The sequence below is a fragment of the Urtica dioica genome, chromosome 8 (assembly GCF_054948205.1).
Source record: "Urtica dioica subsp. dioica isolate 48M chromosome 8, U.dioica_male_clone48M_v1_H2, whole genome shotgun sequence".
NCBI classification, from domain to species: domain Eukaryota; kingdom Viridiplantae; phylum Streptophyta; class Magnoliopsida; order Rosales; family Urticaceae; genus Urtica; species Urtica dioica.
In genome coordinates, this window is record NC_142763.1 from 30688782 (window position 1) to 30760578 (window position 71797).

Genomic DNA, 71797 nt, shown 5'->3' on the forward strand with positions numbered 1-71797 from the left:
TCGCACGCGCCATCTGGAACTCGTGGAGCCACGGACTGGCTGCCTCCGGGAGCTTCGAGATCGGTGGAGCACTGCCGTCATGGACCGGGGAATTCCGGGCGTGCCAGATTTTATAGCAGAGGACAGCGAACTGATCACGATCGCTGCTGGATAACTGAGGCCAGATATCCTTCATCAATTCTCCCATGTTCTCCGCCGGGTGAGAGAGAACGTAGCCTCCCAGAGTGGTGCTCGACCACATTTTCCGAATGGGTGGGCAGCGAGCGAAGACGTGGGTTGTGTTCTCGAAGGCGCCGCACCGAGCACAGGACCGAGAACCAGGGACTTGTCTTCGGGCTAGCACGGCTAGAGTAGGAAGAGAGTCGGTCGCTATGCGCCACATGAGGATCTTGACCTTCGGTTGAACTTTCATGCGCCACAGGGTCTTCCAAAAAGTGGGGTTGGAGGAGGTTGACGTTTCCGGAGCCGGAGTGTCGGAGAGGAGACGATAACCAGATTTGACTGAGTACGTACCCGTAGCGTTGTGGCTCCAGATTAGGCGATCTGGCGCGGCTTGAAGACTCAGGGGGATGGAGAGAATGGCGGCTACGTCAGGAGTCCAAAGGAAACGATGCAATTTTTCCACATTCCATGAGCGGGACTCGGCGTTGATGAACTCAGAGACAGGAAGAGGGGCCGCCGGTGATGGGGCACTCGTGATAGGTTTGAAGCTTGTGTTTTGTGGGAGCCACCGGTCGGCGAAGGTATCAACGTGGCAACCGTCACGGACCTGCCAGTGAAGTCCTTTCTTGAGCACGTCTCTACTCCAAAGGATAGAGCGCCAGAGGTAAGAAGGAGACCTGCCCATCTTAGCAGAAAGGAACTCATCAGTATGATAATATTTGGCTCGGAGTACCTTGGAGGCGGAGTGTGTCGGGTCTAGAGATGAGGCGCCACCCTTGTTTGGCTAGGAGAGCTTTGTTGAAGCAGCTAAGATCTCGAAAGTTAAGCCCTCCCTCCGCCTTGGGACGGCACAGCGCATCCCAGGATCTCCAATGGATTTTTCTTTTTTCTGGATCACCGCCCCACCAGAACCTAGCCATAGACGCTTTAATCTCGTCGCAAATGGAGATGGGGAGCTTGAAGACGCTCATAGTATATGTGGGTAGGGCGAGAGCCACGGCCTTGATGAGGGTTTCCCTCCCCGCTTGAGAGAACATCTTGCCTCGCCATTGGGTGAGTCTAGTTGGGACTTTATCGCAGATCCCGCGAAACATGGCTTGTTTCTGTCGACCCACCAGATGAGGGAGGCCGAGGTAAGTGTCCAAGGTCGCCGAGGGAGAGACACCAAGAATCGAGGTGAGTTCAGTTCTGAGCGAAGACGCGACGTTGGGGCTGAATTTCGTTGCCGACTTCTGATAGTTGATGAGCTGCCCGGAGGCCGCCGCATAAGCGTCCAAGGCATCTCGTAATGAAGACACATCTCGCTGTCTAGCTCTGCAAAAAAGTAAGGCGTCATCGGCGAAAAAAAGATGGTCAACCCGGGGACCGCTCGTGCCGTACGCGAAGCCTGTGAGTGCACCGGTGATGGAACTCTTACGGATCAGAGATGAAAGTCCCTCGGCACAAATCAAAAAGAGGTACGGCGACAAAGGGCAGCCTTGTCTAATTCCCCGAGAGGGGACGACATTTCTGACGACACTGCCATTAATGTTAAAAGCGTACGTCGGGGATGAGATGCAGTGATTTACGATACGGCGCCATTTGTCGCTAAAACCCATGCGTTGAAGAATCAGGTCGATGAAGCTCCATTCGACTCTATCAAAAGCTTTGCTCATATCAAGTTTAACTCCAATCCATCCCCGTTTTCCTTTCTTCCGCTTGGAAATGGAGTGAAGTAGCTCGAAGGCAACGATAAAGTTGTCGGTGATTAGGCGCCCCGGGACGAAAGCACTTTGGGCCGGCGAGATGAGTAGGTCGAGGAAGTGTTTGAGCCGGTTAGCTAGGGCCTTCGTGACCATCTTGTAGACAACGCTGCAGAGGCTGATCGGACGGTAATCACTTAGTTTCCGAGGATTTTTTATTTTCGGGATTAAAGTGACTACCGTGCGATTAAACATGTCGATCGGTGCATTGTCGTTGAGGATTGAGAGGCAGACCGTGGTGATCTCGGATCCCACTACCTTCCACATACGCTGGAAGAACACCGGCTGGAAACCGTCGGGGCCCGAGGATTTGTCGGGACCCATATCAAAGACGGCTTGTTTGACCTCCTCGGCGGTGAAGGGGGAGTCTAATGCGGTGAGCTCGGTGGGGCGAAGCTGGGAGATCGGGGTGTCTTCGAAAAGGCGAAGTGATTCTGGTGACGGCGACAAAGACTGGAAGATATCGGAGAAGTAGGTCTCAGTGAGGCGCACAATGTCGGCGGGGTCTTCGGTCCACGTCCCGTCGTACTCTTCTAAGCCGCAGATTGTATTCTTTTTCTTTCGACTCCTAGCCTTGGAGTGGAAGAATTTGGAGTTCGCATCGCCCTCGCGAAGCCAATCGATACGAGAACGCTGCTTCCAGAAATGCTCCTCGAGACTTTGGAGCCGAGAGATCTCTTTCTGGGAGGCGCGAATCTGCTTAACAACGGAGTGTGGTCTGTCCCATTTTGGAGAAGGAGTAGCTTAGCCTCTGCTTCTCGGATTTTCTTCGGGAGGTGGCCAAATTTGGCGACGCTCCATTGCCGGAGGGTCTCGGCACAACGTGAGAGGCATTCCAACAGGGAGTCACCGGCACCCCGGTGAGGCCAGGAATTCCAATGGAGAGTGATAAGTTCAGCTGCCTCATCGTCCTTAAACCACCATGGCTCGAAGCGGAAAGGACGAGAAGGGGAGTGTCTTGGGACAGACTTGGGGTCGAGAAGTTCCTGAACGACTCGGTGATCGGAGCCATGGAAACCGAGATTAGAGATTCGGGAATCCGGGAAAAGATCAGACCATGGCTGATCGGCGACCACCCGATCGAGGCGTTCCCGAATATTGGCAGCCCCTGCCTGACCGTTATCCCAAGTCATCTGATCGCCACTCGAGGGTAGGTCACGAAGCTCGCAATCCTCGAGGCAGTCCGCGAAGTCGACCATACCCGGTCTTGAACGAGAAGAGCCACCCACCTTATCGCTGTACTTTAGGATCTCATTGAAGTCACCGAAACAACACCAAGGGAGGCTGGAAAGGTCTCGGAGCCGGCGGAGAAGACTCCAAGAGTGATGGCGTTGGTCTCTCAAGGGGTGACCGTAGAAGCCGGTCAAGCGCCAAAGGCGGCCAGCGGGGTCAGTGACCGTAGAGTCGATATGGGAGGGAGAGAAGCTATGAACATGAACAGACCAATCTGATTGCCAAAGAAGGAGAAGGCCGCCGCTCAGACCGCGACTGTCGACGCTGAAGCAGTTAGGGAAACCCACACGGCCTCCGAAATCACGAGACGATGACCAAAGAGCCTAGTTTCCGAGAGGAAAATCAGACATGGGGAGAGGCGACAGAGGACACCTTTGAGTTTAAGGAATGACTCGGGGCTCCCCAAACCCCGAGCATTCCATGCCAGGCAACTCATTGGACCCGGCGGGGCTGCGCGGCAGCCTCCGCCGATCCTGGGGTGGAGATGATTGCATCATCCACAGTTCGCCGAACCTTGTCATCTTTGGGTGTTTCGGAAGGGCCAGTGATCTTTCGTTTGGCCACTTTTGCCGTGTGTGGCCCTCCTGGTGAGCTGGAATGCTTCTCTCTGGCTAGCTTCTTCCAGGTGCCTCTTGAGGTTTTGGATTTGACGTTGTGGGTAGAGGAACCTAGGGTGAAAGGGGATGGGGAAATGAGTTCAAGTGAGTCTAAAATGGGGAATTGGGTAGGGAGACCTGATGGGAAAGGGCTGGAGGGTTGGGCTGGGAGACGGTGTGGGTCCATCGAGGTAAGGGAAGTGGGGGGATTGGGTTGGGCTTTTGGTGAGGTGACGGGTGAGGGGGTGGTGTGGGCCCGGTCGGGTATATGGGGGTGGTGTGGGCCGGGTCGGGTAAGGGTGGGATTAAAAGGTGGGGCTGGATTGAAGGGGACTCTGTGGTTTTTGGGGGAATAAGATCTAGCGGGATTTGAGGAGAAGTAAAGACGAGCGAGATTTGGGGCGAGGTAGAGGGGGGGTAGTTTGGCGAGATTTGGGGAGAGTGAGCTGGTTAGAGATTGAGTCGGGGATTTGGTGACGTGGATAGGGATGGTTTCGGGAAATTCAGAGAAAGAGATGGAGGGGTATTATGGGAATTAGGGGAGTCCGACAGGGGGGTTGAGGCGGGGCGGTGTGAGGGAGTGCCAGCAGGGAGTTTCGCTGATTTACCGGCCAACAGACGTAGGTTTGATCCACACAGGAAAAGACCATAAGGCAGGGGGGATGCAGTGGTGGCATCGGCGCGTCCCGTGGCGGCGTCGCAGTTCGTCGGGCAGTCTCGAAGGGAATGGGTGAGAAGACCACAACGGAAACAGAAGAGTGGTAATTTCTCGTAGCGAAAATCAACCCACCGAGTCTCCCCTGTTTTGCCGAGTTTGATTCTGGTGCCTCGCCGGAGTGGGTTCCGAATGTCAAAGCGAATCCGGACACGAATGTATCGACCGAAACAAAGTCCTCGCTCATTGGTCTCAATCTCCAGGGTCGGGCCAACTTGATTCGCCAGAAAGGTGCCTATGGCCCGGGTCATTGCAAAAACTGGGAGGCCGTGAATTTGGATCCAGAGAGACGTGAACCAAAAATCGTCTGGGCTTTCTTCTGCGGAGGTCGGGTCTTTTAGGAGAAGGATGGCTTTGTCAAAATGCCAAGGTTCGTTCGCCAACACCCTAGATCTGTCGGAGTCGGTCGCGAAATTGAAGAGGAATTTGTCCGGAGCTAATTGGGAAATCTCAAGAGGGCCCGACGGATTCCAGAGGGTTTGAAATAGGTCCTTGAAAAAGTTTAGTCGTACCGGCCGAGCCGTGAGAAGTTTCCCCAAGAGACTAAACCGGACTTCTTTCTTACCCTCGTCGATCCAGGCATCCTCGAGTCCAATCACCTCGTCTTCGCCGGAGATGGACACACCTTGCAGTTTCCCGATCATATCATCCATGACGGAGGCTATGGAGGCACAACTGCGGGAGTGAGAAAACTCTCTTAAGCGTTAGGGCTTAGAGAGAAAAAAAACATTAAAAATAATGAGTAAAATTTTGGCAAAAGTATACAATAGGGTATATATGCTTCAGTATTTTCCTAAAAATAAGAAAATAACGCTCGTTTTACATTTATACAAAAAAAAAAAAAAAAAAAACCCCACATGGAGAATATGTTGTATATTTAGAGAGTGGATAGCTATAAATAGCAAAGGTGAGTTATGGTATAATCACTTGAACAATTTAGCTGAAAACCAGCGGTTTTAGATTTTTAAGTCACCGGCTGTTTGCATGTTCCAATGTGAATTTTGGTACGTACCCCGAGGAACTTAAACCATGGTACGAGAAACTTAACCTTTGTTGATCCTCAAGGTACTTAACCTCCATAGATTACCGTGGATTACTTTCATGACCTTTTCCAAGCTAATTAATGAGCACGTAAAATTTACTTATTTCAAATATATTTTTTTGTTACGTACTTTTTTTTATATTATCGTAAATTTTTGGGGTTATCTTGTTATTCTTCTCTTCCGATTGATTTCAGAGAGCATTTCTATAAAGAACCTTAAGTAATTAACCATGAGAAAATTCATTCCTAATAATTACCATTTTCTTTTGCCGTCTTGATTGCTGTCTAGAGTCTAGACAACGTAATTTCCATTGCAAAGTCTATGATAACTCTGTCATCGGCAAAAAAGTTTGGAGATAATTTATTTTGAGACTTGAACTTTGCAATTTGTTAAGCTCATTAATTCATGTTTGTCCATGAAATTTCCATTCGACCTTTTCCGCAATCACCAAGTTGGCCATAATGTTAGGAAACCTAATTACGGGATGTATAATGTTATTCATGTAGGTTAAATATGATATAGGTATCAACACAGTAATAATAATGTAAATGTTGAATTATGGAATTGATTTTAGGTTTTAGTATTTGGCCTTACGAGTTTTAAGTCTAAATTTGTGTTATCTATGACCAATTTCTAGATGGTGATTCGAGAAAATTTTTAAAAATTCTCCATATACAAGAATGTTAGTATATTTCATTATCTAAAACCTATAGCTGAGTTCATGAAACTCATTATGAAAGAAATACCACAAAAACGTTTTACGTGTTTAATGCAAAAAAGGTGAATTCAAACAATTTTAATTCAAAACACGTTTCGTCATTTTAGCTCTCGAAAAAATCAAATTAATCATAAATAAGGTGCGGCTAAACAAAACAACCATCAGATAGTAAAATAACAAGATCAAAATTCACTTAAACAATATCCCACTTTTTGAATTTTCATGCTAGTTAACAGTCTTCGTGTTTTTGCGCTTTAAGTGTTCTTCAAGATGGGTTAACACCAAGTCTTCCAAGCTGTTTCTCCAAATAAAATAAAATCAAAGTGTGTGTCAACTCTTTCCTCATTAATTATTCTAACAATGTGCCGAAATAATTCTCTCTTTCTTCGGGAAGTGGATTGGACAAAAATTCTTTTCACGGGGGAGAGAAAATTTGACCATGGAACTAAGGAAGGAGTTGGGCAAATTCCAACTATGAAAAACACTGTTATAGAACTTTTCCTCGTACCCTAACCCCTATTTGCAGCTGTTCAAGCTTTCCAAAATAAAGTACGCAATTTTCTGATTTTTATTGGATCTTATTCTATTTAGTATTAGAAATTATTCTATATAAATAAAATTTCTCCAAAATATTATACTAAATAAAATATTCAAATAATGTCTAATATTTATTTATATGAAATTTGTAACTAACTAAGCAATCTTAATCTTAACGTTTGAGATTTAGCCAACGTTTAAAAAGTTATGGGAAAATAGCCAAATGTATGAGATGGCAGTTGGGTAATTGGTTAAAATTCCAAAGGTGTCCTAAAATCAATTTAGCGGTTTTTTTCTTCTAGATTCGTCGCTTTCTCTCTCTTTTGGTTTTGAATTCGTCACTTTCTCTCTCCTACTTTTTTCACACATTTTTTTTTTCATCCAAACTTCAAAAATATATATCTATCTCATATGAACTCGAAATTGAGTGATTCCAAATCCGATGGATTTGTGACGCCGAGATCTTCAAAAATAGACCCATTGTGTTGGATGAAAATAATTTTTAATGCCATAGATGTTGAAAAATCACATTACTATCTTAGATATGGAAATACATAAAATTTTTCGAAAATCATTTGAAAATAAATGAAAATTTATTGAATATTTTTGGAAAAGTCATTACAAACACACGTAAACATGACGCATTAAACATGATTTTTCATCAAACACAATGAATTTATTTTTGAAGATCTCGGCGCCACGAATCTGTAGGATTTGAAATCACTCAATTTCGAGTTCATATGAAATATATATGGATTTTTGAAGTTTTTATGAAAAAAATGTAGGAAAGAAAATAGGAGAGAAAATGTGACGAATTCAAAACCAGGAGAGAGAAATTGACGAATTTAAAAAGCTAAGGTTATAAAAATATTTTTTTAGCTATCACTTATATCACATAGACTATTTGGTTATTTTTTCTAAAAGTTTGCCAACGTTGCCTATTTCCAAAACATGAATATTTTTGTTGGCTATTAAACTACAGTGCCCAATTTATATCATATATTAAAATATATTATTCTGAAATGTGAATAATATAGAATATCTACCAGATATTCGCATTAAATAATATGATCAATATATCATTTATTTATCATAATAGGATATATTATTTTATAGAGAGAATAATAGAGAATATCTCCAAAATACTCTCATAAATAGTGGCTATGTTTGACTTCGCTTATTAAGCATGATTTTAGCTTTTTACAAAAGTTAAATCATATTTAAGTGTTTAATAAAATTGTTTTTTCTAAAGCTAAAAAGTGCTTTTGAATATTTTAACTAAAAAATAAAAGCTACAATTTGAAGCATTTTTACTTAGCTTTAGTTTTTTTTTTGTAGTTTCTCTCTCTTAATTTTTTTTTCTTTTACACTAACTTATAATTCTAATTATCTTTATATGCTTTTATCAAATAATTTTTTTGAAGACACACAAATTTATAATTTATTTTTTTTACACTCTATAGACACCCACTTTGATATATTTGTTATATACCAAAAAATATCTTATTATTATTATTAATTACATTGTATATAAATAATTATTACTTATAAATATTAATATATATTTTACCAAATACTAAATCAACTTTTGCTAGCAGCTACAACTATTTTACAATAACACTCATTTGTTTTTCAAAACAACAGGTTTTTCGTATAATTATTCTAAAATCATTTTTTTTAAAGCAAAGGTACGCCAAACGCAACCAATATCATATTAAATATTCATTAAATAGGATCAAATTTTATACACATTATTTATTTATTATTGGAGACAGCCTAAATCTGAATTGGTTTTGATCAAACAAATTACATGCTTATTTAGATTGATGTACATGCTACCTCAAGTCTTATTGGGCCTTGTGGGCTAATTTAAATGCTCTTCACAAGCCCATTTAAAGTTCAGTGATATTATGTACTTAACATTATAAAACTTCTTTGTATATTACTTTACGACGAACGCAAAAGATATTGAAACCAAGTTGTAGTAGTGAATTTGTAGTCAAATTTACATATTAACTATAAAAGTATTGTAACTCTTTTTACGAGAGCCGACTCATGAACTATGGACTTAATAAAGCTAGATAAACACAAGCGATAACGTAGACACTATTACATCATTTACTCTCGTTTAATCAAATCTTGGTGGTACTTCACTAAAATTCCAGGACTGGACTTATCGAAGTTAGCAAAATTATATTTACTTGATCATTAAAGATAAGTGTCCATCAATATAGTCACTGATATACTGATATACTCTCGAGTCACTTGTGAGCCCTGAGTACAATTGACTCCCAAGTGAAATATTCATTTGCTGCTCGTAGAACAAAGGTGTCGACAATTGTTTGATTCAAGATTCAGCTATTAGGTGAGCAAATATTGACTCTCTTTATTAAGAAGTGGAATCTACTTTTAGGAAAATCTTTCCGTCACTTTTTATTTTTATGGCAGACCAAAATAGATGGAGGATCTAACCTCAAGATAAAAAGTCAACATTTTAATGACTTTTTCAATAAATAAAAAAAAGTCAAGATAAATTATAAAAACCAAGCCACGTCCATATTTCATCAAGCCTATGTAGTGCAAAGGCTTTGCAATATGAGAATTACTAAATTGATTATGGATTTTAGTATTTGGGCCGTTTGAGTTTTAAGACAAAATTTGTATGGTTTTAGTGCGATTACTAGAAGGCCATTCTAAAGAAATATGTGGAATTCTATAGAGCTAAGAAGAGTGAAGAAAATTTTAGAGAATGACTTGTAGCCATTAGAATATCAGTAGTATAAATAGGAGTCGTGCTTAAGATTGAATTAAGTTAAAAATAACAAGAAGCCTTCCATTTCCTAACTTTTATACTCCCTCGCAAATATTTTAATCCTTTCTCCACCAACAAAGACTTCATTCCAATAGAAGATGAATTGAGAGGAAGGTAACATACGGAAAGGACGCTACGACAAAGTTTTTGAGTTGTGGGCAACATATATATTACACACGTTTCATGAAAACCAATGATATGTTGCTGTTGAACTTCTTTGACATAACGATCGTGCAAGCGAACAATACATGTTTCGCGTGTTTAATTGTCAGGTGCTATTTCTAGAACATTGGAAGCAATCTAAACCAGAACAATAATGATTTCAATCAATTTATATATCAATAAACTCCGAGGATTTCGCAGCTATATAGTTAGATATGCAGTGATTTATAAACTTCCGAGAGTTTTTACATTTCATGAAAACCAAAGTTATATGACTCAACTTTTGGATGAGCAATGCATGTACAACTTTGTTTTCCTTCAATCGCTCCACCAAAGAATCACATAGAACCAGTATACACACAACATTATAATATAAAGAAAATCCAAATATCCAAAATCAGATCATCAAGTTGCAAATGTCATTCCAGGACATTTTTTAAATTTAAAATGGCAGGAAAAGAAGCGAAGCACAAACATCACGTGAAAGAGAATCCAATCTGTCCATGAGAAAATTATAAGAATAGTATATAAGTTATTCTAAATCTTTTTGATAATAGTGTTTTTTCAAACAATAAATAGTTATTTGAGATTATGTTTTCTTAGAAATGAAACAGTAAAAATAAATAAAGTTAAGCAGATGCCAAAGCAATTAAAAAAAAAAAACTTTTAAACGCAAACGTATGTAAACATCAAGAATTGCGATACAATACTTTTAAAATTCACAATAGCATATAATTTCCACTCTATCCATGGTCCGCCCATATAGTACTTTTTCATTAATAAATAAAAAAAATTTCCTTACGAATAAACAATTTTCTAAATAACAAAACAAAAATACTTTGTTTTTCTGACTGGACGGTAACTAAAAACAAACACACACCAAACCTCATAAATATATAATCCTCATCAATGACAAAATAAAATCAAAGTGCAGACTTTCCATTTCCCTCTAGTAGTATAGTACTAAAAAACAGCAACATATAACAATAAATAAGGCTATAAATAGTTATATTTGTGGGCCTCTTCTGCTACGATGTTGATCCTTCCTATTTTTGTTGCATACAAGCTTGTATATATTCTTTCCATGCACATGGCTCCGTAGGCTCTCGACGTGTGGCTCGAGTAAATCCAAGAGAATCGAATAAACTTCTAGTTCCTGTTGATTGGTAAATTAGTTTCAATAAATTAGGAGAGTGTTTATTCAGTTAGTTAACTAATGAATAAATATCTTACTTTGGCTTTGGCAGTCTTGATCGCAGTCTGGACCACATAATTCCCAAATCCGTTCAGAGAAAGTTGAAGGGGTTGAGGAGTGTCGATCATCTCAACGATTATTTTTTCGACCACATTGGTTGCACAGCCGGTGAGGAGTTTCTCAACGACATTGCTTCCGTGTCTGTTCATCGACAGACTGATAAAGTTTCCGCTCAACTTCGACGCTATTTCACCGTTGATCTTCATATCCTGAAAGTCTATGACCTTTTGGACAACATAGTTCCTGCATGAAAAAAGAAAAGAAAAAAAATACGTAAATTTTAGAGACCCGAAAGTTTGAGGGAAGATGATGAATTCAGAGAGCAACAGAGATCAAACCCGTAGGGATCTTCGGATAAGAAGACTGCATTGTCAATCAAACTGTATACTAATCCCCGAAAAATCGAGTTAGTCCTATTCAATTGCTCGGAGAAAACGCTGATTTTCATATCTTCAAAACAAAAGTCAAGGCAATTTTGTAATGCACAACACCCGTTTCTGTCTGTTGCAATCTCCGTAAATTTAACTCCTGCGACTTTAAGCAGAAAAGGCTGTGCACAAAACATAAAAAAGGGTACGTGTATAGCTAGGATAAAAATTGATTCAAAGACGGTCTAAAAGTAAACATAATAAATTTTCTGTTTTTTTTTTGTTCTACCGTTACTGATTAATGGCAATTCAATGTAGCACAATCCCTACCCTGAAAGCTAATATTTCTACCACGTATGTATGATCCGCATTCGTATTTAGAATCACACATGAACGATGGAATATAACAACACAGAACTATAGAGCAATAATATAATTAAATTACCTCCATGACAGCACAGGGATAGTTGGCAAGACAAGAATCCAAAATATGCTGACAGTTGGGGCTTTTAGTCAACACCACAGCGAACTCGCTCAGCCTTGCGATGAGGAACTTCTGTTGAACAGTGTTCCCATTCAAACGCTCCACCAATGCCCGGATTACCTTGCTCCTACACACACACACACACACACACAAATCAATTAAACCATACTTATTTTCACTCAAAAGAAAATAAATCCTTTAAGCAGTTAATAATGGTACCCGTAGTTGTCGGTGCAGATGGTCATCAGGCGGCGAGTAGTGTTTGTGAGAGTTGCGAGAATGGTCTCGACCTGATCTTGATCGACGAAAGCGATGAGTTTCCGAACAAGTAAGTTTCCGACGTTGTGGACGGCCAGGGAGCAGAGGCTATCGCTCACCCTCAACAAAATATTATATCTGTCTTCGGGACCGCCCTCCTCGACCCTCTTCGCCAAGATCGCACACAGACTCTGGTCCTGAGCTTCCCTGGCAATGTTGCCTCGAACCTGCCCGAGATCAGGAGATCGACGGCTGTGGTCTTGCCAGCGAGGCTGTAATTGCTGGTGTGGACTATCGACGGATGAGAGCATAGGGTGAAGGATTCTCGAGGATGAACGGTACTCGTTAATCCACGGAGACGAAGAAGAGGAAGAAGGAAGATCATGTGTTGTTGTTGTTGCTGTTTGTGTCGGATAATAAGGAGTTGCCTCGTGGCTACCGAAGTACACTCCGTGTTGTCGTTGAAAGGCTCTCGGGCTTTCAACGTTCGCAGGGTTACCGAGAAACGAGGATAAATTACCGTGCTGGTTAATACGCGGCGACGCTGGAAAATTAATATTACAGTCGTAGTGAGAACGAGAAAGAAGAGCCGGTTGTGTTGTTGTCGAATAATGCGGAGTTGCGCCGATCGCTTCATGTTGTCGAAGTCGATCTAGTAAGCCGGCACTAAGGATTTCGGAGTAGGCAACAGGCTCTTTTTTCATTCGCTCTATTAACCTCTGAAGCATGTGGTCCTTCAAGTCGTTGTCATTCTTTGAGCCGTCATGGTCGGCCATGGCTGCACCAAAGATTACTAGAGAGAGGAAGAGAGAGAGAGCGGAGAGTTTTTTTTTTAGAAAAAAAGAAACCACGCTCTTTATATATATATACACCGTCGTCAGGTTAATCATACCAAACTTGATATTGAATTTTGAGCTGACGTGTGTAGAAGCTTTAGTTTGATAACGAAAATCGAAATTCGACTTACAACAAAAAATAGAAATTCGACTTCCACCAAAAAATAGAAATTCAGATAGATAGAGAAAAAAAAAAATAGGGATACGTAGAACCTTAAATTCGCATTATAATTCTTTTTCATAAGCTCCTTTAATTAACATGAATATGCCCATTTTTTTTCCTTCTAATTTGATTGAGAAAGTGTACTTATTTAATGGGGTTCTATAGTTATATAGTTTTACAGAAAATCTTTAGTTTGCATAATAACCAATATTTGATTCAATATAATTAACAAATGATTGATTATATTAACAATAATTGATTAATAATTTTGCCCAAATAATTTATGTCTATTAACAATTAATGGACGAGTATTATATGGTAAATTATAATTAATTATTGTCAATAAAATTAATAGTTAATTAACTATAATTAACAAATGATTGATTATATTAACAATAATTGATTAATAATTTTTCCCAAATAATTTATGTCTATTAACATTTAATGGACGAGTTATTTGGTAAATTATAATTAATTATTGTAAATAAAATTAATAGTCAATTAACAAAAATGTTTGGTATTTAACAAACAATAATTTTGATGTGACTGTTGCTTATATATAAAATTCTACTTAATGATTTTTATAATTCTTACTGATATAAATCGTCTTCACGAAAAGAAAATATAACAAACAGTTAACAAAATTATAATAAATGAACATATGAAGTAATATTAAATTCTTAAAAATCCTTTAAATTGCATAAACTATTTCAATAGCTATTACATGAACACATCAACGTTGCCTCCCTATCTTTGGGATCAATAATCTCTCATAGATCAAGCACAAGAAATTTAAGAGAATTCGTATCTATCACAGCTAGGATAATGCATGGTCAAGTGTTTAAATTGATAAAATAAAAGAAACTAATTTTGCTTTTTGTTGCGCTCAGTTTACTGTATGTAATATCATTCGTCTGGTTCTCTCGTGTGGTGTATCTCTGTGCCTTTAATTTGGACTTTCACTAAAACAATATAGTACTATAGACGCGATAAAAATCGAGTCTAGAGGCCTAAAAGTCACATCTGTTTCTAAAACAGACACGACTTTGATCCCTGCCTAAACAAATTGACTTGATAAGTAGTATTTGTTTCTAGACATGAAAAACATATCACAGAAGCCGCGTCTAGAGCTTTAAGATGAGGACATGAAAAAATCGCTTTCCACAAGGCGAGAGAAGAAAAAGATGCGAGAAGTCGCGTTTAATTGTAGGCTCGCTGTACTCCTTTTACAGACTAATGTTTAAATTCTTCATAACCACTCCCTATGTCAAGTACACAAATATAAGAGAAATACAAGAACCATATGTCAAACTTTATGACACAAGCACAACAATAGTAACAAATCTTTTAAAGAAAGGAAAGTATTCAGAAATAAGAAAAGTCTTGGATCATATTAAATTTCTTTAATTATGCAACTGATAAATAGAATTATCATCTAAGATGTAACTATACTTGCCAATTTTCAAATAATATTTCTTGAAAGAAAATAATAATCCATTGATTTAAACACATGCAGAGGAGATATAATCATGTTGGCAGTAGAAAAGAATTATATGGAAGAGCAACTCTAATGCTAAGGGATGCTTACTCGTGACACATTGATAACTGCGTTATAAACGTGTTTGTTGGTACTTTCGGAAGTGAAAAGAAGTTAGTTCGAGAGCATTTTCATGTGTTTTCGAGTGTTTTTCTTAATTTTCAGAGTTTGGAGGTTTAAAATGACAAATAGAGCATTCGAGGACGGAACGACACGCATCAGAACCCTTTTTAGAAAAAGCCAAACACGACCCATCTCGTTCTAAGTCACTAAATGAGCTTAACAAAAGAAGACATTCCCACAAAGAACCAGTTAAGCTAGCTAGGACTTCATCGCTTTTTCACTTCTATATGACTTGTTCGTAGAACGATCTTCCGAGTCACAACAAAAAATGTCAAAAGCTCGTTAAATACCGTCGTTGTTTTTATTCATTCACTGTGTAAAAAAAAAAAGAGAGAAAAAAAAGAAAGAAAAAAAAATGCAATGAAGAACGCTCATTTTTAAAGTTGTGTATATTATGTTTATTTGTTTTGAGTTGTTGACGGTGTTTAAACGAGTAGTTTTGACTTGGAAGAGAGTTTGAGTGAGTCTTAGGAGGTGAGTAGTGACCCTAGTTAGCTTAACCATGAACCGTGAAAATATCCATATCTACATGTGACCTAAGCCTAACATTACAAGCCTTAAAGACTTATCGATTGACTAGAAATGATGTGTGTAGATTAGTGGAGACTAAGGGAGAAGAGGGGGCATATGGGTGTGTTGAGCCGAATTTCACGAAATTAGGCATTAGAGTGTTTATTGAGAGGGGTTGGAAGAGTTGCAAAGCCTTTGGAGGTGAGAGTGAGCGAGATACGAAAGCATTGAAAAACGGTCAAGGTAACTCGAGCTTATAATCTTTCTTTCGCATTTAGTAGTTGACTTGAAGTTTAAAATCATGAATTCTCACTTGTATGTAAGTCTACGCATTATGGTTGAGCCAAGCGATTATCGGTCGAAGCGTGAAACACCAAGTTCTACCATTTTTTAGGTATATTGCTTTTGTGTGATTTTGTTTTATTTTATCGCTCGAGGACTAGCGACAATTCAAGTTTGGGGGTATTTGAGTTATAAACGTGTTTGTTGGTACTTTCGGAAGTGAAAATAAGTTAGTTCGAGAGCATTTTCATGTGTTTTGGAGTGTTTTTCTTAATTTTTAGAGTTTGGAAGTTAAAATGACAAATAGAGCATTCGAGGACGATGGGGCAATCTCAAGGAGTTCAGAACATCTTTCGGATCTCAATTCTGACACCCAGAGCTCAAGATAGGTGGTTCAAGGTGAACCAAGCAATGCACAAACTTCCAGAGTCCTATGCGTTTTCCCTGTGCGGTGCACAGCCCTGTGCGCTCACCCTGTGCGTTGGGTGTGCGGTGCACAGACTGCCCAGAAGACCTGTGCGGTGCACAGGAAGAGGTGTGCGGTGCACAGGCCCCGATTCCCATTTTTTTTGTCACGCGTTTTAATTGTAATCCAAGCCGTTGGATGTGATCCGACGGTCCATAATAGCTCCGAAAAACCTAGGAAACCTACAAAAACACTTTAGTTTATTTAGAAACATAACTTTGCTTTTGTTTTTAGTTTGTTTTCTCATTCGGCCGCAAAAATCCCAGGAGAGAAGAAGCGTTCAGAGAGGATCATCGTCGCCACAATCTCTTGTTCACCATTCACAGTTTTTATCTCTATTCTCTGAATCTTTGGAACTCCCGTTTTTATTAATATAATTCAGTTTTTAGTCATGATTGCTTTATATTCATCTCCGTTTATTCTCTGTTCAATCATGCACTAAATTCATTAAGGGCTATGGTGTAGCGAGTTAGGAATATGGTTATGGATTCAATCATGTCAAATTAATATTCATATGCTCTATCATGTTTGTTTATTTTAATTATGTGTGTAATGCTTGAATTCGATTAGCTACCGCGTTCATGATATTAAGATTGCTTAATGCTCGGAAGAGATTAGGTTAGTCGTGCACAATGATTAATTTACCGGGATACATTCCTAGGCTAGACATAGCTAGGCTGTTTCGGAGTCATGTGAACGTTCTTATTTTTAATGTTAACCGTTGTTTTTAGGGGTTGAGATCGAGAGAAGATATCACGGCATAGGTTTAGATTCTTAGTTGTTCGAGAGAAATCTTAGATTACCATTATCGTGAGCGTGATTAGCAGACATAAAAGTGTGTGTTTTGTGCTTAATTCCCGAATCCAAACCATAGGAATAACTTGTGAAGCCATAGTTCTTGCTTTCTCATTATCGTGATCTATCGTTTTTTAATTGTTTTTAATAATCATCAAATCATTGGGTTCAATTCGTGCTAGTAATCTTGTCAATTTAATTAAACATTTTTCTCGTGGGATCAACTTGTACTTACGAACTTTACTACTTGAGCGACTACGTGTTGCATACGGAAAAATCGCAACACACATCATCATAAATAATATATATTATTAATAGGCAATTTTTTAGATAAAATATTCCAATATGAGCATCTATAAAAATTGCCAACTATAATATTATTTTAATATATATTATTTCTTTTTTATTTATTTTATATTATTTGCGCATACAAATAATAGTGAGTTTTTGGTGTCATTATTGCACATAAGTTATACCTAAGCCCTTGGGAGTTGCTCTAAATCACCCTGAATGGAGTCAACACCGAATATTCAAGTAAGATCGGATTCGGTCAGTTTAGTGGGACCCGCGTGATATATCAGCACGAGAAATATTGACTAGAGCACAAGTGTGAATTTTCATATGCTCAAGCTCGACTAGCTCTAGTTTCAGATTAAGCTCTTTTCTTTCATTAGTTTTTCCCACCTCTGACGTGCAAGTCCTAAACTGTGTTTTACTGGATATAATGGTGACGTGTTATTTGAATGTTTTCAATATTAAGGACTGTGTTTTTTATCTCTGAATTTTTTGCGTGACCTTGTCAAGTTGTTGGTGTGTTTGTTTAAAAGATATTTATTTATCTTATTCGTCAATCCAAATAATTATTATACGTTATTGTTAATATTTTTAAAAAAATTATAGTTTTCTGTTTAGAAGAGTGAAAATAATGTATTATAGTTTTGTTTAAATGACATTAAAGGAGGAGAGGCACAAACATCACGTTGAAGAGAATCCAATCCATCCATTGTCCTCGCATATAATTCTTTCATTGATAGCTAAATATTTTCCTTATAGCTCAGTTGAAAATAAGTAACAAACAAGCAATTTTATAAATGAACTAAAAAAATAACTTTGGGACTTGGTTTGTGAATCCAAATTTATTTTATGTTTTCTAATTCTATATTCTAAAAAACACCTTTAAAAACCATGTTTGGTTATAGTACTTATAAAACAAATTTAGAATCATGTTTTTTTTTCTTTGAAATTAACAATGAAAATGTGTTTTCTATTTTATCTCTCTCATATTTTAAATCAAACTCTAAAACAATTGAATGTAAAATATAACCAAACAACATTTTAAAATATTGGGCGCTCTAGCTTATTAGCCTTTTTAAAACTTAGAATTGTGAAATAGCCAATGTTTTAGTAATATTTGGTAATTAGCCAATCTTTGATGCAATAAAACATAATTACCCTTATTTTTTTTCCCTAATTCTTTACCAAAAATAAATTAAATGAAAATAATTTATCTATACCTCTCTCTCTCTCTCTCTCTCTCTCTCTCTCTCTTTGTTACATTTTTAGCCATAACAGAGGTTAAAAAAAACAGCATCTCGCAGTTAATAGTCGGTAATAACTGTTAATAGATTTCTATCAGAAACGTATTAACAGTTATTACCGACTATTAGTTAAAGCAGAAACCTATTAATAGTAATTAACGATTATTAACTGCGGTTTTTATGTTTTTGACATTTGTCCATGGCTAAAAAAATGTGACGAGAGAGAGAAAGAGAGAGAGAGAGAGAGAGAGAGAGAGAGAGAGAGTGAACATGAAAAATAGAGAGAGAGATAGAGAGATAACTGAGATCCTAATAATTAGGGATTTTGAATAATAAATTAGGTTTTATTAATTTCGAAAATAAATTATATTAACTAATTAATAAGGGTAAAAATGGTATAAACAATGTGCCACATAAGCAAAATGGCTATAAATCAAAAAAATTTGAAACTATGACAGAATGAAATTCTTAGGTTTGAATTGGCTTAATCAGTTACAAAACTCTAAAATATTCTGAAACGTAATTCTAATTTTTTTTTAAAATTTAAAATTAGAATCAGAAAGCAAAATTTAAAAACAAAAAATAAATTTAGAATATTAAACCAAACACCCCTTTGTTTTTCCTATATTACAAACTCCATAGTACCTAATAATAAACACACATGAAAGCTTTAATCCAACATTTCAAACGAAAAACACTATCTTAATCAATTACAAAACAAAATCAAAGCACAATTTTTTTTCCCTACAGTAGAATAATACCAAAAACACAGCAACATATAACAATATATATATTTTCTTTGTCTATCCTCTTCGATGTTGATCCTTCCTATGTCTGTTGCATACAAGATTATATACATTCCTTCCGTGCAAATGACTCCGTAGGCTTTCGGCATGATGCTTGATAAAATCCAAGAGATTCGAATAAATTTCCAGTTCCTGTAGATTGGTACATTAGTTTCAATAAATTAGAAGAGAGTTCATTTAGTTAATTAACTAATGAATTAATATCTTACTTTGGCCTTGGCAGTCTTGATTGCAGTCTGGACCACATAATTCCCAAATTCGTTCAGTAAAAGTTGAAGGGGTTGAGGAGTGTCAATCATCTCGGAGATGATTTGCTCGACCCCCTCGATTGCACAGGCGTTGAGGAGTTTCTCAACAACATTGCTTCCGTGTCTGTTCATCGACAGACTGACAAAGTTTCCGCACAACTTCGATGCTATTTCACCGTTGATCTTCATATCCTTAAAGCCTATGACCTTTTGGACAACATAGTTCCTGCATGTGAGAGAAAAAAAAAATAACACGTAAATTTTAGAGACACAAAAGTTTTGAGGGAAGATGAATTCGAGAGCAATAGAGATCAAACCCGTAAAAATCTTCGGATAAGAAGACTGCATTGTCGGTTATACCGGATACAAATCCCCGAAAGATAGAGTAAGTCCTATTCAATTGCTCGGAACAACCACTGATTTTCATCTCTTCAAAACAAAATTCAAGGCAATTTTGTAATGCACAACACCCGTTTCTGTCTGTTGCAATCTCCGTAATAACTCCTGCGATTTTAAGCAAAAAGGGCTGCGCAAAAAAAAACATAAAAGCATAATAGAGTTAGTGGCTTAATGTGTATATGATAACAATTGATTCAAAGACAGTCTAAAAGTCAACGTATCGTCTTCTGTTTCTCTGTTCATGACTGATTAATGGCACAATCCCTAACCAAAAAGTAAAAATTTCTAGCACAATCCGCATTAGCACTTAGAATAATGGAAAATTACAGCATATAATATAGAGCAATAATATCATTATTACCTCCATGAGTGCGCAGGGATAGTTAGCAAGACAAGAATCCAAAATCTGCTTACAGTTGGGGCTTTGAGTCAACACCACAGCGAACTCGCTCAGCCTTGCGATGAGCAACGACTGTTGAACAGTGTTCCCATTCAAACGCTCCATCAATGCCCGTATTACCTTGCTCCTACACGCAGACAAATCAAATTAAGATATATACGTGTTTTCATTCAAAAGAAAATTAATCCTTTAAGCAGTTAATAATTGTACCCGTAGTTGTTGGTGCAGATGGTTCTCAGCCGGCGAGTAGTGTTTGTGAGAGCTTCGAGAATGGTCTCGACCTGATCTTGATCGACGACAGCGATGAGTTTCCGAACGAGGAAGTTTCCGACGTTGTGGAGGGCGAGGGAGAACAGGCTGTCTCTCACCAGCAAGAAAATATTCCGTCTCTCTTTGGGCCCACCATTCTCGACCCTCTGCTGCAAGAACGCACACAGAGCCTGGTCCTGAGATCGACGGCTGTGGTGTTGCCAGCGAGGCTGTAATAGATGGGGACTATAGTAATTATCGCCGGAGGAGAACACTGGCGATCCCGCGCCGAAATAGGGAGTGTAACCATACTTGTCGTTGATCGACCGCCACAGAGAAGAAGAAGAAGAAGAAGAAGAAGAAGAAGAAGAAGCAAGATCACTAATGCCCGGTGGTGTTGTTTCTGTCTGCCTCGGACGATACGAAGTAGTTGCCTCGAACGATCCATGTTGTAGTTGAAAGGCTTTCGGGGTTTCAACTTTCGTAGGGTTTATTCTCAGGGATGAACCGTACTCGATATCGTGCAAATAATTGAACTTCGTCCCCGGAAGATCACGAGGCATAGGCTGTGGTGTTGTAGTTTGCCTGGGATGACTCATCAATCCAAGTTGTTCTATTCTCGAGCTTAGGCTTTCAGCGTAGATAGCGTCTGTTCTCGCTCTCTCCATCAAACCTTGAATCTCGTTCATGTATTCGTCCCACTCGTTGTTTGAATCGCCATGCTCGGCCATGGCTGCACAGAAGATTATTAGAGAGAGAGAGAGTTCTTTTATAGAGAAAAAGGAAACTACGCTCTTTATGTATAAACACCTTCGCAGGCTTTAGTTTGATAAACAAAACGGAAATCCGACTTCGAAAGGAATTAGAAATTTAGAATTAGTTAACCCGTATTTAGCAAATAAAATATTCTTTTGTTTTCATTTGTTTATTTTATTTTTGTTTTTGTTTTTTAATGGATTTACAGAATGAGTTAATAACTTAAAACCGGAAAAGGCTTGATTCTAATTACGATTTGTTATTTTATTTGTAATCTCCAGTCTCCACACTCGAATCAAATATTCTTTTTCCTTAAAAAAAATTCAAATATTCTTTTGCTATCACTTGTTTATTTTATTTTATTTTTATGATAAGCTTGACAATGAATGTTGAGAGCTTTAGTTTGATAAATAAAAACAAAACTCGACTCAGATTAAAAAAAAAAAACAAAAAAAATCGACATGATCAAACTTATCAGGTAGAAATTTACAATGAGTTCCATTATAATTATATTATTTGTTATTTCCATTTTAATTTTTGAAAACTCCAACAACAATGCGAAATTGTACTTATTTTAGGTTTTTTATTTTTACTGATATAAATTGTCTTAAAAAAACCTAATAAATAATTAACATAATTAAAATAATGGATAAATTACATATTTGCCCCCTCAACTATGGCCTCTTTAAGAACTAACTCCTGCAACTTTGAAAATTGCAGTTTCACCCCTTCATGTTAAAGACCAATTAATTTGTAGTCCTTCTGTTAAAATTGTCGTCAAAATAGACTGAAATTGTCCAAATTAATTATTAAGAAAGGGTATTATGGTAAATTAAAAATAAATAAAATTCTCATAAAAAAATCATCTCTCTCTCTCTCTCAACTATGGCCTCTTTAAGAACTAACTCCTGCAACTTTGAAAATTGCAGTTTCACCCCTTCATGTTAAAGACCAATTAATTTGTAGTCCTTCTGTTAAAATTGTCGTCAAAATAGACTGAAATTGTCCAAATTAATTATTAAGAAAGGGTATTATGGTAAATTAAAAATAAATAAAATTCTCATAAAAAAATCATCTCTCTCTCTCTCTCTCTCTCTCTCTCTCTCTCTCTCTCTCTCTCTCTCTCTCCGATTATATATAAAAACAAACACACACATACACTTATAGATATATATTGCTCATAAAATTGAAAACATATCAGTTAATTATATTGAACCAAGCTATAACCAAAATTCCAAGCACACAGTATTATTCCAAGCTTTCAACATAAAAAAATGGCGACGGAGTCACTCGAGAGGCAAGCTCTTCCTCAGCAACAATGGCGACGGAATCCGAGGAGAGAGAGGTGCATAGAGAAGGAGAGCTTCGCCGGAGTTCCGATCCTTTGGCGGCAGAAAATGCCATTGAAGAACCAGCAGCAAGACAGAGATTGAGGCAATTGCAGCGAAAATGCAAAGAAGAAATAAGAAAAAAAAGGAAACAAGAAGAGAAAGAGAAAATCTGCTCAAAATTTTCAAGCTATTCAAAATCGGACCAGAGTTAGTCTCGTGAGACAATAAATTTAGATGTGATGATTCTTCATAAACATCGGAGAGAGAGATAGAGAGAGATAAAGGTCATGGGGAAGAAGACGTAGAGTGGTCTGATTCATGGACCGAAAACGTCATCTCCGCCGTTCAACGACCACCCATCGCGACGTCGATTCGTGGACCAAGAGCAACATCGCCATTGTACAAGGACTTCGAATGAGTTCACTCGCGAATCCAAATATTTGCACACGGACCAGCCACGGCATCCTCTGTTTCATGTTCGATTTGGGGGTTTCAGGGTTGTGGATCGTTCTTGTCGGAGAGACCTTGCTCTAGCACGAGGTCTTTACCCATATACACCAGACCAATAAAAGGGAGACCCAAATTTTGAACTAAACGACGCAGATTGTAGACGAACAAATCCAGCCACATAACCACCCATCGATCCTGAGTTCGACGCCAAGCTCACCAAGTTCGCTGGGAAAAGAGACAGAGGATGAGGCCACACTCCATGGAGGATTAGCTTGGTTTTGTTTGTTCTAGCAAAAAAATGGTTTTATGTATGTTGATGTTCAAAGTCAAACCGGATTTTTTTATGTGCAGGTAACGTCGAAGAAGAAGGTGATGAGAGAGAGACAAACGTTGTTGTTATTTTTTTTTTTTTTAATAAATGAAGAAAATATAACAAACAGATTATAATCCTTATATACATTACATAATAATAATATAAAACAAAACATTTATTAACCCACATAAGGTCAAATCCATAATTTCCCTTCGTTCTCCCACCACGTGATGAGCACATGTTCAATTTCGGTCTCTTTTGATGCCAAAATTTAATAGAAGGAGTAAAATAAAAATGAGATACAAGTTAAAGGAGTGAACCAGCAATTTTCAAAGTCCCAGGAGTCACTTGTTAGAGAGGTCAAAGTTAAGGGAGCAAATATGTAATTTATCCTAAAAATAAATGAACATTTAATAAAATATTAAGTAATATGCTGAAAGCATCAACGTCCCTACATATTTCAGGGGTATCAATAATCTCTCTCGTCGAGTTAGAATGAACTCCAAGTTCTTAGATCAAGCATAAAAAATTTCAGAGATTTTGTGTCTAATAGTAGACAACTGATCAAAATAACAGTCTACATCTCAAAACTTAATAAATATAGTTTATGCACTTCAAAATACAATTTATATCATTTCAAACAATATTTTATCTCTAGCTATTTTTAAAGTAAAAAACATATTCCATCTATCTTTTCTCTAATATTTTAATAAATTTTACTTCCTAAATTCTATTATAGTTCATATATATGAAACGTGCATTTTTTGTATATCCAACCATGCTATATAATATTATACATATTATATAAATTTAAAAAGATTATGTGTGACTCCCTAATAAATATAAAGCAAAATGTTTTTTTTTTATAAAATAAACACACATTGCATATGACATTTAAATACTTGACAAACAATTTTAAGTGGAGTGCATCATACTAAAATACTCATTAGATTCGCAAGAAAATATGGTTATTAAAATACTATAAGAAGAAAACAGTTTTTAGTGAAAGATGTGGCTTCGATAACTGACCCAAACTTAAAGGAGCTATATAAAATAGACAAAACTAAAATATTATTAGAAAAAAAACCGAACAACGTCGTATAAAACCGGAAAATATTGGTATTTATTTTTTACAAATATACGTTATAATAAATCCTTCCATTTATCAGTCTCTCATTTCTACAAACAAAACATAGCTAAGAGGATATTTGATCCTTTCTTTGATTTTCCAATATTTTTTGCTATAAAAGAATCTATTCATTACCTCTCAATCCTTCTTACTAAATAAAGCCTAGGGATACACATCAATTTTCTCATTATTTATAGTGTCACTATGAAAGATTGAGTCACTAGCTCGGACAGATGTTGTCGCATCCAAACGAGTTTTGGATGCGACATGTGGAATCCAAAAATGTCACCGATCATCACCAAAGTGCGGGAAAAGGGCTTTGGATGCGACAAGTCACATCCAAAGGGTTTCCCCGTTCCGACGGAAAAGGCATATCCAAAGCCCATATAAACTCCCGCCATCTATATTTTCATGGAATCCTTATAGATGCGACTAAACGCATCTAGTAGCAACAACTACAGATCAAATGATGCGACTTTTATTGCATAAAAAATTGCATTCAAATGACTTTCGGATGCGACTTTTGAGCTTTTGGATGTGATTTTTGTCGCATTCAAATGCCCTATTTGTCCTATTGTATTAATTGAAATATAAAAGCCAAAATGTATACATAATCATAATACACTTTAATATTTAATGTGTTATGTTCAAAATCTAAAAATAAATTTGGGCTATTTTAATCAAATTTAATAATTAACGAGAAGAATGATTTGCTTGACAGTGTTGTTTCAAACTGAAGTTGCCACACAAATATTAATGAGTTCACTAGCTCTTTCTCGATGCATTTTCTAAGATGGTTTTGCTCCAATTATTCAATTACATTCGATGATTTAATTTATTTTACATGTCGTTGTCTTCGATATAGGAAACTCTAATGTTGTCACGTGTGTGTTGACTTATTTTTACTATAAATTTGTTCGACAAGATGTTTTGCAACATGCTCCACGATGTGTTGAGACATTTTAGTCGTTGTGTATAGATCTGTATTTTTGGCACTTATCTTGTATAAGTATATTCATTTGAGATTAAGACATCATGAATATACTTATGACACACACCTGAGAGAGAACATATTGAATTGTAGATTTTAATTAGTAAAAGACTATGAAGATTTTACGATAAGTATACTTCTGGCAAAAATTGTAGGGAAAGGCTATTTAGAATTTAGTAGGCTATTTAGAATTTAGTCGATGATATTTTGATAACTTTAAGCTTGTATATGTTAGCCCTAGTTTTTTACCCTCACATATATATATATATATATATATATATATATATTAAGATATATATATACTTTTGTATAGTGTAGAGTGCAAGAGATTGTAAACACAACTGCTAATTTGGATTGATGGTAAAATTTGCAGCGATAAAATAACGTAGTTTTCGCACTGAGAATGAATTATTATAAATATGCATATTCTTTTGTTCTATGCGATTTTACGTAAGATTTTGGACTCTAATCTTTAACCATAAGAAACTATTCATTACTAATAAGAAATTAAAACAAACTAATATACAGTCGTTACAATCAAATTACTCATAAACACACAATCATATAAATACGAAAACAAAAATACCTAAACATAAACGAAAACAAGCACACACCAAACCTCATATATTACCCTAATTAATAAATGACTTTCAAAATACGAATTTATACTAGCACTTAGTATTCTAATTTCCCCTGGTAGAGTACTGCTAAAAATTTAAAAAAAAAACAGCAACATATAACAGTATATGGAAACAAATAGCTATAGGTGGCCTCTTCTGCTATGATGTTGATTCCTCCTAAGCTTGTCGCGTACAACTTATACACATTGCTTCCATACCGATTGTTCTGTAGGCTTTCAGAATGATCCTTAACTAAATCCAAGAGATTCGGATAAACCCCTAGTTCCTGTTTGATAGTACAAGATTTATTTAAATTGGACTTTATCAAGCATAAGAGAATCAATCAATTAACTAATATCTTACCTCGGCTTCGGCGATATTGATCGCAGTCTGGACCACATAAATCCCGTATTCGTTATCGAAAAGCTGGAGGGGTTGAGGGGTCTCGATCAGCTCAACGATGATTTTCTCCACGACCTCGGCTTCACAGGCACAGAGGTGTATCTCGATCACATTGCTTCCTTGTTTGTTCATCGACAAATTGACGATATTTCCTCTCAGCTGCGATGCTATTCTGTGGTTGATCATCATGTCTTTGAACTCAATAACGACCTGAACAACATAGTTACTGTAGAAGAGAAAAATATATCATGTAAAATTACGGTTCAGGAGACACAAAAAAAGTTTTGAGGTAAAATAACCGGGAAAGAGTGAGAGGACCAAACCCGCTATGATCTTCGGATAGAAAGACTGCATCGGCGATCAAACTGGTCACGAAGTCATTGAGAATCCATCGGCTCAAATCCAATTGCCCAGAACCAACGCTGAGTTTGAACTGTTTGGAACAAAGGCTCATGCATTTTTGCAGTAAACAACATCCGCTTTTGTGTGTTGCTATGTTCCTAAAGTTTCCTTTCGTGATTTCAAACAGAAAAAGTTGTGCAGAGAGACAGATCTAACTTTAGAATATCACGAAAAGAAGAACATAAAAGAGAACATTAATATGGTTATCTCTAAGATCGGGTAAGGGTAGTTAGTCAGGCAACATTCCCAAAACTGACTACAGTTGTTGCTATTAATCAAGATCACAGCGATTTGGCTCAGGTTTGCTATGAGAAACTTATGACGAGCGGTGTTCCCATTCAAATGCTCCACCAATGCCCACATTACCTTGTTCCTACACACACACACACACACACACACACACACACACACATCAAATCATCCATATTTTTATTCAAAAACAAAATATTAATCCTTAACCACAACACCAAAAAAATAATGGTACCCATAGTCGTCGGTACAGATGCTCATCAGGTGCTGAGTATTGTTTATGAGAGTTGCGAGAATTTGCTCGACGTGATCTTCGTCGACGACAGCGATGAGTTTTCGGACAAGAAAGTTTCCGACCTTGTGGATGGCGAGGGGACACAAGCTGTCCCTCACCCCGAAGAAAATAAGACGTCTTACTTTGGGACCACCTTCCTCGACCCTCTTCTGCAACATCGCACCCATAGTCTAGTCCTGAGCTTCCCTAGCCATCCTGCCTCGAACCGGCCCGAGATCAGGAGATCGAAGGCTCTGGTTTCGCCAGCGAGGCTTTATTTTGCTGGGACGATCGACGTAGTTGTAGTAACTACCGTTGTAGTAATTACCGTTGTAGTAATTACCGTCGGATGACGAGAACACGGGCGATCTAACGCCGTTATAGGGAGTGTAACCATACTCTTTGGTCAACGGTGGTGGGAAAAAAATTATCCTCCTCTATCGACCGCCACAGAGAAGATTATACGGAGTTGCGTCGTGGCTCGGAGGTTGACTGATCGGTCCATATTGCTGAGAGCTGTGTTAGAAGACTCTCGGCCTTTCAACGTTCGCATGGTTCGGGTTCACCGTCTACCTGCAAAGCTCGCTATTGATGTAATCCTCGACCTCTTTGCTTAAGCGTAGGAGCGAGTTTGAGTCGGCATGGTCGTCCATGGCTGCACTAAAAATTACTAGAGAGAGTGAGAGAAGAGGGAGAGTTTTATTTTTTCAAAGAAAGAATGAAACTACTCTCTTTATATATATATAGATACATACATGTTTGAGTCGACTTCGAGGTATGTATGTTTAAACTCTAATGAGTTTATAAGATTGATCAAATCAAATATTTTATTGATATTTTGAATTTTGTTGAGTTTATAAGATTGATCAAATCAAATATTTTATTGCTATTTTGAATTTTGTTTTATAATGAACGTAATATTGAATGTTGAGCTGACACATGTGCAAGCCCATATACGGTACGGAAAATTCGTCGAACGAAAGTAGAAAAAGTGTAAATATGGGAAGCAGCTTCAATCCTATTATTATCAGTATATACTGTGGAAATTGGCTTTATTTTAAATTGATAGCACGAAAAATACTAATAGCCTTTTTATGTTGTAAATAACTAAATATATATACTTATTTTTTATGTTAATTGTTTTTTTAATTATTTAATTACTATTTCGAGTGCTATTCAATTTTGTTTTTCATGTCTAGAAACAAATACTACTTATCAAGTCAATTTGTTTAGGCACGGATCAAAGTGAGTAAATTGAAGGCATTGGTGTTGGAGTTTTCAAAAATTAAAATGGAAATAACAAATAATATAATTATAATGGTACTCATTGTAAATTTCTACCTGATCAGTTTGATCATGTTGATTTTTTTTGTTTTTTTTTTTAATCTGGGTCGAGTTTTGTTTTTATTTATCAAACTAAAGCTCTCAACATTCAATGTGGTAACTAACTTGGTCTAGCAGTAATCCCACACACACCTCGATGGAGAGGTCATGAGTTCAAGCCCCCATGGGATGCAGAAATGCATTCCCCCTAAGATTTATTTTAAAAATTATGTAATATTGGCTAATAGTGCCACCTACTATGTAATATTGGTCGATAGTGTCATGTACGCTTTGCACTGCTAATATATCATGTAATCTTGGCCGATAGCGTCCCTACTCAAAAAAAAAAAAAAAAAAAAAAAAAGCTTATCATAAAAATAAAATAAAATAAACAAGTGACAAAAGAATATTTGAATTTTTTTTAAGGAAAAAGAATATTTGATTCGAGTGTGGAGACTGGAGATTACAAATAAAATAACAAATCGTAATTAGAATCAAGCCTTTTCCGGTTTTAAGTTATTAACTCATTCTGTAAATCCATTAAAAAACAAAAACAAAAATAAAATAAACAAATGAAAACAAAAGAATATTTTATTTGCTAAATACGGGTTAACTAATTCTAAATTTCTAATTCCTTTCGAAGTCGGATTTCCGTTTTGTTTATCAAACTAAAGCCTGCGAAGGTGTTTATACATAAAGAGCGTAGTTTCCTTTTTCTCTATAAAAGAACTCTCTCTCTCTCTAATAATCTTCTGTGCAGCCATGGCCGAGCATGGCGATTCAAACAACGAGTGGGACGAATATATGAACGAGATTCAAGGTTTGATGGAGAGAGCGAGAACAGACGCTATCTACGCTGAAAGCCTAAGCTCGAGAATAGAACAACTTGGATTGATGAGTCATCCCAGGCAAACTACAACACCACAGCCTATGCCTCGTGATCTTCCGGGGACGAAGTTCAATTATTTGCACGATATCGAGTACGGTTCATCCCTGAGAATAAACCCTACGAAAGTTGAAACCCCGAAAGCCTTTCAACTACAACATGGATCGTTCGAGGCAACTACTTCGTATCGTCCGAGGCAGACAGAAACAACACCACCGGGCATTAGTGATCTTGCTTCTTCTTCTTCTTCTTCTTCTTCTTCTTCTTCTTCTTCTTCTCTGTGGCGGTCGATCAACGACAAGTATGGTTACACTCCCTATTTCGGCGCGGGATCGCCAGTGTTCTCCTCCGCCGATAATTACTATAGTCCCCATCTATTACAGCCTCGCTGGCAACACCACAGCCGTCGATCTCAGGACCAGGCTCTGTGTGCGTTCTTGCAGCAGAGGGTCGAGAATGGTGGGCCCAAAGAGAGACGGAATATTTTCTTGCTGGTGAGAGACAGCCTGTTCTCCCTCGCCCTCCACAACGTCGGAAACTTCCTCGTTCGGAAACTCATCGCTGTCGTCGATCAAGATCAGGTCGAGACCATTCTCGAAGCTCTCACAAACACTACTCGCCGGCTGAGAACCATCTGCACCAACAACTACGGGTACAATTATTAACTGCTTAAAGGATTAATTTTCTTTTGAATGAAAACACGTATATATCTTAATTTGATTTGTCTGCGTGTAGGAGCAAGGTAATACGGGCATTGATGGAGCGTTTGAATGGGAACACTGTTCAACAGTCGTTGCTCATCGCAAGGCTGAGCGAGTTCGCTGTGGTGTTGACTCAAAGCCCCAACTGTAAGCAGATTTTGGATTCTTGTCTTGCTAACTATCCCTGCGCACTCATGGAGGTAATAATGATATTATTGCTCTATATTATATGCTGTAATTTTCCATTATTCTAAGTGCTAATGCGGATTGTGCTAGAAATTTTTACTTTTTGGTTAGGGATTGTGCCATTAATCAGTCATGAACAGAGAAACAGAAGACGATACGTTGACTTTTAGACTGTCTTTGAATCAATTGTTATCATATACACATTAAGCCACTAACTCTATTATGCTTTTATGTTTTTTTTTGCGCAGCCCTTTTTGCTTAAAATCGCAGGAGTTATTACGGAGATTGCAACAGACAGAAACGGGTGTTGTGCATTACAAAATTGCCTTGAATTTTGTTTTGGAGAGATGAAAATCAGTGGTTGTTCCGAGCAATTGAATAGGACTTACTCTATCTTTCGGGGATTTGTATCCGGTATAACCGACAATGCAGTCTTCTTATCCGAAGATTTTTACGGGTTTGATCTCTATTGCTCTCGAATTCATCTTCCCTCAAAACTTTTGTGTCTCTAAAATTTACATGTTATTTTTTTTTTCTCTCATGCAGGAACTATGTTGTCCAAAAGGTCATAGGCTTTAAGGATATGAAGATCAACGGTGAAATAGCATCGAAGTTGTGCGGAAACTTTGTCAGTCTGTCGATGAACAGACACGGAAGCAATGTTGTTGAGAAACTCCTCAACGCCTGTGCAATCGAGGGGGTCGAGCAAATCATCTCCGAGATGATTGACACTCCTCAACCCCTTCAACTTTTACTGAACGAATTTGGGAATTATGTGGTCCAGACTGCAATCAAGACTGCCAAGGCCAAAGTAAGATATTAATTCATTAGTTAATTAACTAAATGAACTCTCTTCTAATTTATTGAAACTAATGTACCAATCTACAGGAACTGGAAATTTATTCGAATCTCTTGGATTTTATCAAGCATCACGCCGAAAGCCTACGGAGTCATTTGCACGGAAGGAATGTATATAATCTTGTATGCAACAGACATAGGAAGGATCAACATCGAAGAGGATAGACAAAGAAAATATATATATTGTTATATGTTGCTGTGTTTTTGGTATTATTCTACTGTAGGGAAAAAAAATTGTGCTTTGATTTTGTTTTGTAGTTGATTAAGATAGTGTTTTTCGTTTGAAATGTTGGATTAAAGCTTTCATGTGTGTTTATTATTAGGTACTATGGAGTTTGTAATATAGGAAAAACAAAGGGGTGTTTGGTTTAATATTCTAAATTTATTTTTTGTTTTTAAATTTTGCTTTCTGATTCTAATTTTAAATTTTTTAAAAAAAATTAGAATTACGTTTCAGAATATTTTAGAGTTTTGTAACTGATTAAGCCAATTCAAATCTAAGAATTTCATTCTGTCATAGTTTCAAATTTTTTTGATTTATAGCCATTCTGCTTATGTTGCACATTGTTTATACCATTTTTACCTTTATTAATTAGTTAATATAATTTATTTTCGAAATTAATAAAACCTTATTTATTATTCAAAATCCCTAATTATTAGGATCTCAGTTATCTCTCTATCTCTCTCTCTATTTTTCATGTTCACTCTCTCTCTCTCTCTCTCTCTTTCTCTCTCTCGTCACATTTTTTTTAGCCATGGACAAATGTCAAAAACATAAAAACCGTAGTTAATAATCGTTAATTACTGTTAAAATAGGTTTCTGGTTTAACTAATAGTCGGTAATAACTGTTAATACGTTTCTGGTAGAAATCTATTAACAGTTATTACCGACTATTAACTGCGAGATGCTGTTTTTTTTAACCTCTGTTATGGCTAAAAATGTAACAAAGAGAGAGAGAGAGAGAGAGAGAGAGAGAGAGAGAGAGAGAGAGAGAGAGAGTATTTAGGTATAGATAAATTATTTTCATTTAATTTATTTTTGGTAAAGAATTAGGGAAAAAAATAAGGGTAATTATGTTTTATTGCATCAAAGATTGGCTAATTACCAAATATTACTAAAACATTGGCTATTTCACAATTCTAAGTTTTAAAAAGGCTAATAAGTTAGAGTGCCCAATATTTTAAAATGTTGTTTGGTTATATTTTACATTCAATTGTTTTAGAGTTTGATTTAAAATATGAGAGTGATAAAATAGAAAACACATTTCAAAGAAAAAGAAACATGATTCTAAATTTGTTTTATAAGTATCATAACCAAACATGTTTTTTAAAAGTGTTTTTTAGAATATAGAATTAGAAAACATAAAATAAATTTGGAATCACAAACCAAACAGTCCCAAAGGTATTTTTTTAGTTCATTTATAAAATTGCTTGGTTGTTACTTATTTTCAACAGTGCTATAAGGAAAATATTTAGCTATCAATGAAAGAATTATATGCGAGGACAATGGATGGATTGGATTCTCTTCCACGTGATGTTTGTGCCTCTCCTCCTTTAATGTCATTTAAACTAAACTATAATACATTATTTTCACTCCTCTAAATAGAAAACTATAATTTTTTAAAAAATATTAACAATAACGTATAATAATTATTTGGATTGACGAATAAGATAAATAAATATCTTTTAAACAAGGGTCAAGCGGCTATATAGCCAAATAGAACTTAAGCTTTTGCAAAATAGTCATAGTTTGCCAACTATAAGCAAACTAGTCCAAATAAGATTAATCTAAACTGGATTAAATTTAATCCCAACGAACTATAAAGACAGAATATAAGTTTTATGAAGACTATATTAAAATTAATCGAAACAGGATTAAAAATCATAGTACTCTCAATTGGCTATTTTGCTATACCTAATGAAACTATAGCTATTTTGCAAAAGTCATAGTTTGAATTAAATGCTTCTTACCATTTTTCCTTTAAACAAACACACCAACAACAAGGTCACGCAAAAAATTCAGAGATAAAAAGCACAGCCCTTAATATTGACAACATTCAAATAACACGTCACCATTATATCCAGTGAAACACAGTTTAGGACTTGCACGTTAGAGGTGGGAAAAACTGATGAAAGGAAAGAGCTTAATCTGAAACTAGAGCTAGATGAGCTTGAGCATATGAAAATTCACACTTGTGCTCTAGTCAATATTTCTCATGCTGATATATCACGCGGGTCCCACTAGGCTGACCGAATCCGACCTTACTTGGATATTCGGTGTTGACTCCATTCAGGGTGATTTAGAGCAACTCCCAAGGGCTTAGGTATATCTTAGGTGCAATACTATGACACCAAAAACTCACTATTATTTTTATGCGTAAATAATATAAAATTGATATAAAATAAATAAAAAAGAAATAATATATATTAAATAATATTATAGTTGGCAATTTTTATAGATGCTCACATTGGAATATTTTATCTAAAAAATTGCCTATTAATAATATAAAAATAATATTTAATAATATATATTATTTATGATGATGTGTCATGAGTGAGCATCCCTTAGCATTAGAGTTGCTCTTTCATATAATTCTTTTCTACTGCCGACATGATTCTATCTCCTCTTCATGTGTTTAAATCAACGGATTATCATTTTATTTCAAGAAATATTATTTGAAAATTGGCGAGTATAGTTACATCTTAGATGATAATTCTATTTATCTGTTGCATAATTAAAGACATTTAATATGATCCAAGACTTTTCTTATTTTTGAATACTTTCCTTTCTTTAAAAGATTTGTTACTATTGTTGTGCTTGTGTCATAAAGTTTGACATATGGTTCTTGTATTTCTCTTATATTGTACTTGACATAGGGAGTGGTTATGAAGAATTTAAACACTAGTTTGTAAAAGGAGTACAACGAGCTTACAATTAAACGCGACTTCTCGCATCTTTTTCTTCTCTCGCCTTGTGGAAAGCATTTCTTTTTCATGTCCTCATCTTAAACTCTAGACGCGGCTTCTGTGATATGTTTTTCATTTCTAGAAACAAATACTATTTATCAAGTCAATTTGTTTAGGTACGGATCAAAATCCGCGTCTGTTTTGGAAGCACATGTGACTTTTAGGCCTTTAGACTAGATTTTTATCGCGTCTAGCACTATATTGTTTTACTGAAAGTCCAAATTGAAGGCACAGAGATACACCACACGAGAGAACCGGACGAACCGGACGAATTACATATAGTAAACTGAGTACAACAAAAATCAAAATTAGGTTCTTTTAATTTATAAATTTAAACATTTGATCATGCATTATCCTAGGCGCCTTGATAGACACGAATTCTCTTAAATTTCTTGTGCTTGATCTATGAGAGATTATTGATCCCATGGATCGGGAGGCAACGTTGATGTGTTTATGTAATAGCTATTGAAATAGTTTATGCAATTTAAAGGATTTTTAAGAATTTAATATTACTTCATATGTTTATTTATTATAATTTTGTTAACTGTTTGTTATATTTTCTTTCTGTGAAGACAAGTTATAAATAGAAATTTATATATAAGCAACAATCACATCAAAATTATTGTTTGTTAAATACCAAATATTTTTGTTAATTATAGTTAATTAACTATTAATTTTATTGACAATAATTAATTATAATTTACCATATAATACTCGTCCATTAATTGTTAATAGACATAAATTATTTGGGCAAAATTATTAATCAATTATTGTTAATATAATCAATCATTTGTTAATTATATTGAATCAAATATTGGTTATTATGCAAACTAAAGATTTTCTGTAAAACTATATAACTATAGAACCCCATTAAATAAGTACACTTTCTCAATCAAATTAGAAGGAAAAAAAAATGGGCATATTCATGTTAATTAAAGGAGCTTATGAAAAAGAATTATAATGCGAATTTAAGCTTCTACGTATCCCTATTTTTTTTTCTCTATCTATTTGAATTTCTATTTTTTGTTGGAAGTCGAATTTCTATTTTTTGTTGTAAGTCGAATTTCGATTTTCGTTATCAAACTAAAGCTTCTACACACGTCAGCTCAAAATTCAATATCAAGTTTGGTATGATTAACCTGACGAAGGTGTATATATATATAAAGAGCGTGGTTTCTTTTTTTCTAAAAAAAAAAACTCTCCGCTCTCTCTCTTCCTCTCTCTAGTAATCTTTGGTGCAGCCATGGCCGACCATGACGGCTCAAAGAATGACGACGACTTGAAGGACCACATGCTTCAGAGGTTAATAGAGCGAATGAAAAAAGAGCCTGTTGCCTACTCCGAAATCCTTAGTGCCGGCTTACTAGATCGACTTCGACAACATGAAGCGATCGGCGCAACTCCGCATTATTCGACAACAACACAACCGGCTCTTCTTTCTCGTTCTCACTACGACTGTAATATTAATTTTCCAGCGTCGCCGCGTATTAACCAGCACGGTAATTTATCCTCGTTTCTCGGTAACCCTGCGAACGTTGAAAGCCCGAGAGCCTTTCAACGACAACACGGAGAGTACTTCGGTAGCCACGAGGCAACTCCTTATTATCCGACACAAACAGCAACAACAACAACACATGATCTTCCTTCTTCCTCTTCTTCGGCTCCGTGGATTAACGAGTACGGTTCATCCTCGAGAATCCTTCACCCTATGCTCTCATCCGTCGATAGTCCACACCAGCAATTACAGCCTCGCTGGCAAGACCACAGCCGTCGATCTCCTGATCTCGGGCAGGTTCGAGGCAACATTGCCAGGGAAGCTCAGGACCAGAGTCTGTGTGCGATCTTGGCGAAGAGGGTCGAGGAGGGCGGTCCCGAAGACAGATATAATATTTTGTTGAGGGTGAGCGATAGCCTCTGCTCCCTGGCCGTCCACAACGTCGGAAACTTACTTGTTCGGAAACTCATCGCTTTCGTCGATCAAGATCAGGTCGAGACCATTCTCGCAACTCTCACAAACACTACTCGCCGCCTGATCACCATCTGCACCGACAACTACGGGTACCATTATTAACTGCTTAAAGGATTAATTTTCTTTTGAGTGAAAATAAGTATGGTTTAATTGATTTGTGTGTGTGTGTGTAGGAGCAAGGTAATCCGGGCATTGGTGGAGCGTTTGAATGGGAACACTGTTCAACAGAAGTTCCTCATCGCAAGGCTGAGCGAGTTCGCTGTGGTGTTGACTAAAAGCCCCAACTGTCAGCAGATTTTGGATTCTTGTCTTGCCAACTATCCCTGTGCTGTCATGGAGGTAATTTAATTATATTATTGCTCTATAGTTCTGTGTTGTTATATTCCATCGTTCATGTGTGATTCTAAATACGAATGCGGATCATACATACGTGGAAGAAATATTAGCTTTCAGGGTAGGGATTGTGCTACATTGAATTGCCATTAATCAGTATTGGTAGAACAAAAAAAAAAACAGAAAATAATAAGTTTACTTTTAGACCGTCTTTGAATTAATTTTTATCCTAGCTATACACCTACCCTTTTTTATGTTTTGTGCACAGCCTTTTCTGCTTAAAGTCGCAGGAGTTAAATTTACGGAGATTGCAACAGACAGAAACGGGTGTTGTGCATTACAAAATTGCCTTGACTTTTGTTTTGAAGATATGAAAATCAGCGTTTTCTCCGAGCAATTGAATAGGACTAACTCAATTTTTCGGGGATTAGTATACAGTTTGATTGACAATGCAGTCTTCTTATCCGAAGATCCCTACGGGTTTGATCTCTGTTGCTCTCTGAATTCATCTTCCCTCAAACTTTCGGGTCTCTAAAATTTACATGTATTTTTTTTCTTTTCTTTTTTCATGCAGGAACTATGTTGTCCAAAAGGTCATAGACTTTCAGGATGTGAAGATCAACGGTGAAATAGCGTCGAAGTTGAGCGGAAACTTTATCAGTCTGTCGATGAACAGACACGGAAGCAATGTCGTTGAGAAACTCCTCACCGGCTGTGCAACCAATGTGGTCGAAAAAATAATCGTTGAGATGATCGACACTCCTCAACCCCTTCAACTTTCTCTGAACGGATTTGGGAATTATGTGGTCCAGACTGCGATCAAGACTGCCAAAGCCAAAGTAAGATATTTATTCATTAGTTAACTAACTAAATAAACACTCTCCTAATTTACCAATCAACAGGAACTAGAAGTTTATTCGATTCTCTTGGATTTAATCGAGCCACACGTCGAGAGCCTACGGAGCCATGTGCATGGAAAGAATATATACAAGCTTGTATGCAACAAAAATAGGAAGGATCAACATCGTAGCAGAAGAGGCCCACAAATATAACTATTTATAGCCTTATTTATTGTTATATGTTGCTGTTTTTTAGTACTATACTACTAGAGGGGAATGGAAAGTCTGCACTTTGATTTTATTTTGTCATTGATGAGGGTATCAGTAAATGTAGGATTATATATTTATGAGGTTTGGTGTGTGTTTGTTTTTAGTTGCCGTCCAGTCAGAAAAACAAAGTATATTTGTTTTGTTATTTATAAAATTGTTTATTCGTAAGGAATTTTTATTTATTTATTAATGAAATAGTTATATGGGCGGACCATGGATAGAGTGGAAATTATATGCTATTGTGAATTTTAAAAGTAGTGAAATGATTTTTAACACGATTTACGATTCGCACGACTACCCAAAAAGCAATAAACACCAAAAAAAATTATCCATGTGTCACTCATTGGGTGGATCGTGAAAAATCGTGAATCGTGACTAATAGCAGCACTCTTAAAAGTATTGTATCGCGATTTGTTTACATTCGTTTTCGTTTAAAAGTTTTTTTTTTTTTAAATGCTTTGGATCTACTTATTTTTATAGTTTCATTTTTTAGAATAACTGCGATTCTTATAATTTTCTCGTGGACAGATTGGATTCTCTTTTCACATGATGTTTGTGCTTCGCCTCTTTTCCTGCCATTTTAAATTTAAATTAGAATAATACATTTCCACATCTCTAAAAAAACATATTTTAAAAAATAATAATAACATATATTAATAATTTGGAGGTAAAGAGACAAAAGGAAGTAACGTTTCGAATTCAACGAGTACCCAAAAAGATAAAGAACGTGAATCAAACAACAACGATTAAATCTAGAATGACGTTTGCAACTTGATGATCTAAGTTTGGATATTTTCTTTTATATTATAATGTTGTGTGTATACAGATTCTATGTGATACTTGCTTTAGTGGAGCGATTCAAGGAAAATAAATGTTGTACATGCATTGCTCATCCAAAAGTTGAGTAGTATAACTTTGGTTTTTGTTGTCAGTCGTTTTCGGAAAACCCGAAACGTCGAGAAGGCACGCTGTTCAAGGGACCGATGGTCAGGTCGGAGGTCCTGAAGAACGATAAGCTTTCCACCACGAGTCGACAAACAACCTCGTGTCAAACTTTTAGCTCCTCAAGTCGAATCGTCTTCCTCCGATCGAGCCTTGCTCCTCGAGTCGAGATAACTCATCGAGTGGAATTACGTGTCCACGAGTCGATTGACGAGTCCTCGTGTCGATCTTAATACCTTGAGTAGAGACTTTTATATTTCACGCAAGTCACATGAAATCTCAAGTCCCGAAGGCCCAACGAGCCGGATAAACAACGACCACTAAGGCCCACAAAAGGTCGACAAGGCAGGTCGCGCACCGCGCGCCCCTCAAGGAAAGCACGCGCGCGCAGCAAGCTGTGCGCCGCGCCAGTCAGGCGCACGACGCGCCAAACAAGCCGCGCGCCCCTCAAGGAGAGCGAGGTGCGTGCGCGCATCGCGCATGGCACGCCGCGCCAGGTAGGCCGCGCGCCGCGCGGGGCATTTTGCGCAGCGCTCCAAGACGCACTCGCGCCCCGCGCGCGCTGAGCTCCCCTTTTTGGTGGAGCGCGTTCTCCGGTCCCACATGGACGAAATACAAGCCTCCTATGCCCTTACAACTACTATAAATACTCCCTCTCATTGAGAGGAAATCCATCCCATTCATTCTCAAGAAACTTGAGACTTCTCTCTGCTTCTCTGGATGTCATCATTGGCTTGAAGCAGATTCTCCTCGATTTCTCATTCTCAGAGATTCTGAAGCGCTCCCGGGAACTCCCGAGTGCCGCCTCTCTCGATCGAACGACTAATCCCGAGCCCACGAGTGCTCCTGCGGTTTTTGACTGAAAATTGCCTACGCATCTAGCACACTAGACGCGTCCTGCAATTCCGACTGGAAATCGCTTACGCGTCCTGCATTTCCGACTGAATATTCTTTTTCCTTAAAAAAATTCAAATATTCTTTTGCTATCTGTTGCGATTTTTACGCGCGCAAGTGCACGTGTCGCTCAAGTAATATAGTGAATTAAGTACGAGTGTCGATCCCACGAGGAACAAGCTTAATTAACAAATAAATCAACTAGCACGAATTGAACTAAAGATGAGATGGAAAGATGTCACAAATCATTGACAAGTTCTAACGTAAATAAATAACAAAACACTCAAATAAAAGTTGTAAGCAGAAATAGAGGCTAAGGACCAAGGCTTCACGGGTTTATTCAACGGTTTGGATACACAAATTTCACGCACAATTAATAATCAACTCACTACTCTTTGCTAACCATACTCACGAAAATAATATTGCTAAATCTCTCTCGAGCATCTAACAACCTATGTCAAAATTAGGAAAATCTTCTCTCGATCTCAATCCCTAACAAAAACATGCATTAATATCAAGAGTATTCACGTGATTCTATGGCAACCTAACTATCTCTAGCCTAGTCATGCATCATAGTAATTCAAACCAAAACACTAACAACCTAATCTTTCTTAAGCATCAAGTTGAAGTACAAAATCATGAACAAGGTAGCTAATCTCGATCAAGCATTAAAAATGGATTTGAATTAAGCAAAGCAGTAGAGAATGAAAATTGAACTTCAATATATTAAATCATATCCATAACCGAATCCTAAACCCGCTACGCCATAGTCCTTAATGAATTAGTTCATAGCGTAGCGAGAAAACAAAAAGAAAATAAAACAATAGGAAGAAGAAGAAACCATAATTAAAAACTCAATCATGAATTAAAATGCGGGAGTTCAAGAGTAAATGAGAAGAATAAAACTGTAATTGGCGCGAATTGATGAAGAACGGCTCTCCTCTTTTTCTCTATCTCTCCCAAATACTAAGTAAAAACAATAAAAAAAAGTGCTAAGATCCATAAACAAGAGGTTGAGTAGTGTATTTATAGGCTTAGGTCGAAATTAGGGTGTTTCCTCTAATTTTCGGAGTCGACTGGGTAACAAAACTTGATCCGACGGCTCAGATTGCTCCAGAAAACGCGTTTCCTTCTTTTGGTTTCGCGCACCTCGCGGCGCGCGGTAGATGGGTCGCGGCGCGAGGTAGATTTTCTCGGGAGGTCGCATTCCGCGCTTGACGCTCGGGGATTTTCGATGCTAAAGTTCTTCAACCTCGCGGCGCGCGGTATGGGGGTCGCGGCGCGAGGTCAACACTTCCACACCCTCGCGGAACGCGCAAACTGCTCGGAGATGGCTCGGGATGATTTCCAGACCTCGCGACGCGCGCTATGAGGGTTGCGGCGCGAGGTTTTGATGTCATTTTGCCACATTCTTCATTTTTTACTCGTTTTTTATCCCGAATGCCTCGATTTGTACAGATTTGCCCAGAGTATCATAAAAATCCCACTTTTGACCTGAAAACCTTCAAAACACACGAAAAACCTCAAAACTACTCAAGAACAAGCTCGGATTTAGTTGGGATGATATGAGTTTTCTACGTACGACACGCACCTATAACTATCACTTGTTTATTTTATTTTATTTTTATGATAAGCTTGATAATGAATGTTGAGCTAACGAGTGTGCAAGCTTTAGTTTTATAAATAAAAACAAAATTCAGCCAAAAAAAAAATCGACTTCGAAGGTCAAACTCGGGTAGAAATTCAGAATGAGTTCCATTATAATTATATTATTTGTTATTTTCATTTAATTATTGAAAACTCCAACATGAATGCGGAATTGTACTTATTTTAGGTTTTTAATTTTTACTGATATAAAATGTCTTAAAGACAAAGAAAACCTAATTAATAATTAACATAGTTGAAATAAATGAACATTTAATAAAATATTAAGTAATATGCTGAAAGCATCAATGTCCCTACATATTTCAGGTGTATCAATAATCTCTCTCGTCGAGTTAGAATGAACTCCAAGTTCTTAGATCAAGCACAAAAAAATTCAGAGATTTTGTGTCAATGTTTCTATTAAGGAAATTCAGTATCACATGGAATCTAGAATTAATAATAGACCAACTGATCAAAATAACAGTATCTATAACCCAAAACTTCATAAATATAGTTTATTGCAGTCCAAAATACAATTTATATCATTCAAGCAGTATTTTATCTCTAGTAGAGCTATTTTAACATAAAAAAGCATATTCTATCTATATTTTCTCTAATATTTTAAAAAATTTAATTTCCTAATTATTACATTATAGTCCATAACTCCATATATGTAAAACGTGTATTTTTTGTATCCATGCTATATAATATTATACCATTATATAAATTTAGAATAATTATGTGACTCCCTAATAAATACAGAGTAATATGTTTTTTTATAAAATAAACATAGATTACATATGAAATTTAAATACTTAACAAACAATTATAAGTGGAGGGAATCATACTAAAATATTCATTAGATTTGCAAGAGAATTTTATTATTAAAATACTAAAGAAAGAAACAATTTTTTTAGTGAAAGATGTGGATAACTGACCCAAACTTAAAAGAGCTATAAAAAATAGGGCAAACTAAAATATTAATAGAAAAAACCGAACAACGTCGTACAGAACGGAAAATATTGGTATTTCTTTTTTACAAATATACCTTATATTAAATCATTCAATTTATCCTTCTCTCATTTCGAGAAACATAGCTATAGAATATTTGATCGTTCCTTTGATTTTCCAATATTTTCCTTTGTAAGAGAATCTATTCATTCACCTCTCAATCCTTACTAAATAAAGTCTAGAGAGATACATCACTATTTTCTCATTATTTGTAGTGTCACTAAGACAAATTGGGTCATTAACTTGGACAGTTGTTGTCGCATCCAAACGAGTATTGAATGTGAGATGTGGAATCCAAAAGTGTCACCGATCGGCGCGGGAAAGGGTTTTGGATGCGATTAGTCACATCCAAAGGCTTCCCTCGTTTTGGCGGGAAAAGCGCATCCAAAGCCCATATAAACTCCCGCCATCTATATTCTCGTGGAATCTTCATAGATCGACTAATCGCATCTAGTAACAGCAGCTATGGATCAAATGACTATTGGATGCGATTTGTGAGCCTTTGGATATCATTTTTTTCGCATTCAAATGCTCTATTTATCCTAGTGTATTAATTGACATATAAAAGCCAAGATGTATATATAACCATAATACAATTTAATGATTAATTGGTTATGTTCAAAATCTAAAAATAAATTTGGACTATTTTAATCCAAATTAAGAATTAACAAGAAGAATGATTTGCAGTGATAAAGTATATTGTAGTGTATAGGGAAAAAAAAACTAAAGCTAACATATATTTTTAGCCAAAATTATATGTATCCTTACACTACAATATACATTCTTCTTGTTGGATTACACTAGTATAAAGCTAACAAATTATACGTAGCCTTACACTACACTCTACACTATACAAAAAACTGTAATAATTGGATTAAAATATATATTGAATTAACAAGAAGATTGTATATTGTAGTGTAAGGCTACTTTAAATCGGATTAACAAGAAGAATGTATATTGTAGTGTAAGGCTACTTTAAAATATATATACTTTTGTATAGTGTAAAGTGCAAGAGAGATTGTAAACACAACTGCTAATTTAAATTGATAATAAAATCTGCAGTGATAAAGTAGTGTGATAAAGTAGTGTAGTTTTCGTATTGAGAATGAGTTACTATAAATATCCGTATTCTTTTGTTCTTTGCGATAGTTTATTGTAAGATTTTGGACTCAAATCTTTGACTATAAGAAACTATTCATTACCATTATTCATTAACGAGCATAAATTGAATCTCTAAATCCATAGGATGATGAGTGTGAGTTATGCGCTTTAATCAAAAGGGCAATCTTTGTGTGCATTGTATGAATTCAGATTATATGTCCATAATTGTTGCCCCTTTTTTCTGTTCCCCAATAAAATTTTGACATGTGTACCATCTTTTTTAACTTTACTTTTACGGTGTTAATATAAAATAGAACTGATACTTTTTTCAAGTAAAATGAAAGAATTAATGACATTTTTAGTCCCTGGACTATGTCGTGTGTAACAACTTGGTCCTTCGGCGAAAAAAACTGTTTTTTTGCTCCTTCGTTATAGACAGAGTTTGACTTTTAGTCCTTCTGTTACATTTACCGTCAAAACAACCGTGAACTAAGTCATATACTTATCACCTGACTTTCAAAGAGGGGCAAAATTGTAATCTCATAATAAAATTAAATTACATAAAATAAAAAAATAAGAATTAAAATAATAAACTCTCCATCTTCTTCATCTACGAATTCCGAGACTCGGTGTCCGATGAAGACCACGATAGGCTCCGCCACGGCGGATATCCTCTACGTCGCCGGGGTAGTTGTCAGAGTTCCTTCGCCGGAGATCAAGGCCGCGCAGTTCGACCACAAGACTGGCGTGATTTGGCACGATCTCCGCCGGTTTGAGCTCGCCGCGACGTGCTTCGAGAGGGCTGCGGATTTGATTTCTAAGATCAACGCTAGCTCGGTCACCGACGGCGGAGAGAAGAAGCTCCTTCTGGATCTGAGCTTAGCCAAGGCTCAGACGGCCTAGGAATCGACATCGGACCAAAGCTTGGTCGTGGTTCTGCTGAGCCGCGCGAAGAGCCTCCTGTTTGGCTCCGTGGAGGACTACACAACGATCGCCAATCAGTACCTAGCGTTTGGCAAGCGATTGTTGTCGAAGAAGAGCGAGAGCCCCGGCCTTGGCAAGGCTCTGAAGCTTTCGGTGCCCAAGAGGAAGAGGAGATTGCACGCCGATTTGGATTTGAAATGGCTGTCAATTTGGCCGAAGCCAACCTCGTTCGTGTTCCATTATAATCGAACCACCACCCTTACTTCATCTTCTCGCCTCTCCGATTTCCTCGGCGCCGAAGACTCACCGGAATCGAAGGATCGGCGTTGTTACAACATTCCTCGCTGTTGCAGAGAGATAGAAGAGTTTTTTTGTTGTGGCTTTCTTGTCGTTGTGGAAGAGCTTTTTTGGATTTTTTTTTATCGCCGTCTCCTGCGTCGCCGCCGTCGTCCTCCTCCTCCTCCTCGCCGTCTTCCTCCACTACCTCAGTGGGAACATGCTCGAGGGACGTTTGGACTCAGAGTTCCTGCTCTCTCCACGGAGCCAAACAACAGCCAAACTCCGAGGGACGTTTTGTTGTTGTGGAAGAGTTTTTTTTTTTTTTTTTTTGGTCTGTGTGGGTGGTAAGATCGGAAGAAGAAGAAGAATGGGGGAGAGAGTCTTTTTGTCCTATTATTTTTTTTTTTTGTTTTATAATAATAAGAGTGTAATTATTAAGGTCATTTTAATAATTTCAATCATTTTATCCAACACGTGATGAGCACGTGTTCAATTTCCGGTTGTTTTGACGGTAAATGTAACAGAAGGACTAAAAGTCAAACTCTGTCTATAACGAAGGAGCAAAAAAGCAGTTTTTTTCGCCGAAGGACCAAGTTGTTACACACGACATAGTCCAGGGACTAAAAATGTCATTAATTCAAAATGAAACTAATGGTAGTTAACATTGTTTACTTCACATTTGTTTAATTCCGATCCCCTAATGTCATAATATGTTTTGAAATATATATATATATATATATATATATATATATATATATATATATATATATTGAAATAGAGACTTTTTCATCAAGAAAAACATTGGTGGTATTTCAGTAAAGTACTAACTAGAAATTAAGACAAACTAATATACAATTGTTACAAGCAAATTACTCATAAACACACAATCATAAAAACAAAAATACCTCATATAACAGACTCGATGGTAAACATAAATGAAAACAAACACACACCAAACCTCATATATTACCCTAACCAATTAATGACTTTCAAAATATGAATTTATTATACTAGCACTTAGTATTCTAATTTCCCCTGGTAGAGTACTACTAAAAAACAAGAACAGCAACATATAACAATATATGGAAACAAATAGCTATAGGTGGCCTCTTCTCCTACAATGTTGATTCCTCCTAAGCTTGTCGCGTACAAGCTTATACACGTTGCTTCCGTACCGATTGTTCTGTAGGCTTTCGGAATAATCCTTAACTAAATCCAAGAGATTCGGATAAATCCCTAGTTCTTGTTTGATAGTACAAGATTTATTTACACTGGATTTTAAAGCGGAAGAGAATCAATCAATTAACTAATATTTTACCTCTGCTTCAGCGATATTGATCGCAGTCTGGACTGCATAATTCCTGTATTCATTCTCGAAAAACTGGAGGGGTTGAGGGGTCTCGATTAGCTCAACGATGATTTCCTCCATGACCTCGGCTTCATAGGCACGGAGGAGTTTCTCGATCACATTGCTACCTTGTTTGTTCATCGACAAACTGACGATATTTCCTCTCAGCTACGATGTTATTCTGTGGTTGATCATCATGTCTTCGAACTCAAGAACGACCTGAACAATATAGTTACTGTAGAAGAGAAAAATATATCATGTAAAATTATGGTTCAGGTGACACAAAAAAAGTGCTGAGGTAAAAACCAGGAAAGAGTGAGAGGACCAAACCCGCTATGATCTTCGCATAGAAAGACTGCATCGGTGATCAAACTAGTCATGAATTCGCTGAGAATCCATCGGCTCATATCCAATTTCCCAGAACCCACGCTGACTTTGAACTGTTTGGAACAAAGGCTCATGCATTTTTGCAGTAAACAACACCCGCGTTTGTGTGTTGCTATGTTCCTAAAGTTTCCTTTCGTGATTTCAAACAAAAAAGGCTGTGCAGAGTGACAGATTTAACTTTAGAGTATCACGAAAAGAAGAGCATAAAATAGAACATTAATATGGTTACCTCTAAGATCGAGTAAGTGTTCACAGCGATTTGGCTCAGCTTTGCGATGAGGAACTTCTGATGAGCAGTGTTCCCATTCAAACGCTCCACCAATGCCTGCATTACCTTGCTCCTACACACACACACACACACACACACACACACACACACACACACACACACACACACACACACACACACACACACACACACACACAACTCAATCAAATCATACATATTTTTTCTTTCAAAAACAAAATATTAATCCTTAATCACAACACCAAGAAAATAATGGTACCCATAGTCGTCGATGCAGATGCTCATCAAGGGCCAAGTATTGTTTGTGAGAGTTGCGAGAATTTGGTCGATGTGATCTTCGTCGACGACAGCGATGAGTTTTCGGACGAGAAAGTTTCCGACCTTGTGGACGGCGATGGGACACAAGCTGTCCCTCACCCCGAAGAAAATAAGTTGTCTCACTTTGGGACCACCCTCCTCGACCCTCTTTTGCAACATCGCACCCATAGTCTGGTCCTGAGCTTCCCTGGAAATCCTGCCTCGAACCGGCCCGAGATCAGGAGATCGACGGCTCTGGTGTTGCCAGCGAGATTGTATTTGGTGGGGACGATCGACGTAGTTGTAGTAATTACCGTTGTAGTAATTACCGCCTGATGATGAGAACACGGGCGATCTAGCGCCGTTATAGGGAGTGTAACCATACTCTTTGATCAACGGTGGTGGGAAAAAAATTATCCTCCTCTATCGACCGCCACGGAGAAGAAGAAGAAGAAGAAGAAGAAGAAGAAGAAGAAGAAGAAGAAGAAGAAGGAAGATTATACGGAGTTGCGTTGTGGCTCGGAGGTTGACTGATCGGTCCATATCGCTGAGAGCTATGTTGGAAGACTCTCGGCCTTTCAACGTTCGCACGGTTCTGGTTCACCGTCAACCTGCGAAGCTCGCTATTGATGTAATCCTCGATCTCTTTGCTTAAGCTTAGGAGCGAGTTTGAGTCGGTATGGTCGTCCATGGCTGCACCAAAAATTACTAGAGAGAGAGAGAGAGAGAAGAGGGAGAGTTTTATTTTTTTAAAGAAAGAAGGAAACTACTATCTTTATATATATAGATACATACATGCCTTTTGAGTCGACTTCGAGGTATGTATATTTGAACTCTAATGAGTTTATAAGATTGATCAAATCAAATATTTTATTGTTATTTTGAATTATGTTGAGTTTATAAGATTGATCTAATCAAATATTTTATTGCTATTTTGAATTTTGTTTTATAATGAATGTAATATTGAATGTTGAGCTGACGCGTGTGCAAGCCGATATACGGAACGGGAAATTCGACTTTGAACGAAAGTAGAAAAAGCGTAAATATGGGAAGCAGCTTCAATTCTTATTATTATTAGTATATAATGTGGAAATTGGCTTTATTTTAAATTGATAGCACGAAAAATAGTAATAGCCTTTTTAAGTTGTAAATATATATACTTATTTTTTATGTTAATTGTTTTTTTAATTATTTAATTACTTACTCTTAACCGTTTCGTTTATTAGTAATTTTGTTATCCTAAATATTCCACTTTTAATAGGGGTGGCAATTTGGTCCGGACACGAAATACGAAACGGTTACGACATGATTTAAAGCGGATTTGGATATCAATAAATGGATCGGTTCTTAATTAGATCCAACACGCTAACACGATTAAATAATGATTCAAAACAACACGATTACAATAACACGATAAAAAAAACCAATTAACACGATTATTAAATGATCGACACGAAACACGATTACGACCCACATGAATATGATTAAATTAACACGATTACGATCCATTTAAACACGATTAATATTATATATGTAAAATTATAAATTTCATTTCACGTATTATAATATATAGTCAATAGTATACCAACTGACTTAACGTTAGCAATAAGAATCACAATTCATATCGCACAATCACAATTACTATAGCCTCATAACGTATTAAATCCGATTTTATTTGATTTCAATTTTAATTCAATTTATGTCGAACAATCACGATTAATAATCACAATAATTATAGTTTCATAATAATGTATCATATTCAATTTTATTGAATTTCAATTCAATTCAATTCAATTCAATTCAATTCATATTGAAAAATCACAATTTAAAATTAACAATCCGCTCCATCCTTCGCAGACGTTGTTGACGCCGTGTAATATCAAATTAAGCCAAATAGAGAAATTGAGTTGCAATATCAATGTCTAGTATCTTTTTGTTATTTTCGAAGTTACAATGGGTTAGGTATTATTTTTACTTCTTTATTATTTTTCCATTGTGTTAAATCCAACCAGTAAAACAACTTCAAGCTCTGGTACAGAGTGTTCCTTTTGTAAAAGATATACCCATAAAATTTGAATACCATAGAGATTTCACTAGCATAACTTTCGGATTTGATAGTTTCAAGTCGTTATTTAGTCGGTAGTTCTTTCTTTACTTTTTCGTCCAATAAGGTGAGAAAAATGTGATCTAACAAAAATAAAAAATAAAATAAATCACCATCCTACCGATCCACGTATATCCATCTATCTATCTATGTGCACTTTTTTCTTCGAACTCCACAAAACAAAACCACTCTTAAAAGCCCCCTCGCATAACAAGACCCAGAAATAGTGGCGAACAAGTTTCCATAGAACAGAAATTAAAATAAACTTGCACTATTATTTCTGGCCACGACAAAACAGTGCGATAATGAAGGCTTATACACAAAGAATCAAAACTATGCGGACAATCACATTTATATCTTATGTACAAGCAACTTTTCTTCACGGAACTTGTTTGGCATCCGATGCATCGTCAATGTCAATCTGAGTATCTTTTGTCAGCGTCAAAAGTTCCATTAGCTCCACCCGATATTCAAGCCCCTTGAGGTAATGCCCCAATAGCATACACCTTGACAGAAAATAATTCACAAAAATCTCACTGGTGATAATTTTTCCACCTCAAAGGGAGTGTTTGAGAACACATGAATTGCCAATAATATGTCAGAAAATAAGCCTTTTAAGTAAGATTAAATAGAGGTGGCCTTACCAGAAGAGCAATCGCGCCAGATAATCCCGCGTCAATGAAATGAGGGGCTGAAATTGAAGCGAAGCGTTCTCGACGATTTCTGCACAATCGCCACTCTCGGGATTTTCCGTTTCAGTTGATGATGCCAGAGGGGGTGACGTGGACTGCATTTTGGGAGAAAGGGTTGCTAATAGACCATGCACAACAGAGTGGATTGTTTCTTTTAATTCAGGGGATGTGGGCTCTGATAACTCCGCAACCTGAAATTTCATACCAAATCTTTAGAATTGTTATATGACCCAAATGCTCCTAGAACTTGTATAAAAGGTGGGGTGAAAGTTTGCTTTGACGTTGAAAATTAAATGTTCAGATCTTGAGGTGCAATTGTCTATCGGGAATTTATCGGATGAAGTTGATCAGGAAAACAAAAAGCACAGGAATGTGCTGGAATTTCTCTACCACAAAACTTTGAACTTTGAGCTTTCTTTATGATTACGCAACAAAACCAAGTTAAAGGTCTCATTAGCGGTTGGTAATAATAATACAGCAATATGAATTCAACAAATTCAGTACGGCCAAGACAATGCACAAATTTCAACTCATCTAAGCTATGTAGAATTGGAAAGAAGACTTTTGAGGTCTGTCATCTTATAGAGCTATCCTCTCTTGTCAGTCTTCTCTTCTTTTTTTCTTCCTCACAAAAGAAGTTGGTATAGATTTGTTTTAAAAAAAAGTGTTTTTAGATTCAGTTTTTTTAAAAAATTGTTTTTTTTCAAAAACTGATAAGGTGTTTGGTAAACTGTTTATAAAACAGTTATTGCTGATAACAAAAACTGATTTGGCGTTTGGTAAAATAAATATATTATAGTGAAAAGACTAAAATAGACATGTTCTTAAAAATTAAATAATAATTATTAAAATGCTTATTTATATACATATATATGAATAATATTTTGTACGAGGATATTACAGTAATTTATATAGCAAACTTAAAAACACTTTTTCTAAAAGCTAAGAATCCTAACTTTTTCATCTCATGTACAAAATCTAAAATCATTTTTGAAGTTTTTTGTAAAAACAGTTTTGCCAAATACCGGATAAGCAGTTTAGTTTTTTCTAAAAAAAAAACAGGGTTTTTTAATCTCAACCAAACGCAGCCATTAACAGTTAAAAAAAATTAAAAATAAAAATAAAAAAACTATAAAATGCCACAACGCCCAGATACCAAGCTTCTCAACCGACAAAAGAAGCTTTGTTAAGAGTCCGATTATGTCAGGTAGTACTAACTAGGAGACGATCACCATCATAGAGAGAGAGAGTGTGTGTAAATTCATCGGGTCGAAGCAGATTAGTGGACAAAGATAATCAACACAAAAAATAACCCACAAAGTTACTCATCATTTAACAGGTAAAAACAAATCGGATTACCTTTTCAGGTTGTAATGATCTCAAATAGTCCAGTAAATCATTCGTTTCCTCCCCGACAAACTGTTGCATCTGAAGAGCAGCACTTTTACTCTCCACTTCACGTAGTTCCTACAGAAAAACCAAAATGAAATGAAATCAAGAAAGAAAGAAAGTAAAAAAAAAAAAAAAAGTACACCTAAACCCTTTCTTTCTCCAATATTGCAAATGTCTGAATACAAAAACTTCAAAATTTTGATAGGCATTCATTAGACTTCATGCATGCTACACAGACGAAACAACAGAAACTGGTCTTCCATAAAATATTACTTGTAATCACACCTTTTTGACAGACAATAAATGAGACTGCAATTTCCTGATGTACTCCTGAGCTTCAGGGGACATACCATCAAGCCCTTTATTTTCCACAACCTCATTCGGCTCGACCGATGATTTCTCAGACAATAACTTATCATCCGTAGATAGTGATAATTCATTAGAATTTTCACTCAACGTTTCTTGTGGATCAGACCCAGAACTTTCCATCATTTGGCTCTCAACCTTCTCCTCGTAAGCATCAAGACTCTTCTCTAAGCACAGCCTATACTCGGCATTACGCAGAGTATACCTGCACTACTAAGACAAAACCTTTTTCAAACTCTCCTGAATTCCAAATAAATCAATGCAGTATGATATATAGACCCAAAAGGAGGGGGAAAAATTATTTATCACTATAAGTTGATTAATCATCACGTATATCAAGTCCCTTTACTAGATGTTGTTTAGTATGTAATCTTCCATTATACAAATGTATATATATAAATAAATAAATAAAACTCTTAGTAGAAGATTTACGGGGATGTTATTACCTACATATACCCGAGGTAATTCGAAAACCAATAAATATTTATGATTCATATTACCTTATATTTATCATACATTATTAGGTAATCTTAATGAACAATTAACAAAATAGTTTACCTCATACTTTATTTTTGCATAAAAGTAAAACACAAACCCCTTTCTTTTACAACTTATGATATTACTGTGTTCAATCAAACATTGTAATGCAGTATTCCTGACAACCAAATACTATAATACAAGACAACTTAGTATCTGAATACAATACCCTATACCATTCTCGTTATTATGATTGATTTGTATTCATAGAACGTGACAATATACCCTCCAAAAACAGCGGAGAACACCTATCTTTTGGCTTTCAAATAATCTCATTTGAAGGTAATCCTAATGTTTGAAAACAAGCTCTTACCGAACTTCGTTGCTATATACCATACAATATGATACTAAGATTCTCAGTTATCTAAAGATTCGCTGCATATAAACACACTGTTTAAACCACTAAACAAAGTATGAGATGACTAAAGTTTAGTGTGTATTACGAGCCACCGACCATGGCATCAATAAGAAGATGGAATTTTACCCGGTCATCATGGAAGAGACCAAAAGCTTGGATAAGGATTCCCAAAGAGCGTCGACGAGGACTTGGAACTGATCGGAGGGAAGCAGCCCCAACATGCCGGAGATCGTCCTCTTCATGGCGTCCACCGTCGCCGCCGGAACATCTTTCTGGATCAGGCTCACGTCCAGAGGCTCGATTTCCTGAATCAGCCTCGACAGCCTCGATTTCTGCCCCCCAAAAAACAATCGATACCTTCACTAACAGCCAATTCAATCCGGTTCGAGAAAGAGAGTGATACGATTACGAACCTTGTAGGAGAGCGAGTCGTCGGAGCGAGAGGCTTGCAGGAGGAGCGAGGGATTGCGGAAGGTTCTAGAAGAAGAAGGTGGTCCGGCGGAAGATAGGGAGGGAGGGATGGAGAGACGCCGGAAGGAGAGAAAAGATGAGGGAAGAAGAGTCGCCATAGATGGCCCGGCGGTGAAGAACAACCCTTTTCTCTGGGACTGGGAGGTGTATCGCCTGTGAGAGCAAATATGAGCACGGAGCTACATGTCGTTTTTCACCAGTGGATTACTGTCGTTGTCCAGAGGATTTATTGACCAAAATTTGCTCAACAAATGATAACACAAAAGTTTTAAATCTAAGTATAATTTTTACGCTAAATAAATAACTTTACATCAAATTTAGTGTAAAAATTACACTAAATAATTAAGCATTATCATAATTTAATCAATTCATTTCACGATATTATGTATATATTTTATATTAAACGTATAATTAGTAACTAAAAATATATACTTAGAGCGAAATTAAAACTTAGTATAAAAATTACATCGTATTCAGCATAAAAATAACATTATTTAGTGTTGGTTATTGGAGATGCTCTTACACCTTAACAATTTCAAGTAACGATCAATGATCACCTTATCTTGAATTCTAGGCACACATGTAACAAAATTTCCTTTAAGCAATATTTTATGAATAGTCTTTTTTGAGATATTGAAATTAAATTTAGTCAACGTTAGGTTAATAAATTGAAAATGGGCATTCAAATTATTTACTAATTACGAGAAAAAAGGTTTATTAACCGAATTTAATTTAAATTATTAATTGTATAGCAATTTTAGAAAATTAATTTATGTTATACTTGATTTCCTTTCATTTATCTCTCAGACACTTTATTTTTTCTTAATTAATAGCCCCATATCTATTTTAAATATTAATAACAGTTAATAATAATCATTATGATTATTATAATAGTTGATAGTAATTCCGATGAGCTACCACGCTTTAAGTCCGGCGTTCAAGGTTTTTCAAGCTCGAAATCCGGGTTCAAGGTTCCATAGCTCAAAATGACCCAAAAAAAAAAAAAGTTAGATTTTCATCTTATTTTTCGTGTTTTTATTATTGTGGGATAGTTATAATAGTGATTAGAGTGATGATTGAAAAGTTAAAGATTGCCAGAAAAACCTTGTCAAGATGACAGAATATTCAGACGATTTCACTACGATGATGGAGGTTAGTGAAGTTTGAAGTTTTACGAAATCTTGTTAACCCGATGTTGTTAATTACTTCTATTAATTCAATAAATGTAGAATTGGATTCGAGTTCTACCTACGGTTATGGAAGCGTCAGGATTATTCAACGAGCATCATAGGGTAGAGCGAGAGCTAGTAGGCGGTCAACTTTGACTTCCACCATTCATATGGCTAGTCGACCAACAATGTGGAGTCGGTTAAGCAAATTGTATACTTTATTTTTTAGCGTCTTTTTTATAACATTTTTTGTTTTTCAGTGGTGATTGCGGGATATTCGTAGTCAAGTAACTGGAGCACATCCTTGACGGCTTGGGGTTTGATACACTTCACAGCGACAACATAAGAACGTTCAGGAAGAAATGGTCTACCAACTTATTTTATCAGGAACAGATGTCATGATGTGTTATCTTCTTTATTTTGTTCTTTTGAATATGTTTCGGATATGACATGTCAAAAAATTAAAATTTGTTGTTTTGGAAATGTGTTATGTTGTTTTGATTTTGTTGTTTTGGAGATGTTTTAGATATGATATGTCAACAAAAAACAAAGTTCTAAACATCATAATAAAAACAAAATACAAAGTTCTAAGCATCATAATAAAAACAAAATACAAAGTTCTAAACATAAACATACAAAATAAAAAATAAAAAATTTCTCATTCCCAAGCCTTCCTATTATGGCCTACACCTCTACATTTGTCACATTTTCGGTGAATAACAATTTTTTCGCCTTGAAAGGGGCATCGATTGACCCTTCCCCTTATCCTTGTTTACTTTTCTTCAGCCGACCAGTTTGTTTCTTTTCAACTGGTACAACAATCGTCATATTTTTTATCTCATCCGGAACGTTCCACTGGTCTTCATTCCCAACCTGAAATATGGATTCCTAGTACAGCTCAATCCATGTCTCCTTCAAATAGAAAGGACTGTACAGGGAATAAACGTCGACACTCCGATGTTATGCAAATGCGATTGCATGCTCGCACGGGATTCCAAGTAGTTGTGGTAGTCCGCAAGTGCATGTCTTTTCCAACAAATATACATCAAAATTACATCTTGTGTCTTTGACATGACATTTGTGGGTATAGACATCGGTCTCACCACTTAAATCTATCAATTGGGCCTAAGCCCATGAACTCAAGCCCGACAAGCGAGAATTCAGCCCGACCACCTCGTCACAGGCCCATGCCCAGTCCGAAGTTTCTCATCCTTCTGCCAAGGAGAAGTCAACACCCATCACTGGTTCAACCCGGAAGAAGTGGTCTTCAATCGATCTTTTCGCCACTCTAGATCAAGTCAGTACGCGCTGGGATCTTGAAGTCCTCTAGGCCGACCACGTGTCCTCCAGATCGACGACTGAGCTGTTGCGATATTTTTATAACTAGCACGCAAGCGGACGTATCGAACAAGTAATAGTGTTACGTAAGTAACGGATATCGATCCCACAGAGACTAGCTACTCTAGCGATTTTCTAAAACTTGATGCTAATTAATTCCAAGTAAAATTAAGAAGATGGTTGTAACAAAAGCAGTAATAAAACTAAAGCAGAGAGTTAAATACGAGTTTTGCAAGAAGAGAAAGTAGGGGTCACGACTTCACCGGAGCTAACTAGGTCGGAGGGTTTTCGGGCGCGAACAACAAAATCTACTCCTATGGATGCTAATCTCACTCTATCAAAATTATTCACTAGCCTCTCTCGAGTGTTCTAGCAAACCTATGTAATTGACGGATTATTATCCTCTCGGCATCTAATCCTATTAAAACAATCACACGCAATGAAACAAGAGTTCAAACGATTACATAAATTGCCTAGATTTTCTAACCTAAGATCAACTATGATGACATAAACAAAAGCACGATTATTTACTCTCTCTCGAGTAGCTAAACAATCCTAGATAACAATTCTAATGGTGATCAAGCACTAGAAAGCATAATGAACAATTCACATCAAGCAATCCATGATAAGGAAGCAAACAATAATTATCTAACCCTAACGAGCCCCCCAACCATTATCAATCCCGGCTACATCGCAACCCCATAAGAAACTTAGCCTCTAATGGTATTCATAATCAACGCTAAACACAACAGAATAATTAAAAGCACTAAAATAAAGATTGAAACCAAAACAGAATTCATATTAAATAAAATTGATGTTCAACAATAATTTAGAGCAATAAAATAAATAAAAGAAGAGAAGAAAGAAGAACGAATGAATTCGGAGAAGGAGAACTCGTCGGGTTGTCAATTCCGTTGAAGAACGCCTTTTTCCTCTTTTAAAAGCTCTCAAGAACAACCAAACAATAAAATAGAAACTAAAACAAAAGGAAAGATGTGTTTTTAAGAGCTTAGAGTCTCATAAATAGGTCAAGGGGTGATTTTCGGAGCATATTGAGCCTTTGGAATGGTTTAATTCGCCCAAAAACATCAAAAACGGAAAGTAAGTCCGTCAAAACCCGAAGGAGGGCGCGGCGCGCGGTCGTCCTTGCGCGGCGCGCGGTCTGAAATCCAGGTTATGCGCGGAGCGCGCATAAGACTCTGTGTATTTTCATGATTTGCGCTCCCGTATGCGTGGCGCGCTATCGTCTATGCGCGACGCGCGGTCTCGAATCCTGTCATCGCGCGGCGCGCGATGGAGGGTGCGCGGCGCGCGTGGTCGCCAATTTTCTTACTTGTGATTTTTTACTCTATTTCGACCGTTTTGTCTCCAAATCCCGTCCTCTTTCCACGAAATTGATTGTAGATGCTCTATTACTCCTCTGAACCTGAAACTACTCAAAAACCTACTAAAAACCATTAAAATACTTGAGGACTCGTCGTTTTTTGGATCGGGAAATAGGAGTTTTACGCGTGATTAACGCACCTATCAAATCCCCCCAAACTTAAACCGTTGATTGTCCTCAAGCAACACAAAAGACCAGACAATAAAATAAACACACCGAAGAAGTTACACTAAAAACGAATGGTGATCACAAAGTTTAGCAACAATGTCAAGTGTTAGTTACATGCCTCAACCTACAAAAATTTCCGAATCCAAGTCAATCATCATATGAAACCAAGAAAAAATAATTAGATTGACTAAATGGCCTTTTGTAACACGTTCCCGATCAAAATCTCCCGTGTGTGAAATATGTCCCGAAAGAGTGAGAGGTCAACTCAATATGTTCGTTCACGTCTTCTAATGTCAAATGCTCAAATAATAATGAGATGAATGTGAATCGAACACCATAATGCTTTTCGCCGCTCATTCTCCACTAATGCAAGACACTTACCAAGGAAATCAATAGGGCTTTGTCGGCTTGTAATGTTAGGCTAGGGTCAACGGTAGGATATGGTCAAAATGTGGCTAAAACGTCAACCTAGTGACTCAATCTCACCAACTTTCACATGATATTTCTTACTCACCCATTCCCACGTTCATGGTATAACATTTCACCTTTCGCGAACGTTTTCTTTCCTAAGCCTTTACTTCCCAACGTTTTCCCCCCCAAACTTTGACTATGCAATGTCTAGTCTCTAAAACTAATGTCACAGAATACCACGCCAAAAACTAATACAAACAAATAATAAAACGCATAAATTAAACACTCTTTTTTTGTAGTATTTTCTTTTTCTCTTTTTTTTCTTTTCTTTTTTTTTCCTTTTTTCTTTTCTTTTTTTTTTTTAATACAAAACAATAAAAATAAACACGAACAATCACCGGCGTGGTGTCTAATGAACTATAAAACGCGTAGAGACTAGTCGAAAAACACGTCACAAAATCGAAAGAATTCACTCAAGAGTCGCTAAGTTAATGGGGTTCTTTGTGGGATTTCAACAAATATGGGCTTGGCTTTTTCTGACTAAGTAACGAGAAAGGATTAATCGTTCGGCTTTTTCTGAAAGGGTGCTCAAGGAAGTATTACGGGTTGGTTTTTTGGCTCTGATCGGTCCAAATGAAGGCCTATGTCATTTTTCCTAGGTTCGTGTCATGTCATTTCGCCTCGATGAGGGCTAGAGCGGTTCTTAGTGTTCGTGAGCTAAAATACATTTAAAGATGTGATCGAACCTCTAAGGACTACTCAAACCCCGGGACGATGTGTGTGCATAAGTGGGAAAAAATCAACCGAAATTGCGTTACTCAAACCACTAGTCAATCACGATGAAGCACAAAAAGTTTTAAAATTAACTCAAACTCGGATTTCTTCGAAAATACATGGTATCATTGGCAAATAACGAGAGAAAACACTTTAATACTATCACTTATAAGCAATCACCAAACAAAATTAAGAAAATAAAAATTAAATAAAAACAACCTAATCTAACAGAAATCCCCCACAAAGTAGTTCATCCCCCCCAAACTTAATCTCTACATTGTCCTCAATGTAGATCCATAAAAACACGGGAGACAGAGAACTTACCTCGCGGGGGTGGTAGAACTCCCCTACTCGTCGCCGCCGCGCTCGGGCGGCGGTGGATCTTCTTCTACGCGCTCTTTCTTCATCCATACCTCTTTGAATGGTTTCGGCCAACGTCCTCGCCATGGCTTGAATGGAGACTTCGGCTTTGCACCCTTGCTCGCACTTTTTGTTGATTCTTCTTTAGGAGCCCGTGGTGGAGGTGTGGGTGGTGGAGTGGCGACTTCGTATGTCTCGATGACGTAGATCTCTTCTTTTTCCTTCTTGCGCTTCCGGGTTTTGCAGGTCCCGAACGTCTCATCCTCGTTCTTCATGTGCATCATCAGCTCGCCTCTTTGCACGTCTATGCGAACACCACAAGTGGCTAAGAAGGCCCTTCCAAAGAGAATGGGGATATCGCGATCCTCGTCCATGTCGATGACGTAGAAATCGGCCGGAAAAGTGAATTTTCCGACCTTAACGATGAGATCTTCCATGAAGCCGCGCGGATGCCTTACGGTCTGATCTGCCAGTTGGAGAGTGGTGTGTGTGGGCTTTAGTTCACCCACCCCGAGTTTGGTGAAGACGGCCGACGGCATGAGGTTGATGCCCGAACCTAGATCACACAAAGCATTCTCGATGAAAACGTCTCCAATAGTGCACGGCAATGTGAACTTGCCCGGATCTTCTAATTTTGGCGGCAGCTCTTGTTTTAGAAGTGCGCTACACTCGGCGGAAAGCGCCACCGTGAGCCATTGCGGGAACGGAAGTGGCGTCTCATAGATGCGGACCGTCGAGTGCGGCTTAGGGGCTTTGGTGACCGGAGCAGCCTCTTCTTCTTCTTTCTTCGGGCTCTCGGTGGCTGCAACGTGTTGATGAGAAATGGCATTGCAGTGCTCCCTTGGATTCACTTCGGGGGTGCTTGGAAGTGTGCCTTGGGGTCGTGTGTGGATGGCGGTTGCGAGTTGCCCCACCTGCGTCTCGAGATTTCGGATCTGAGCCGATTGGTTCGAGAGTGCCGTCTTCGTTTCGTTCATGAAATCGGTGGTGGTATTCACGAAGGCAGTCGTCGACGTGGCCAGATTAGCTACGAGATCTTCCAGATTGGTCTCGCTCTTGTAAGCTCGCAATGGTGGGGCTTGATATGGCGGTGGTCGGGGATGATTCTGATGCGGTCGAGGCTGAGCTTGCGGTGCGGGTTGCATCGGCATGTTATTCTGGGGACCGCGCCATCCGCCATTCTGATAAGTGCTCATTGGGCCTTGATTGTAGGGCGGCTGATTGTTGATGAAGCTTGCTTGTTGGCCCTTGTTCCCTTGCGCGCACTCATCGCTAGAATGAGGGCCGGCACACCAGAAGCACGACTCGGGGGCGGGGGCTTGGATAGCATGAACTGTAGCTTTCTGCTCGTGGAGCGTTTTGGTGAGGTCGGCCACCTGTGCTGCGAGAGCTTTTATCAATTCCATCTCGGGCGTGACCGGCTCGCGCTTCTGAATTCTTCGCTCGGAAGGACATTGGTCGTTGTTGTACGCGAGCTCCTCGGGGATGGCATGAGCTTCTTCCTCGGTCTTTTGGAAGAAGGATCCCCCTGCGGCGGTGTTGACGAGGGTGCGCGATGAAGGAGAAAGGCCGCCGTAGAAGATTTGCACCATCATCCACTCTTGGATCCCATGGTTAGGACACTTCCGCTACAGCTCCTTGAAGCGTCCCCAAGCTTCAAATAAAGACTCACATTCGAACTGGGAGAACGAATGGATCTCGTTGCGTCTCTTGTGCATCTTCTCGAACGGGAAGAACTTTGAGATGAATTTGACGCGCAGGTCGGCCCACGAGGTGATGGAACCCGGCGGGAAGGAGTTGAGCCACGTCTTGGTTCGGTCCCGTAGTGAAAACGGGAAGAGGCGGAGGCGGATGGCTTCGTCGGACACGTTGTGGAGCTTGAACGTGTTGCTGATCTCGACGAAGTTGGTGAGATGGTCTTGCGGGTCTTGGGCCGGTGATCCCGAAAATTGGGATTGTTGCTCCATATGGATCACGCCGGTCTTGATTTCGAAATTCTGATTACCCGCAAGTACCGGAAGAACAATGGCCGATTGTGTGGCATCGGTCGGCGGCAGCCCGTATTGGAACAGGATCTTGGGCTCCTCGGCGTTGTTCCTTTGATTCTCTTCCATTGCTCGTTCCTTTGATTCTTTTCGATCTTTTCTGCAAAAAATTTCGATCTCAGGGTTGATTGGAACGAGAGCTGATGACCCGTCTTTTCGCATACACCTTCAAAAGCAAGAAAGTGACACAAAAAGTTAGAAAACAAAAATTAAGAAATTAAATAGCAAGAGCAAGCAAATCCGATCGCTATTGTAGACTAGTCCCCGGCAACGATGCCAAAAACTTGTTGCGATATTTTTATAACTAGCACGCAAGCGGACGTATCGAACAAGTAATAGTGTTACGTAAGTAACGGATATCGATCCCACAGAGACTAGCTACTCTAGCGATTTTCTAAAACTTGATGCTAATTAATTCCAAGTAAAATTAAGAAGATGGTTGTAACAAAAGCAGTAATAAAACTAAAGCAGAGAGTTAAATACGAGTTTTGCAAGAAGAGAAAGTAGGGGTCACGACTTCACCGGAGCTAACTAGGTCGGGGGGTTTTCGGGCGCGAACAACAAAATCTAATTGACGGATTATTATCCTCTCGGCATCTAATCCTATTAAAACAATAACACGCAATGAAACAAGAGTTCAAACGATTACATAAATTGCCTAGATTTTCTAACCTAGGATCAACTATGATGACATGAACAAAAGCACGATTATTTACTCTCTCTCGAGTAGCTAAACAATCCTAGATAACAATTCTAATGGTGATCAAGCACTAGAAAGCATAATGAACAATTCACATCAAGCAATCCATGATAAGGAAGCAAACAATAATTATCTAACCCTAACGAGCCCCCCAACCATTATCAATCCCGGCTACATCGCAACCCCATAAGAAACTTAGCCTCTAATGGTATTCATAATCAACGCTAAACACAACAGAATAATTAAAAGCACTAAAATAAAGATTGAAACCAAAACAGAATTCATATTAAATAAAATTGATGTTCAACAATAATTTAGAGCAATAAAATATATAAGAGAAGAGAAGAAAGAAGAACGAATGAATTCGGAGAAGGAGAACTCGTCGGGTTGTCAATTCCGTTGAAGAACGCATTTTTCCTCTTTTAAAAGCTCTCAAGAACAACCAAACAATAAAATAGAAACTAAAACAAAAGGAAAGATGTGTTTTTAAGAGCTTAGAGTCTCATAAATAGGTCAAGGGGTGATTTTCGGAGCATATTGGGCCTTTGGAATGGTTTAATTCGCCCAAAAACATCAAAAACGGAAAGTAAGTCCGTCAAAACCCGAAGGAGGGCGCGGCGCGCGGTCGTCCTTGCGCAGCGCGCGGTCTGAAATCCAGGTTATATGCGCTCCCGTATTTTCATGGTTTGCGCTCCCGTATGCGCGGCGCGCTATCGTCTATGCGCAGCGCGCGGTCTCAAATCCTGTCATCGCGCGGCGCGCGATGGAGGGTGCGCGGCGCGCGTGGTCGCCAATTTTCTTACTTGTGCTTTTTTACTCTATTTCGACCGTTTTGTCTCCAAATCCCGTCCTCTTTCCACGAAATTGATTGTAGACGCTCTATTACTCCTCTGAACCTGAAACTACTCAAAAACCTACTAAAAACCATTAAAATACTTGAGAACTCGTCGTTTTTTGGTTCGGGAAATAGGAGTTTTACGCGTGATTAACGCACCTATCAAGAGCAACAACGACCTTAGTTATGAATAGATGAAGATCAAGACTTCTCCCATACGTGATTCGTCACAATTTTACTCTCAATTATTGTATTTTTTTCTCATTCATAATATCGTTAAGCTCGTCGTCTTTCAATTCGTGATCGAGCTCGACCCCAATTGTAATCAATCCGATCAGCTTGCAATACAATCATTCATTTCGTTTCATCTTTACTTTCTGTCATTTATTTTCGATAAATTAGCTTCATTTCAATTCTTATACGACGAATTCTTGAGATCCACATAATATAAATACGTACTATACTCTAAATATAATATATAGTTTTGTGATTGTTGAGGAATCGAATCCGACATCAACAATTTGGCGCCGTCTGTGAGAAATTCTATCAAGAATTCTAATCTCGGAGAATCGAGATCAGCTCTATTTCATCGAGCGATTGTTCGTGTCTGATACCACCTTATTTTCCATCAATTGGTGTCAGAGCGATAGTTCGTGTCTTATACCATATTGTCTTCGCAACAACTTCTTTCTCTCGGTCATTCGTTTCTCTTTTTGTCTTCCTTCGCGTGTGGTCGTGTGGTTGCTTCTACGCCGTTCTTCTCTTTTATGTGTCTTTTTTTCGTTCCTATCGCTTCCCGAAGAAGAAGATCGACTCTCTCTCAAGGATAAGGCTGAGAGGATTTTCAAATATTGCAATTAAATCCTTTGTTAATTGCTCATCAAATCTTTTATCCTCATCACCTCTTAAAATCGACCACAAAATATTCTTTCTTTGCTTTACTTGTCGCGAATGAGTCCTTTTACTTTTATTCTTGTCCCGGGAGACGAAAAATGTGACCAAAAAATTAGTTAAATAATTTTTCCTTCAAATTTATGTCACGCAAGGTTTATTTAAGGTCTTTGGAAATAATTTTCTCTTGCGCAGTCTTTTATAATTTCTCGAAAATCCAAAATCTTGTCGACCTTAAATATCCTTAAACTCCACTCTCGGTTTATTGTCGTCCTTTCGATAAATTTCTTTTGCAATAATTTGACTTAAAAATTCAGTTCGGTATATATTCTCTCAAATCCCCTTATAATCTCTATTTATTTTATATATATATATATAGTTTAAATTTATAGTTATATAGTTTTAATTTCTAATTTAATATATAGTTTTATAGTTAGTTATAATATCTATAGTTTAATTTTCATTCAATAGTCATATATATATATCAATAGTTCTTCTCAAATAGTTTAATTTATGTTGGTCACGACAAACATTTCGATTCGATCGGACTCGAATTTTTGGAGCGTTTTGCCAATAATTCTTCAAATTTTTATACTAAATCAAAATATTACAGTGGACAGCCAAAAAAAAAAAAAATTGAATCCTCAATATTTTACATTTTTTCAAACATTGGCCAATATTTTTTGTCTTACTGCAAAAGTATAGAAGTAGTTTCCAAATTATCCATTATTCAAAAAGAGCGGCACAGTCAAATTTACTAATTTAAACTCAACTAATATACGTTATATCTCCACTCTTTACGTATTACTTACACTGGCATAAATTCTTGGTCTACTTAATTTTATTTTTCTTTATTTAAATGAATTTGGACCAGTTTTTCAACGGAAAGGGGAGCGAAAATGAGTGATCATTATAACTTAGAATATACAGTGACACAATAATGGATGTTAAAAAAAAGCGCAATAATCTCATGCATTGAATTGAACAAACGAACGAAATTGGATAATCATATATCCACTCTTATCTTTCAAAAAGCGGAATACAATCACGACACTGCTACATATGAAAGTTACAATTCATACACATACACTTAACAAAAACATGACCTTTTAGAAAGTCACATATTGTTTTCCTTTTTTTGCATTACACTACTATTTTATATTGGAAGGTGGTACACGTCAGCCAACTACGGTGGCTATTTGGTGGCGAGAGTGTCGGGTGTGGACAGCGATGTCGTGCCGCCACAGTGGGCATGCTTTACACGTGAGACATATCATGCCAAACTAAGTGCTCTGTGTCTCACACTTTGACCCCTCTTATTAATATACCAGGAAATTGATAAATATTTTTATATTAGTCATAATAAAAATAAGTATTTAACAAAATTCTATATATTATTTACTTATTTTAATATTAAATTTATTTTAGTACTAAATTACTACAAATTCAAATTTATTCGAATTAATATCTTTTTTCATTCAGAGACACTGTTATAAGTAAATAAATAAATAGTTAATATCACAACTTTTAGTTTTGTTATAAATAAAAATAAATAAATAAATAACTAAGTACAAATGTCTTTTGACCTATATAATATAGAAAAATATAAATAATTTACCATATTTAAGTAAATGGTCAAGGTTTACCTAATACTAATACAAACTGCCATTTATTCTTCCATAATATTTTCGTATTTATACTCAACGGTCTAAAATTTAATGCTATTTGATGACTGTTCTTTACTCTATTCCTAATTGTGTTTCATGCTCTGCTAATCACATCAGTATTATATTTACATATTCTTGTTCAAAGTTAATGCATTGAGTATTTACATTGTTTGTATTAGGGGTGTAATCGGATTGGGTTAGTCGGTTTTTTCATGTTCTACCAACCCGAACCGCTACAACTAATTTTTTACTTTTAAAACCCAAACCAACCCGATTGAAAGGTAAAACCAAACCAAACCTACCCGAAAATAATCGGGTTGGTTTGGGTTGATTTTTTCGGATTATAATCTCGACAAATGATTTTATAACTCGAATGAAAATCATATAAATATATTATATCTAGAACGTTTTGTCAAATAAAATTAAAATTTTACTTATCTTTAAAAAAATTACGTATTAAAATAAAAATCACGCAAATTTTTAATTACCAAGTTTTCATGTAGTCGTAAATAATAAAGTATAATACTATGTATTTTTTATTTTATTATAATATTATTAAAAAAATATATTTTTTTAACAATAGTACATATAAAATATTTGCAATCTTACAAAAATTAAATAATTAATACTATCGGGTTGGTTTGGTTCAACCCAATCTCACGACTATAAAAACTCAAACCAACTCGAAACAATTGCGGTTTGGGTTGGTTACAACCCAAACTTCATCGGGTTTAAAAAAAAGTGCGGTTTAAAAAAAAGTGCGGTTTGGTTTGGATGATCGGGTTGTTCGGTTTGACGGTTTTGATGAACACCCCTAGTTTGTATAACAGTCGTTTCAATGGATAGAGAAATAAAGAATGAGTGTTTGATGCGGTTTGCTGTTATAACGGTGTGTTAATTAAGACTGTTGGGTAAGCTTTTGTTTTTTGGTGGAAAACTCAATATTTCTTTCGGGGTTATTCAATTTGGATGCTATTAAGGGTAATTCTTGGGTTATTTATATTCATTATTTAGCTATTTTATGCTAGTTATTGAAACTATGGCTAGTTCGTTGAAGCATTAATTTATGGTGGCTAGTTATCTAGCCGAATATCGTGTAATCATGTACATCGCTCTAATCACTCTTTAGTAAAAGTCTAACTATCATTTTGTAGAACAAAAAACATATTCAAGACTTTTAAATAATAAAAGCATAAATCTAGTAGTAAGTAATACAATCCTTAAAATGCATATGTATTTAGTATCCAAAATGATATGTGACCAAATTGACAATCTATATGGTCTTATATCGACATAGGAGGGCCTTTTTGTTATTCAATTAGTGTAGAGTACATGGAAACATGTCAAAAACTCGATTGAGATGGACAATCAAGAATGTAGAAGAGGTAGGATGGCAATCATATGGATTGGACATGGTAGTTCGAGTAGGGGGCTCTGAATGACATTGTAATAAGAACTGAATGACGATTGAGTAATGAGAGAGAGAGAGAGAGAGATCTATTAGAATGTGTAAAGAAGCGAGAGTATTTATGCACAAGCTGAGGTAATGATATCATCCTTTGGCTTTGTAACATACTAAACTAACTAGTTAGATACTAAATATTTCATATATTAACACGTTTTGCAATCTTTCATATAAATGAGTTATTGGCGGCAAAAATACTCAATATTTTTCGATTTGTTGCAATTTAATACTCATTCTTTAAAAGTTGTGAAAAAATACTCAATGTTACAATATCCTCCCTCCGTTGCTAAATTGGATAAAAAGACACATGTAAGTCATCCAGATGAGCAAAATTAAAAAAAAAACATAATTAATATTTTCATGTGTATTTCCATCTATTTTAACCAATGATCGAAATACCGTTACCGTTACCGTTCCGAGCCTTTGAATTTACTGGTAACCCCCCGTACCGTAAAGGAATACCGGGGGAAGCGAGAAAAAAAAGAAAACCGGTACCGTTGAACTTACCGTTACCGTAGAGGAATACCGTCAAATACCGTATTTACCGAGGGGAATTCATAAAAGAAATATACAAAAAAAGCATACAAAGTATGTAGGATACAATTCATAAAATTAAAAATAGTGTAAAATGTTTCAACACAATATAAAATTACAAACACAACAAAAATAAGTTCAATAGTACAAAACAAAATGATAAAATACAACGCAATTCATCAAATATTATAGTTCAACAAATTCAACATAAAAGGGATATAAATGAAATGACTACTCATAGCGAACATACAATGGTCATACTCGAAATTTTAAGCTTAATGTTGTAAATTAAGTACGTCAAAAGGACGAGAAAATTATGTAAATTAATTTTTTAAGAATTATTTTCATCATTTTGGGTTTGGAATAATGACTTTATCGAATTAATTTGAAATATATTAAGGTAAGGAGAACGAATGAATTCTGAGAAACCTTTTTTTATATATATAAGAAAGAATGAATCAATTTGAATCAATAAATTAAATAAACCGTACTACAGACTTCCCTTTAAAAAATCAAAGTGATATAAAAATCACTTCTTTGAGCCAACGAGATTCAGCCACGTGTCCCACTCACCCTATCTCTCCTTCTTCTTCGTTGGGCCAAGGGGTGAGTCTGGGATTTCAAAATTTCTTCCCTGTTTCTCTGATTTCTCGTCCAAGTCCTTCACCCCAGGGGAACGGCGCTCAGATCTCGACCACCCAGGTTCTCTCGCCGAGCTTCGTGGAAAGCGCCATCCCAGGTTCGCCGGGTCTTCTTCCTCGCGCGCTCGGCCGGACGCCGCCTCCGCTGAGCTTGTCCGGTTCTTTTCTTCCTCGCACTGAGCTTGGCTTGCATAGGAGCCCAAGGAGGGACGGCCGCGGGCAGCTTGGACGTCCTCGGGCGACCCCCACCTCGGGCGCGAGCGTCGAGCGGCCTTCTTCTCCGTACCCACGCGGCGCGGCCTGGTCTCCATCAGGGGTTCGCGCGAGCCGCCGTGGACGCCGACCGGGAAATGAGGAGACCGGCGGGATCTGGGCAGAAATGGTCTTCGTTGCGTCGGGAACTAAGCGGGTCGGCGGGATCCGGTCGGGAAGTGGGAAGTTTTGGTGTGGGTCGCGACGGTTTTTGGGCGAGCTCAATCCGTTCCGCCGGAACCACCGGAAACTTCCGGTTTTGGTGGTTCCGGTGCCGGGGAGCTCCAAAAAGGGGGAACCGGATCGGTTCCCGTCCGGTTCCCCCGGTATTTAAATCATTGATTTTAACGGACAAGTATTAACGGAAGAAGAATATTGAATATTTTTTCCATAACTTTTAAAGAATGAGTATTAAACTTCAAAAAATAGAAAACATTTAATATTTTTTCCGTCAATAACTCAATATAAATTGATATTTGATTTATATAAATATATATATATATATATATATATATATATATATATCATCATATAAAATCTAATAGTAGCTCCCCTAAAAGAAAAAAAAATGATATCTAATAGCAGCCAGTTAAATATGGCGTAGTCTTACAAAATTAGGCAAGCTCATACAAATTGGTGACTAATGGTATACGTCATGGTCTCGTAATATATCAGTTTAGGGACTAATATATCATGTTTCCATTTAATTAGAACCGACAAAAAGAATACATAATAAAAAGAAGTAAAAAGCAAATCCCCTTAATATGGTTTTAGATCTTATCGAGAGAAACAAAGAAGACAGAGGCACACACTATATTGCAAATAGATTATTTTATTATATTTATTTATTGCAAGAACTTCTGGTCAACTTGCAGTTTAGACATGATATAATGCCTATTTGGCCTTTTACGGTACCTTGGATTGATTTAACCCAAAGCTATGTTACATAGGCAAATATTCTATAGTACCTTTAACTATGAAAAGGTTATGCATCCCGAAAAGAAAGCTTGAAATATGGTGAATTCTGAAGCATTTTTCTATGAGGCATATGCTTTTGTGCTCATATATTAAAATATACGGTCAAAGGTTCTATAAGTCTTAGGCAGTCATTTAGATTTGATATATGTAACTTATTTATATCAATTTGATATTTTAGACAGCGTGTTTTGGATCAGACCCTTACCTAAGCCCTTCATTTATTAAAAACAAAAAAAATACATGATTAACTCAGGAGAGTTAAAAAAAAAAATTAAAATACGGCATCTCATATGTTATTATGTTGAACTTGTCATATCATCATATAAAAAGAATTGATGATGTGTGGTGCCAGGTACTACTCTTATCAATAATCATGTGGCAAGTTTCATACAATTAGCAGGTAAAGTTCTAGATTATTTGTTAAGACTGCCCTGATGATGTCATATTATGTCGGTAACTTTGATCTTAAATTCAATGTCAAAAATATATATTCGCCAATAATTGTTATCCGAGTTCCTTACTCTATTTTGTAGGCGTATTAAATAATTTGATGGTTTCTTTTAATTTCCAAAAAAAAAAAAAAAAATTGATGGGACTATACATGTTATACAAGGAGGACCAACATTGATAGGACTTAGCTTTCACATTATATAACAGTAGGACACTAGGAGCAACATTAATGGTTCCTAGCTTAGCAATTTAAGGACTTGCTTGCAATTAGGAAAAATGTTAAGCTATTTGCTTAACCATTATTTGGCATTTTAGCTATGTGTTTGGCTAGTGAAATTAGCTCTATAGAGCTAATTGCTTAAGCAAACTACATGGGACCCAATACACTATTTTAGTAATTATTTTATTGTTTTTACAAGTGGAAATTGAATAAAAAAATAAACAAAAATAGAAAATGACAAGTGGGATAAACTTAAGCAAGATGATAAATTAGCTTACCATTGTGGATGATTTAGCTTAAATAAATTATATTTTGCTATGGCTTATGTGGCATGGTAAGCTAATTTGACATTAGCTTACCATTGTGGATGCTCTAAAAATTAAAAAAAGCGAAGGTGACACGTCATGTGCAATACAATCGCCACAAGATTCACAGAGGATTAGCAAATTTGTCTTACGCGGAGGCAATCACGTGTGCCGTCATTTCCTCCACGGTTCCTTACTATTGTTGTCTGATTAATGCACTAATTATTTTTATAACCCTAAACCCAAAAAAAATTAAATAAAAAAAAAACAAAACAAAACATATAAATATGGGCTAAAGACAAAAAAAATGTTAAAAATTTAGGTGATAATTACAATTTTTAAAAGTTTTGTCCTTCCTGGGCTCATGTTAGTGAGTGTGTCACTTTGACTAAACGATGAGTTCAAGCCTAATAATATATCCAGAAATATCCATCGACACCTAATAAGAAGCATACCTTAGGCCTGACCCATCTCAATTCGAAGAAAAAATGTGCGATGTCAATTTAAAAGAGCAACTAATAACGGATGTCATTAACTGAAGCATTATAGAAGTAATCATAAATTATAATGACATAATATACGTTGACTGCGCGAGATATCATGGAGAGATCAGTTCGCTAGTATGCTGAAAAAGTCATCAGAAACTTCTCTTCTTTATCCCATCTTTATGTCGATCAAAATATCTACAATTTAGCTAGATATTCTTGATGATATATTAATCCCATATACTTTAATTTGTTATTCTCTTACACGTAATTTTTTTTTTATTTAATCCCATAATATTCAATCATCGTGTGATTTTATTTGGAATTTATAAACAAGAATTATAAATCGGGTTTTACAAAAGTTCATGAATGATTGACGAAATAATTCTCACGTCAACAATGTTCATGAAGTTAACTCGTATTCTAATTCCATTGTGCTTCTAGACAACTAGCTAGCATAATAAATCATATTTCAATTTCTGGATCATCATATTTTTTTTATCTCCTAATAAAAAATAATCCATGTTATCACTCTATATTATCATCGTAAAACTATATCTTATCTTAATTGAAAGGACATAGAAAGGGGGAGAGGCAATAATGAAAAAGCCGATCCGAATTCAATATTTCATGCCTTTTTTTCTTCATATGCTCCCAATTACTATATATTGATAAACTATTAAGTTATTTGGGAGTATATGGGTAAGCTTTTGTGGTTCAATTAATGGCGGAGGGTTTGTTGCTCAACTACATAACTTTTGTAAATTATTAATGTTCATAATAATAATAAAATAGTTGGAAGAGCTTAGAGTATGTAACCGAGTACTATGCAAAACCCTCTATTGCCCATTATATGTATTATAGCGGGAATCTTTTTTTTTTTATTTTTGTTTGCCACTAAATAATAAGAAGAGTCCAAGGTATTTAATAATATTGTTGGTTCGAACCGACAGTACATTATCCTATTCCTAATTTTGAGTCTATTTGAAATTTGATGCCCCCATGTGAAGTCACCATATGCCTGTTTCGGATTTTTGTTTATTTTATTTGATGGACTACATATAAAGTTGTATAGACGCATCATATTATAAATTACCATATATACAGTTCAGTTTAGAATGAATTAATTAATGTGTGCTAACAAACATACAATATTATAATATATACTATATGTTTTATTTTAAAGGAATAATCTCATTAACAAACAGACTAAGCTAAAGCCTTTCAAAGATTTAAGAGAGGGCCGATACTTCATATAAACAAATAATTAGTCTGATATGCTAATGAGTAGCAAAAGAGACAAGATGCTATTTACAAGTTAAAAACATAATTCATCAAAAGCACTCTAGAGCTTTTTCAAAACAGATCTTTTGCAATTTCTTAAGCGAGCATGGAACACTGCCTAGTAGTAGACAAACGCTCAAAACCCTCGCCAACCTCGAACACTCGAGGCACTCTGACCTGACAAGAGCTAGGCAAAAACTTTACAACAACTACTCAAATTTTTTTGGTGATGTAATTAAATAGCCAATTTAAAGTTATGAATTTGCAAAATAACCAAAGTTTGTCTTAATTTTTTGAAATAGCCAAATGTGCAATAATCTGATTTCAAAATATTTTTTGACCCAAAGATTAATTTTTTTTAAGTGATAAATTATTTATAATAATAATCGTCAAAATTTTTAATCTTGACTGTAAAAAAAAATTTGAAAACGTAAATTTGACTATTTTGCTGAAAAGTTGAAATTTTGACTATTTTGCTAATAAAAAAAGTTTTAAATGACTATTTTGTATGATTTTTCCCTTTTTTTTTTCTACTTGGTCTAACCTCAACTTGTCTAACTCTTACTCTAAGAAAATCTAAACCTCTTAAGCTAAGTCTTTCTATAATTTCTTGAGAGGGGTTGCATATAGAGGAGACAGAAAAACAAAAAACAAAGAAAAAACAGTATACAGTGGAAAAATTGTTACAATTTTTCCAAAAGAAGAAAAAAATTGTTACAAAAAAAAAAGTTACGGAAATTGAGGGGGGAAAAAAAACACAA

General features: G+C 36.8%; 7 protein-coding genes across 7 annotated transcripts; 1 reads left to right on the plus strand and 6 right to left on the minus strand.

The window, feature by feature from the left end:
• Positions 1-4183: 4183 nt before the first annotated feature.
• LOC149389136 (uncharacterized) lies at positions 4184-5101 on the minus strand. Its single transcript, XM_089622564.1, has one exon. It carries the CDS (start codon positions 5099-5101, stop codon positions 4184-4186), a length of 918 nt encoding a protein of 305 aa, XP_089478690.1.
• Positions 5102-10196: 5095 nt separating this feature from the next.
• Positions 10197-12861, minus strand: LOC149389137 (putative pumilio homolog 19). Its single transcript, XM_089622565.1, has 7 exons — positions 12047-12861; positions 11789-11954; positions 11467-11525; positions 10954-11218; positions 10784-10876; positions 10657-10683; positions 10197-10217 (listed from the first exon to the last, which is right to left on the minus strand). The coding sequence occupies exons 1-7, from the start codon at positions 12859-12861 to the stop codon at positions 10197-10199; spliced, it is 1446 nt and encodes a 481-aa protein (XP_089478691.1).
• Positions 12862-18948: 6087 nt separating this feature from the next.
• On the minus strand, positions 18949-21168 carry LOC149389138 (pumilio homolog 12-like). The gene is made up of 5 exons (XM_089622566.1): positions 20399-21168; positions 20150-20315; positions 19707-19915; positions 19351-19615; positions 18949-19273 (listed from the first exon to the last, which is right to left on the minus strand). Exons 1-5 carry the CDS (start codon positions 21166-21168, stop codon positions 19139-19141), a joined length of 1545 nt encoding a protein of 514 aa, XP_089478692.1. The 3' UTR covers positions 18949-19138.
• Positions 21169-26090: 4922 nt separating this feature from the next.
• Positions 26091-27542, minus strand: LOC149389139 (putative pumilio homolog 8, chloroplastic). The gene is made up of 6 exons (XM_089622567.1): positions 27316-27542; positions 27117-27204; positions 26729-26862; positions 26391-26655; positions 26233-26313; positions 26091-26114 (listed from the first exon to the last, which is right to left on the minus strand). Exons 1-6 carry the CDS (start codon positions 27540-27542, stop codon positions 26091-26093), a joined length of 819 nt encoding a protein of 272 aa, XP_089478693.1.
• Positions 27543-29439: 1897 nt separating this feature from the next.
• LOC149389140 (pumilio homolog 12-like) lies at positions 29440-31531 on the plus strand. Its single transcript, XM_089622568.1, has 6 exons — positions 29440-29788; positions 29903-30215; positions 30299-30464; positions 30699-30907; positions 30997-31261; positions 31339-31531. The coding sequence occupies exons 1-6, from the start codon at positions 29440-29442 to the stop codon at positions 31471-31473; spliced, it is 1437 nt and encodes a 478-aa protein (XP_089478694.1). The 3' UTR covers positions 31474-31531.
• Positions 31532-48946: 17415 nt separating this feature from the next.
• Positions 48947-52872, minus strand: LOC149389141 (MAR-binding filament-like protein). The gene is made up of 6 exons (XM_089624818.1): positions 52623-52872; positions 52336-52541; positions 51234-51519; positions 50916-51023; positions 49509-49747; positions 48947-49370 (listed from the first exon to the last, which is right to left on the minus strand). The coding sequence occupies exons 1-6, from the start codon at positions 52776-52778 to the stop codon at positions 49244-49246; spliced, it is 1122 nt and encodes a 373-aa protein (XP_089480944.1). The 5' UTR covers positions 52779-52872; the 3' UTR covers positions 48947-49243.
• Positions 52873-58271: 5399 nt separating this feature from the next.
• Positions 58272-59876, minus strand: LOC149389142 (uncharacterized). Its single transcript, XM_089622569.1, has one exon. It carries the CDS (start codon positions 59874-59876, stop codon positions 58272-58274), a length of 1605 nt encoding a protein of 534 aa, XP_089478695.1.
• Positions 59877-71797: the final 11921 nt, after the last annotated feature.

Coding starts and splice junctions, on each gene's coding strand:
- LOC149389141 (XM_089624818.1), bottom strand. CDS start 52,778: ATGGCGACTCTTCTTCCCTCATCTTTTCTCTCCTTCCGGCGTCTCTCC. Junction 52,542..52,622: donor ACGACTCGCTCTCCTACAAG/GTTCGTAATCGT, acceptor TTTGGGGGGCAG/AAATCGAGGCTGTCGAGGCT. Junction 49,371..49,508: donor CTGGCGCGATTGCTCTTCTG/GTAAGGCCACCT, acceptor TTTTCTGTCAAG/GTGTATGCTATTGGGGCATT.
- LOC149389139 (XM_089622567.1), bottom strand. CDS start 27,542: ATGGGTGCGATGTTGCAGAAGAGGGTCGAGGAAGGTGGTCCCAAAGTA. Junction 27,205..27,315: donor ATCTGTACCGACGACTATGG/GTACCATTATTT, acceptor GTGTGTGTGTAG/GAACAAGGTAATGTGGGCAT. Junction 26,863..27,116: donor CAAACCTGAGCCAAATCGCT/GTGATCTTGATT, acceptor TGTTCCAAACAG/TTCAAACTCAGCGTTGGTTC.
- LOC149389138 (XM_089622566.1), bottom strand. CDS start 21,168: ATGGCCGAGCATGGCGATTCAAACAACGAGTGGGACGAATACATGAAC. Junction 20,316..20,398: donor ATCTGCACCAACAACTACGG/GTACAATTATTA, acceptor GTCTGCGTGTAG/GAGCAAGGTAATACGGGCAT. Junction 19,274..19,350: donor TCAAGACTGCCAAGGCCAAA/GTAAGATATTAA, acceptor ACCAATCTACAG/GAACTGGAAATTTATTCGAA.
- LOC149389136 (XM_089622564.1), bottom strand. CDS start 5,101: ATGGATGATATGATCGGGAAACTGCAAGGTGTGTCCATCTCCGGCGAA.
- LOC149389137 (XM_089622565.1), bottom strand. CDS start 12,861: ATGGCCGACCATGACGGCTCAAAGAATGACAACGACTTGAAGGACCAC. Junction 11,955..12,046: donor ATCTGCACCGACAACTACGG/GTACCATTATTA, acceptor GTGTGTGTGTAG/GAGCAAGGTAATCCGGGCAT. Junction 10,218..10,656: donor CTACTAGAGGGAAATGGAAA/GTCTGCACTTTG, acceptor TCTCATGGACAG/ATTGGATTCTCTTTCACGTG.
- LOC149389142 (XM_089622569.1), bottom strand. CDS start 59,876: ATGGTGCAAATCTTCTACGGCGGCCTTTCTCCTTCATCGCGCACCCTC.
- LOC149389140 (XM_089622568.1), top strand. CDS start 29,440: ATGGCCGAGCATGGCGATTCAAACAACGAGTGGGACGAATATATGAAC. Junction 30,216..30,298: donor ATCTGCACCAACAACTACGG/GTACAATTATTA, acceptor GTCTGCGTGTAG/GAGCAAGGTAATACGGGCAT. Junction 30,908..30,996: donor TTATCCGAAGATTTTTACGG/GTTTGATCTCTA, acceptor TCTCTCATGCAG/GAACTATGTTGTCCAAAAGG.